The sequence below is a fragment of the Pituophis catenifer genome, unplaced genomic scaffold, assembly GCF_029215685.1.
Source record: "Pituophis catenifer annectens isolate HBS135680 unplaced genomic scaffold, rPitCat1.0.hap2 SCAF_9, whole genome shotgun sequence".
NCBI lineage: Eukaryota > Metazoa > Chordata > Lepidosauria > Squamata > Colubridae > Pituophis > Pituophis catenifer.
The window spans coordinates 26,710,120-26,781,686 of record NW_027256889.1 but is presented as its reverse complement, the minus strand read 5'-3'; the positions used below and the strand labels follow the sequence as shown (position 1 = coordinate 26,781,686).

The window sequence follows — 71,567 nt, the reverse complement described above, 5'->3', positions numbered from 1 at the left end:
TACAAAAGTATGAAGGCTATTGCTTAACGCATTGTAAGCTGCCCTGATTCTCCGGAGAAGGGCGGCATATAAATCAAATAAAAAAAAAAAAATCTCATGCACTTAATCCAAAAAAGATGTGTATCCTGGTAGTCTGAGCACATGTCAAGGTGGAATGGGGGGGAGGGGAGCAGCCGAGTTTTCCTGTACATGGGTCCCATCCATCGCAGTGAAGATACCAAAAAGTCTGACTGAAATCCATGAGTCAAAATCCTTGTGAGCAATTTCTAGCTCAGAATTTGGTGTGATACTTTTTTCCTCCAAGCTGACAATAAAGCATAATCGTTTCCCCTCTGGGCTTTCCCACAGTCTGGCCTTCTGCTACCCGATCCGAGGGTGCAGGCCGCATCATCCGAGGCAGGATTCCAGATTCAGCTGAAGAACGGGTCTGCTTGCCCTTCTCTGCCCTCCTTGCCTCAGGCTTGGCCCAGCACCAGAAATTCCCCCCTCCCAAAAAAGCCTTTTAATTATAAATGCTCATCTGGGGAAAAGCAGCCAGGAGCGAGTTGGGAAATCCACGGACAGAAACTGGCAGCTGTGCCTCTGAGCGCCTCTGAGTTTTGCTGCCATAGTGGGAACGACGTGCCAGATCAAGCACAAGGTTCTGACACGTCTGTCTGGCAAAGAGCAGCAGCCCTCCACATGCTCTCGCAGCCAATCTACGGTGGCACCAGTAAGGCCTGTCACGTCTGGAAGCCTCCCTCAGGAGGCTGGTCGGGGCAGGGCATGCAGAGGGTTGTGCCCCGCCACTGGCAAGGATTCAAACGAGAGACGGCAAAGCTGAAGCCTCGTGGTGCATCTGGAATCTGCTCCGAATACTGGCCGTGGTTTCTCTGTGGGGAGAGGAGGTGCTCCCACAAAACAGAGGCAGGATTTTTTTCACCTGCCTGTGAGCTACACTGGGGCACTGAAAGCAAAGGGGGGGGGCGGGGGAAGAGGGCAGGATCTGTTTCTCACCAGCTGGGGCAGTGAAACCCAACTTCACAAGCTTCATGGTAGAGGAAGGCGGGCAGCCTCCGTCTCCCTCCTTGCCACCTGCCACGCTAGTCCTAGATGATGTTGATCTGGCATTAACAATCAGGAATGTCTGCCAACTGCCTAGCAGGGTGGCAGCAGCCACTTGCTGATAAAACTTGCTATCTGGCAGTCCCATCTGGGACAAGAAATTGCAGTGATGGCATCCTGAAGCATGTCTGGATTTTGATGTCGGAGGCCTTCTCTCTGTTTTTGTATCCATGCCCACATCCCTTCCCCCTAGTCCTTCCAACCTTAGCCACTGCTCTGCAGAGGCCCCAGGGACCCAGGCTTCTAGGGTCCTCCCTCTGCAAGGGCTTGGCAGAATGAATGATGCCACCTCCTTCTCTGGGCTCCTTGCAGAAGCAGAAACAAGGCTCTGTTGCCCTCTAGTGCCAGCACCTAGGAGCGCTTTCCAGCAGGCAAGCATGGTCTTGCTCCATGAATGCAAACAGATTACTGGGGGGCAATTTTCCAACCCATGAAGCTTTTGCTTCCATATCATGGAGGTACGAAATTTTAAAACATTTTGAAAGGCTAAAATCTCTAGACAAATTCTTAACAGAACAGAATAAAAAGAGTTGGAAGGGACCTTGGAGGTCATCTAGTCCAACCCCCCGCCCAAGCAGGAGACCCTACACATTTCTGACAGATGGCAGTCCAGTCTCTTCTTGAAAGCCTCCAGTGATGAAGCTCCCACAACTTCTGAAGGCAACTTCTGTTCCATGGGTTGATTGTCCTCGCTGTCAGAAAATTTATCCTTATTTCTAGGTTGAATTTCTCCTTCATCAGTTTCCATCCATTTCCACTCTTAAATGAGTTTGTTCAAGCAGTTCTCATCCTGCCTTCCCTACCCTTGATTACAGGGCAACAACTACAGATAGTCCTCAATTTATGATAATCGAGACCATAAATCATGATTGTTAAATAGGTCATCGTATGACTGCCCAATTTTACATACTTTTTTGTGTTGGTTGTTAAATGAACCCATTGTTTCAATGGACATTTGAACTCCCAAAACACAATTACATGATTGCAGGGTGGAAGTGGGAATTGCTGTTCAATACCTGGGAAGATACTGGAAAAGATACTTAAAAAAACAGATCTGCCAACATCTAGAAACAAGTAAAGTAATAACTAGAAGTCAGCACGGGTTTGTTAAAAACAGATCATGCCAAACCAATCTTATTTCATTTTTCAACATAGTGACTAACTTAGTAGACCAGCGAAATACTGTGGACATAATATATTTAGACTTCAGCAAGGCATTCAACAACCTTCTTCTTGGTAAACTAGAAAGAAGTGGGATAGATAGTATCACCATCAGATGGGTTCGCAACCATATTCAATGAGCAGTCCTTAATGGTACTACATCTACATGGAGGGAAATAAGTAGTGGGGTACCATAAGGTTCCGTTTTTGGCCCAGTACTCTTCAGTATCTTCATAAATGAGGGAATAGAAGGGGAACTTTCCAAATTTGCAGATGATACTAAGCTGGCAGGAATAGCCAACACCCCAGATGGTAGGCTCAAGATCCAGATGGATCTTGACAGACTTGAACACCAGGCCCTAACCAACAAAATGAAATTCAATGTAGAGAAAAGTAAAGTCTTACACCTAGACAAGAAAAACCAAAAGTACACATATAGACTGGGTGAAACCAGGCTTAATAGCAGTAACTGTGAGAGGGATCTTGGAGTCTTAGTGGACAACCAATTGAATATGAGCCAGCAGTGTGCAGCGACAGATAAAAACGTCAAGACAATCCTAAACTGCATTAAGAGAGGGATACAATCAAGATCAAGTAAGGTACTAATACCACTCTATAAAGTAAGACCACACCTAGAATATTGCAGTTTTGGTCACTACACTATAAAAAAGATGTTGAGACTCTAGAAAGAGTGCAGAGAAGAGCAACCAGAATGATTAGGGGACTGGAGGCTGAAACAAATGTCTGGAGGCTGTGAGAGCCTGGATAGAGTGCAGCGGGCTTTAGTTCAATCCAAGCAGAACCAAGTGATTTGGGTGTTTGGACCATTTGATGCCAGGAACCTTTCATTGTTGGTCTTGTATTGGAGGGTGCCTCAGATCTAGTGTGTAAGTTGGGAGGGGGGGGTTTCTCCTGGACTCACAACTTCTGCTTAAAGAGCAGAGGGCAGATGTCACTAGATGAACCTTTGTACAACTTCAGGTTGGGCTCCAGCTGGGCCTGTTCCTAGACCAGAGGAAGCTGCTCAATGTCACTTCCTTGTGACCTCTCATTTGGACTACTGCAATGCGCTCTTCTCATGGGCTATCCTTTGAAGAGCATTCAGACATCCTTATTCAGTGAACTGCAGTGGTGCTTCTGGATTCAATTCAAGGTTTTTGTTTTTTTTTTAACTTTAGAGCAGTGTTTCTCAACCTTGGTAGCTTGAAGATGGGTGGACTTCAACTCCCAGAATCCCCCAGCCAGCAACGCTTTAGAGCTTTTCATGGCTTAGGGTCAGGTTACTTGAGGGACTAACTTTCCCCAATTGTTTCCGCCTGTCCAATCCAGTTAGGCTGGGCGGGCATGTATCAGGTCCTATCAGTTAAAGAAAGCCAGTTGGTGGGCTGAGGAGACATATATTTTCTATCATAATGTCCATCATGTGAAACTCTCCCTCCAGAGATTAGAATGGCCCCAACTCTGCTGGCCTCTTGCAAGGCCTGAAATACCTGGCTCTGCCTGGGATCACCAGGCTATGCAGCGACCCACCTCTTGGTTAGGTTAGTGATTTGGGTTGAGGTAGCTTGGTCGCTGTGTATTTTTAACTTTTGTAATGTTTATAATATAACTGTCCTTATTTAAACTCTGTTTGCCACCCAATCACTTGTCTATGAAGATTCTCAATTATCCAGATCATGGTTGTCCCATAGGTGCTTTTCCAAGACAGATCTGGACGTTCTTCATTTTTTTCTTTTTTTCCTTCAAGGAAAAAAAACCAAGGAAGTCCAGTTGCCATTTGAAAAAGCACCTTTGAAACACCCAGTCCCTTGTTGAGATGGGCAGCCATACAAACGGATTACCGTATTTTTCGGAGTATAAGATGAACCTTTTTCCCCCCTAAAAGGGGGTGAAAATTTAGGTGCGTCTTATACACCAAATGTAGCCCTGCCCACCCACTGGCCCCCACCCTTTGGCCTCTGCCTCCCAGCAATTTACCTTCTTGCAGCAAACAGCAAGAAGAAACAGCTCCTTTCAGCTTCAACACAGCCTAATTAGCACAAGTTGATTGGATCGGCCACCCGACTCTCAGCTGTTTTGCGCAGGCCTCTGCTGCTGCAAGGAGGTAAATTGCTGGGAGCAGATTTTTTTGTTTCTTGTGCTAATCAAGCTATGCTGAAAATGAAAGTGAAAGTGAAAGTAAAGCAGGCTGTTTGCTGTTTGCTGCAACAAGGCAAAATTGCTGGGAGGCAGAGGCAAGTTTCTTTTTCTTGTTTTCCTCACCAAAAAAGGTAGGTGCGTCTTATAGTCCGGAGCGTTTTACACAACAAAAAATACGGTAAATAAATTCACACTAAAAACCATTATACAGTTGGTCTCTCTTGATCAATTAATCACCAATAGCCAAAATGCTTTATAGCTTGGTGTAATTGGCAAGAACCCTTAGGGTGTCTTCTGGAGAGGGCTAGTTGCCAAGTCAAGATGGGTATCTGACTGGAGCTACTGAATCTGGGTTACAAAATTTTGAATGACCATTAGCTCGCAGCAAAGGTATCTTGCCGCCCACACATGGTAGACCTACATTTAATGAAAGCTTAAGAGATTATATGAAGGAATGGGAGGGGGGAGGGGAGTTGATTCAGGAAAAGAGGGGAACTTCAAGCCATGGTAGAAAATATTATCTGAGTCCTGCGTCTTTAGAGCGTGTAAGAAAAAGCCCATACCTTTGGGTTAGTAGGGGTAAGTCGAAGTAGAGACTGACAGCTTTGTGTTTCAACACTCATTGTATTGCCATTCCTTCCAAGACTCGTTTGATATTGTCTCCTTGAAGAGCTGACAAGCTATAAATACAGCTTCGTCTTTTGCTACACTTTTAGCAAGAGGGTCATTTCTGTCACTGCAGAAAACGAAGCAGCCGCAGGGCAGGATGAGGAAACTCAACCACTAAGGCCAGAGAGGCTCAGCAGGCTGGGATTATTTTAATTACCTTGGACATAAACTAGGCTCAGCTGCTGCAGACACCACCTTTTGCCAACATCCATCAGCAATTGGCTGCATCCCTGCTTTTGTTTAGAAGCCACTTCTGAAAGAGCCGCCATGACGGAACTTTGCCATCCATCAAGGCAAAATCTCCCCCTTGCTTGGTTTGCCAGAGGTCTTTTGCCGATGCTCACTCGGCAATAGACAACCAAGATGTGAATCAATACAGGTAGTCCTCAATTTACAACTGAGCCCAAAATTACTGTTGTTAAGCGAGACAGTTTTACAACCTTTCTTGCCAGTTTTTAAATGAAATCTCTGCAATTAAATTAGTAATGATTGTAAAGTGAATCTGGCTTCCTCATTAACTTTGCTTGTCAGAAGGTAGCAAAAGCGGAATGCATGGCCCCGGCACCCTGTCATAACTACATGCCAGTTGCCAAACGCCGGAATTTTGATCACATCACCACTGTAGGGATGCTGAAACAGTCATAAGTGTGAAAAATGGCCCTACGTTATTTTTTCAGTGCCCTTGTAACTTCAAAAGTTACTAAATAAAAAGTTGTAAATCAAGGACTACCTATAACAATGATGGCTAACCTTTTACATCACCGTGTGCTGGAAATGGCACGCGAAACCATCCTGGGAGTAATGTGCGGCCCCGCTGGCCTTCGCGTATGCGCCAATACCCAGAAGAGCAGCAGTCTGTCGCGCATGTGCGAGCCAGCACCTGAACATCTAGTTTCCGGCACGGACGCGCCCCTGACAAACAGCTGGCCATCGCACATGCGCACGACGTAAACCTGGAAGTTTGGCTGCCGGCCTGCGTATGTGCGACAGAACGCCGCTCTTCTGGGTTTTGCAACTCCCGCGCGTGCAACAGCCAGCTGATCGGCACACGTGTGTGCACAGGAACGTGGGAGGAGCCAGCGAGGCCGCGCATTCCTCATGGGATGGTTCTGTGTGCTGCTTTTGGCACACGTTCCATAGGTTCGCCAACATGGACCTATACCATTGGTTTGAAAAAAAAAAACCCCACAATGGTGTAGATCAGTATTTTTCAACCTTCACAGCTTTAAGAGGTGTGGATATTAACTCCCAGAATTCCCCAGCTACACATGAGGAATTCTGAGAATTAAAAGTCCACACTTAAAATTACCAAGGTTGAGAAACACTGCTCTACAATTTACTCAGGATGCACAAATGTACCCCACAGAATGTTTCCGAGAGCTGTTAGAAGTTCCTTTATGCTGTAAAGATAAAATTCTAGATCAGGGATCTCCAAGCTTGGCAACTTTACGATTTGTGGACTTCAACTCCCAGAATTCCTCATGTCTGGCTGGACAATTCTTGGAGTTAACATCCACACCTTTTAAAGCATTGAAGGTTGAAAAACACTGATCTACACCACTGTTCGGTTTTTTTCCCAATCCAATGATTCAGGTAGTTCTTGGTACAGGTAATCCTTAATCATGGCTGGCTGAGGAGTTCTGGGAGTTGAAGTCCACAAGTCGTAAAGTTGCCAAGGTTGGAGACCCCTGCCCTAGATCTTCCTTCCTTGTAGTTCAGCATAGCCTGAACTACAGCCCAAAGCTTTTCAGCAAAAGGACCCTGAGGCAGCAGTTAGCGAAGAAAAATCTACAGTTAGATTTGCCCAATTTATATCTCAAATTCTGGGCTGGTCCTTACGAGCATCCTTGTCCAATGCGAAGAATGTCTAAATTGTTACTTCAAAAGCAGAGAATGCATTTTGTAGCTGCCAGTTGTGCTCTGTCATCACTAGGGCAAAACAGGCAAGTCCTGTGGCTATCAGCAGATTTAGACAAAGGACTTTCTGTGCAGGTTTATGCCCAACACCATTAGGAAAGGAAAAACTACCCTAAACCAATGAAATTTTGGTACACGTGATTTGTTTTAAAAATACACACAATCATGGGTATTTTCATTCTCTTATAGAAAATAAGAACAAGTGGGTCCTTTGGAGATTTTGAGGATACATATCTGAATAAACAGGTGTCAACCCCAGCACCTCTATAACTCTGTACAGCAAGGCACAATCCTGGAGTGCAATAACATTTAGCCCTATTGTGGCAAAAAAATGTTGTAAAATCAGGTGAGACTACTACTGCCTTGCTTAGCAACAGAAATTCTGGTCCCAACTGTCATCATAAGTCGAGGATTCTCTGTACAACTGGAAAAAGACTTAATTTAATGAATCATTACAACTCATTCCTTCCTCCCTACTTACCTCCAGAACGTGAATGCTGGTTTTGAAAGACAATAAAATCTGATCCCATTAAAAGTGCTCTCTTCCATTTTGAAGTACTTTTGGTAGCACCCTTTCCTGAATGTCTTTTAGAAATCATAGGACAGTCGAACTCTTGAGTGACCGAGACCACAGCTTTTAAAAAAATATCTCTTTGTGCTTTTCTTAGCAAACGAAGCTGGCAACAGTCCATACCTTTAACACAGAAGTGTTCAACCTTGGTAACTTGCGGTCCTCAACTTCCAGAATTCCCTAGGCAGCATGTTGAAGTGCACACGTTTTAAAGTTGGCAAAATTGGACACCCCTGCCTTAACATAAAGACCAAGCAGTGAAAAAGCATTTACAATAGGTCACCAACCATGTGCAAATACAGAGGCAGATGTTCAGACAGACTTCACCTGTCCCATGACTCCACTGCTGAGAAACGCTGCTCTACAATCTACTCAGGATGCACAAACGTACCCAACAGAATGTTTTCAGGAGCTGTTAGAAGTTCCTTTGTGCTGTAAAGATAAAACCCTGTATCAGGGGTCTCCAACCTTGGCAACTTTACAATTTTACTCAGGATTCCCTTAGGAAGTGTGCAATGCACAAAAGAGATGGCCTGGAGGAAATCAGCTGACCAGCAACTGGGGCTCACCCCAGCACCGACAGTGAGACCATGACTGGAATAGAAGACAGCAATGGCTATTAGGCTCACCTTTTGTCCATCATCTGGCCGGCCACAGAAGGAAGTGAACAGGAAAGATTTGGCTGGCAAGAAACTCCCCACTACCCCTGCCTTTATATTTCTTAATTTTTAACCACTAATAGGACAGCTTCAGTGGAAGGATATAGGGCCTGGTGGCTCAGCAGACTGATAGCATTGTGATTAACACCAGCTGTCTGCAATTACTGTAAGTTCGAATCTCACCAGGCTCAAGGTTGACTCAGCCTTCCATCCTTTCTAAGGTAGATGAAATGAGGACCCAGTTTGTGGGGGCAATAAGCTGACTTTGTATAAATATACAAAAGTATGAAGGCTATTGCTTAACTCATTGTAAGCTGCCCTGAGTCTCTGGGGAAGGGCGGCATATAAATCAAATTAAAAAAAAAAACCATCTAAGGCCTTTTTCCTGCACACAAAGATTCTTGTTTCAAGCAACTGCTACACAGGAGGAGACACAGGGAACACAATGCAATTCCTGAAGAGTGTGCATGTGACCTTTGTTCATTCGCATCCCTCGTGGTTTTATAAACCTTTTCATAACATTTATTAGTCAGAAAAAATGCTGCCAAACTGCGAGTCTTACATACCTCCCTTTCCCCCCCTCTCTTTCTTCAAAAGGGTAATCCCTTCCATCCCTCCAAGTGTTAGGTGAAGTCATTTCAAGAGTTTCGATTCCTTCTTCTACAGCAGTGTTTCTCAACCTTGGCTGCCAGGCCAATTTCAACTCCCAGAATTTCCCAGTCAGACATGAGTAATTCCCGGAGTTGAAGTTCACACATCTTTAAGTTGCCGAAGTTCAGAAACCCTGCTCTACTGTCTACTCAGGATGGAAAAATGTACACAATAGAATGTTTCCTGGAGCTGTTAAAAAACTCTTTTCTGCTGTAAAGATTTACACGACTGCCTGCCATCAAGAACCTACAGTGCTAGGTTGAAATGGAAGCTGGGGGAGAGAGCAGAGGAAGGACTGCAGTTCGGATTACAGACCTTATGTTTTTTGCTAAGAGGAAAATTCTTACAAATGCAGACACCCCCAACAAGCCCTCAGGCAGCCCAGAACACCAGCAAGAAATACTCATAAGACTGGGTGGTTGTTACAGTTCTTACTGCTCCACAAAACAGGCTGACAGAAATTGAGAGTATAAAAATAAGATATTTTCCTTACCAAAGCAAAACCAAACCAAAAGAAATGGTAAAAAAGACATACAAAGCTCAGGGCCGGCCTGACTGCATGATTCTCAAGCCCCGTGCTCCAGCATGCTCCGTGACCCAGTGAGGAAACGCTTCTCCTGCAGGGCAGGGCAGGCAGCTGAAGGGCCCCTCGATGCAGTCTCGGGTAGCCCTCAACAATGCTCGGAGCTGCTGTTCTCCGTTACCTTCTGCAACTCGCCCTCAGTTCAGCTTCAGATCAGTCTCTCTGGTGGCAGAGTATGAGTAAGCTTTCCCCAGCACCAAGCGATCCCGTAGAAGTTTGAAGAAAGCATAGTAGTTGCTGAAGAGAATCAGGGCCAGCGAGATGGTCTGGTGCCATTTCTCAGAGACCACCAGTGAGTAGAGCTGATAGAAGATGACAGCCCCCTCGAGGAGGAGCAGGATGTTCAAGATCCGCAGAGGCTTGCTGAAAAAAAACTAGAGGGAAGAGAGGTTCCTTTGGGTGAACAGCCTGCAGTTCCTGGTGCCCAGTGAAGGTCTGGACTTCACAAAGGTACCTGTGGATATCCCCAATCCAAGCACCAGAGTAAAATTGCATTATTTAACATTCACGTCTTTCTTACTTTATTTATACCCCACCGTTTTGCTCTGGTGAGCATTCAAAGCAACTAGTCAAACCAAAACAGAATCTAAAAAGTTAAAAATTCAGAGTAAATATCTCAAATCTTCATCAGATCTTTTGCTATTCTCACCATCAATCTTACAAAACCGCAAAAGGGAAATGGGACTTTGGGGGAGTGGAACCCTTAAAGATACAAATTATTTTTTATTTAAGCAGTGCTGTGTTGCTCTCTTGGTTGCCAGGGTGCGGCTGAGAAACTATGGATGACAACAGAGAAAAAGGGCACAGAGGAGAAGTTTGTGGGAACCGTGGCAGTGCCCAACAGAGGAATACCAAGGTGCATTCTAAGCTATGGGCAACTGTGTTTACTGACAGGGTTTTTTTTTTTTTGTCAACAATTGGAGAGTATCCTCCAACTAGCCTGTGGTTTTCAGGCAAATAGCCCAGAAAAAAGGTTTGCTGATAAAACCAGCCTTTTGTCAACACAACGTGCAGGTGCAAGGCAGCCTTCATTTTCACAAAGAGAAGTCCTGGAACTCCCAATTCTGAAGAACTCCCTGTTGTTAACAGTGGCATCACTGGCTCTCTTCTCTGGGCTTCTCTTTCAATTAGAAATTTCCGCCAAGCCTTTCTGGTGATGGCAGAATTAAGTTCCTCATTTTGTCTTCTTTGGGCAAATGATGAACGTCTTGGCATGCTTTTAAATTAACGTTCAAACTTCAGAATTGAAAAACACCCTAAAATCTAAATATATAAAAATGGCTCTGTGTGTGTGTGTGTGTGTGTGTGTGTGTGTGTGTGTGTGTTCCAGCATAACTCTTTAACGCCTCGAGCAATTTCAACCAAACTTGGTACACAGATGACTTACTCTCTGGAAAGAAATAATGTGTGGGGGTAAAACATCCCTAACAACCCTTGGGGTGTGTGTTCTGTTAAGATACAGCCTGTTGTGCCTTAAAATGGCTGCTGCTGGACTGCCTTAAAATGGCTTCTACTGTACAGCATAGTGGAGTTGCCATGGTAACGTCTTCACAGTACTTCACAAGAGGGCTCCCTCTGGTAAGGGGGAAAATCCAACATTAGAAATTACATTTGTCTGGACATTTTCAACAAGGCTTTGATTATTCTTGAAGACAAATGTATGGCCATGATCAATAAAACATTACTGCAACTCGCCCTGCCTGCACCACTATGAGATCGACATGACGTACTTCATGCATATTACATACGAGAAAAAAACTACAATGTCGAACAGCTTAGTGCATCTATCGTGGAAAGGAAGCCACTTCTAAATCAAGATCAGACAAAAAGCATGCCAAATGATCATGGATCAGCTAGCAAAACAACAAGGTGATATCATTTTACTTGATGCTTCTGGGGGCACAGGGAAAACATTTGTAATTAATTTAATTATCCCTGAAATCAGGGCTCAGGGTGAAGTTGCTCTTCCTGTCTAATACAGGAATGGGATAAACAAATACCCAGGCAACGCCAGGTTATCAGCTAGTGAATAATAAAGAAGGAATAGAGGCTATAGAAAATTCCCAGTAATAGCTTTCCTGGCTGGAGTGCCAATGAAAAGAACATCATCCTCTGTTCATAGAAGGCTCAGAGGCCTATAGGCGAAAGCTGCCTCTGCAACACTCATCCAGAATCCTTTGGGCTAAAGCTAAGCAAAATGGGGCCTGGTTAACTCCTGGTTGGGAGACCAGCAGGAAACCCCAGGGCTTATAAGATGCTTAAAAGGAAAAAAAAATCCCTTAGCAAACCACTGGCTGCACTCATGCGGTCACTAGAGGCCAAACCACTGTGGAGGAAGGGCAGGACAAAATGGCAGCCATCCACCATCAACGTTTGTACAAGGAGAGCAGCTTACGTGAAAGCGGAAGTGGGAGACATCCGAAGGCACTGCCACGTTGGAGTGGCCCACCGCTTTGTAGACGTTTTTGCTGTGTTTCACTAGCACCCCCTGTGGCCACAGACATTCGTCCGTCCACCTGAAAAATATATTCAACAGGCATCTGATGGAAGGAGCAGAAGAAGGGACTGGGCCTTTCCCAGCTGCTAATCATCAGTTTGGTGGCACTGACTTCCAAGGGGGAGGAGAGAGGACTGCAAGCAGCACAGGGTTTGTTTTCTTACTGGGATATGCTGGGCAGAATGAAAGCTAAAAAGCTTGAAATAGATCTACACTAGTCTCCTTTTATTTCTTTATCAGCAAAATATAAATTTGGTATAAAATGGTTTGTCGTGAATGCGACTGTTTGAGGGCTCCTGGATTGGAGCTGAAAGGTGAATTACAGCATTTGTTAAATTAGTAACATGGTTGTTAAGTGAATTTGCATTCCCCATTGACTTTGCTTGTCAGAAGGTCACAAGAGGGGATCACGTGACCCTGGTACACTGCAACTGTCATACATGAGCCAGTAGCCAGGCATCTGAATTTGGATCATGTGACCGTGGAGATGCTGCAATGGTCATAAATCCCTTTTTTCATTTTAACTTTGATCAGTCACTATATGAACTATTGTAAGTCGAGGACTACCTGTATTTGAAGTTACAGTGAATCTCCACTGGGGGTACTTACAACGTTGGTCTGAAACTCTGACAACTGCTCCCTTGCAGTCACATGATCACATATCGGGGCACTTGGGAACTGTCCCACATTTAGAGTCTTTTGCTGCATCCTGTAGTCATAGGCCTATATTTTATGAAGATTTTGCAGGAAACCAGCATTTCCGGTTTCTGGCAAAACTGTCCCATAGTGAACCATTCGTTTGTTTAACCACCATGGCGGCCACTTAATAACTGCCACATAGAAAGTTAATAAAATTGGGTCGGTCAAATGGGTGACCCGTTTTACAATCACCGTGATTTATGACCATGATGGGCAGAGGTTCTATAATGGTCATAAATCAAGGATTACCTATATTGCATTGAGATATAACTTCCTGCAAGTTTAGAGCAACACACCGAAATTAAACAAGCTGGGCTTCTTCAAGACAAAAAGTACAGAGAGTGAACTAATGTTATGAACACATACCTGTGAAGTAAAGGACTGTGCTGGCCAGACATGGCACACAAGTGCAGCCACTGCACAATTTCTAATGTCACAGAAAGCTTCTTTTTATGATGGCCAGTTCCCCACCCCAAGTTGGACATTATTTATGGGCCTTTCACAGTAGACTCAGTACCAGAAGGCTCCTCAGATTTAGTTGGTGCTTTTTAAAGGATCCTAGAAGGGCCATGGAGAGCCCCATAGAAAATGGGAAAGAGAGGGAATAGAGGCTATGAGCAGAAGGACCTGGCCTTTATGACAGCTTGTCAGGCCCCAAGTAGCATTTAGCTAGTTTGACTTTTTAAAATGGTTAAAATGTTGCTTAAAAAAGAGACACCAGATTAGACCAAACTTGAGAGACATGTTACCTTTTCCTTCCACTGCTTAATGCGGCATTTGGTACCTCCAGGCTGCAACTGCCAATTCTGAGAATTGGGAACCCTAAACCTCAAAGAGGACAAGTTTAGGAAGGCTGCTTCGTACAATCTGAGTTTCTGACTGCCTAAAAGGACAGAGAAATGGATTTCTGAAAGATGGAGGCCACTCACTGATGCTGCAGCACATTGGAGCAAAGAGAAGGGTCGACCTTCTGCCAGCAGCCCAGATGTGCGGCAGCTTTATGCAGGAGGTCGCAGTAGCGGGCAGGCAGCAGGTGCTGCATGAGGATGACGGACGTGCTGATGGAGACCAACAGGAACAACTCGCAAGACCACTGCTTGTCGTAATACTGTGTGCTCTGTGGAAAAGCAAGGGGAGATCAGGAACAAACAGGAAAAAAAAATGAGGTCCACAGTTGTACTTTCCAAACTATTCTTGCATTTTCCCAAAGTATCCTGGTTAACCAAAGGACAGCTCTTTGATGAGTGGGAAATGGGAATTATTTGTGGAAGTCTACAGCACTGGGATTGATCCAGCAAGGCTGTCTAACTTCTAAAGTTCTTTATTATTACACGGTGGTTCTGGAGACCAGAGTAGGTCAAATATGTTTGATCTTAAAATCTGGTCTGGAGGATGACTTCAAAATAGATTTATAAATAAAACCACAAAAGCATTTACTGTGTGGTAAAATGTGATGATATATGTGAACTATCTCAAAATTTGCCTCTATAACAAGGTTGTCCAACTTTGGCACCTTTAAGACTATGGACTTCCAACAGGTAGAGTTTAAGTCCACAAGCCCTCAAGTTTCCAAGATTGTATACCCCTGCTCTAAAACAATAAACAAATTTGTACCACCTCGCCCAAGGCACAAAAATAACTGTTGAACTAACTTTCAATAATGGTGGGTTTGAGCAAGACATCAAACCTGACATCCTTCCCATGACTGGGTCATAACACCATGGTCTCAACCCATATCTGAGATCCCTAAATTTATGGTGCTGAAGAAAAACAGAACAGGATAAAACCTCCTGATTCTGAACTACACAGAAGAGTAACTTGGTTTTTAAAAATGGGATTTTAAATTTGGGGTTTTAAATTGAGCCTATCATTTAATAATTTTAATAATTTTAAAATTTTGTCTGTCTTTGTGCTTTTAATCAGGCTGTACACCGCCCTGAATCCTTCAGGAGAAGGGCAGTATAGACATTAAATAATAAATAAATAAATAAATAAATAAATAAATAAATAAATAAATAAATAAATAAATAAATAAATAAATAAATAAATAAATAAATAAATAAATAAATAAATCTTCCAGAAAAAGGGCCCATTCCCTTTTAGAAAGGGAGAAGCAATTCTTTTTTGGAACTGGCCCAACCTTGACCGAGAGGTCTGCCCTTCCCTCTCCACAACTGAATTGTCCTGCAGGAGCCCCAGTCCACAAGCACCTACCTTCACAAACCACACTGGTACAAAGGCCACATAATAGGCACTGAGCATGGAGCTTAGCAGCACCTCCTTCATGCGCCAGTTGAAATCCACTTTCAAATACTCCACTTCATTGCGGATCAGATCTGGGGAGAGACAGCAGGCATGGGTGGGCATAGTCTCCATGCTGTAGAGCTGCCGAGTGTGCTGCTTCCAAGTCTCCTTGAGAACAGAGAGGTAGTCCTTTCCCCGCAAGCTGACATCCCCTGTGTCACGAGGGCCAATGCTGGCCACAGGAGAGAAGAAGCCGCTCTTACGAAAATCGCAGTTTAGTTGCAGGAAGGGGATGTACATGCCAAACCTTGGAAGAGAAGAACAATTCTGAAGTAACTTTTATGAAGTTATAGTCATTGTCCATGTTACTTTCCAAACACTGAGCAGTTTACGGAAACTAACATGAATCTGCTCCTCTACTAACAAGACTGTAAAACAAGTCAAGCGAGAGACTGGGAAGTGGCCTGCTTAATGTCAGAGATTTGTTTATAGTAATTTAAAGAAATTACAAGTAAGATAACACAATGCTTATTCTGGCGTAGATAGAATAACTTGTTAAAATACAGTCATCAAATATCCAGAAGAGGACAATTATGTCTTCATTGGCCACTGACCAAAACAACTGGATATTAAAGAAATGGAAACCCAAAATCATTTGGAGGACTACAAATGCTTCATTCTTTAATACAGGTGGTCCTCAGTTAATGACAGCATCTGGGACCGGAATTTCTGTCGCTAAGCAATGCAGTCATAAACTGTGATATCACGTGACAGCTTAGCAATCGCAGGTCCAGCACTTCCTGGTGGCTGTCCTTAAAGGAATCCATTAAGAAACAAGGATGTCACTTGGTCACCATTTGAGACTTCCTGTCTGCTTCCCCACTGAATTTGCTTGTAAGAAGCCAGCAAAGGTCAGAAATAGTGATTATGTGACTTCTGGAGGCTGCAACATCATGACAGCAAGCTGAGCACTGAGAACTAGTAAGAACCACTTGTTCAGTGCCATCACAAGCTTGAATAGTTGCTGAACAAGTCATTGTTAAGTGGGGCCACCTGTAAAAGAACACATTTTGTTAAAGCTAGGTTCTGGCTCAATATATTTTGGAGATATGCAAGACTATCAACAAGATTTGAACAAGGATGAGCAAAGAGAAACATTACAATTGGATTATATTGTATAATAAGAATTTCATTTTTCAATGTGTGCCAGTGTGTTCACAAAAAGTGACAATAAAGGTTCTTATAATTTTTTCCCCCTTTTTTGCCATTTCCTCACTGAAAAAAAGCAAACTTAGTAGGCAAGGAAGAGAGGTATTGCTATCTTACTGACTAAAAATGGATTAAAGCACCTGAAATAGCTATGAATAAATGGAGCTCGCCTTCTGCTGCCACTGCCGCCACCACTCCTCTGGAGCTCACCTTCAGGACGGATCAGTTCGTCCAAACCATGCTTTGCTTCCCGGGAAGGGCTCTGTTGTGGAGGGCTGTGTGCCCAGACTAGGCGCTTTCTCTCGGGCCTCCCGCTTCACATGGGGTGGCAGGAGGAAGACGTGTGTGGCCGGGAAGGCTGCCTGCAGTTCTTGCAGCCAAAGCTGGGATGTCTGTGAACCCGCAAGTATGTATGAGGCCTTCTGCCTTGAGCAGAAGGTTGAATTATAAGAGCTCCAAGGTACCTTCTTCTAGCCTATGATTCTAAAGTCTCGAAGACAAGGGAATTTGCTTAAATTGTGTGTGTGTGTGTGTGTGTGTGTGTGTGTGTGTGTGAGAGAGAGAGAGAGAGAGAGAGGGAGGGAGGGAGGGAGGGAGGGAGGGAGGGAGAGGGAGAGAAGCAGGCTTTTGGGGGGTACATTTTGGAGAAGTATCAAGAGAAATGCCAAAAGGGCAATCAGCTTGGTATTAAATTCCAAATGAAATTGGGTCTTCAGGGTAAGGAGACATGAAGAACTTTCATCTGCAGGTTTCTAAAAATCTTATTAAAATGAATGTCTAGAGGCAGCTCATTAGTCCTCAGGGAGCAAAAGCGAAGAGGATCCCAATGAGGGCCTTAGCTACTTAGCTCAGGAATAACAGAATAACAGAATTGAAAGGGACTTTGGAGATCTTTTAGTCCAACCCCCTGCTCAGGCAGGAAAACTGAGGATGCCAAAATCTGAGTGGAGGACCTGGTAAAGGTGTCAGAATAACACAATAACACTTAGAAGTGACCTTGAGAGGGAGGGGAGGGAGGACCCTATACCATTTCAGAGAAAAGGCTGTCCAGTCTCTGAGTTGAGTTGGCCACGGCCACCCAGCCACATGCCCACACAGCCAGTCATTAGGGCAGCGAACTGATTGTTAAAACATCTGAATCCCACCACTGCGTGAGACTGAGTTCTAATCCTGCCTTAGGCATGAAAGCCGACTGGGTGAGTTTGGGCCAATCGTTCTCTCTCTTAGCCCAACTCAGCTCATAGAAGGAGGAAGAAGTATTGTTGAGTTATTCATAAAAATAATAAAGAACAATCAAGCACTCTTTTTTGGTACTTACGGATAACATAGGAACAAGAGGTTGAGGAGCGAGTATGATCTGAAGAGGTGGATAATAGATTGGCACAGGCTCCAGCCTGCACCAGTTAGGACAGCAAAGCGCATAGTGACAAGGAAGATGGAGCGTGGCAAAGAGACCTTTCCCGTATGAGAAGCCTAAAGGAACAACAAAAAACCCAGATTTGACTACCGTATTTTTTGGAGTACAAGACGCACCTTAGTTTTTGGGGAGGAAAATAAGAGAAAAGCTGATTGGCAGGTGGGTCAGCCTTCCGGAATACCCCCAATCAGCTGTTTCCAGAGGTGAATAATAGCAACAGGTTTGTTGGTTGTGAGCTGTGTGCCTTGCTTTTTTTTTCCTGCCTCTGAAACTTCTGGAACTGTTTCAGAAAAAACTTTTTTTCCTGCCTCTGAAAGCCTCCGAAACAGAGCTTCAGAAAAAAAGCCTCTGAAGCTCTGTTTGGGGGCTTCTTTTTTGAAACTTCTTTTCTGATGCTTTTTTCAGCCTCTGAAACTTCCATTTGAGAAGCTGGGCAGGGCTACATTCGGAGTATAAGACGCACCCAGATTTTCACCCTCTTTTTTGGGGGAAAAAGGTGCATTTTATACTCCGAAAAAGACAATACTTCTGGTTAGGAGGAAAATGAACAATGCTCCAGAATTCTAGGTGCTGATTTGATTTTTGAGGGACTGTAATTCCCAAGTCTATGCCCACTCAACTTATAAGGACTTAGATTTGAATTTACATTTGAATAAACATGCTTAGGATTGCAATATCTAAGGCAAATATCTGGATTGGGGGGGGGGTCTGGAATCCCATCATCCCTGGAAAGAAATTAGATGGGTTATGTGTGCCTCTGAGGTGGCATCCAGACTGGAGTGGGCAGCAGGATCTTGGTCCATTTTCCTTGATGGGGGTGGGTGGCAAAGGACAAAAACGGGCCTATTTTGCCTTTTCCTATGCTTAGTTCAATATATTTTGTGCATAAGAAAGTGGCTTCTGGCAGGGCAACTCTGATGTTCTTCAGGAGCTAAATCTAGTTTCACCGCTAGCCAGCTGTGCCCAAAAATATTCTCAAGGGAGATCATCCACTGAATATCTATCGTTAGTCCTCAACTTATGGCTGTAATTGAACCTGGAATTATGATCATAACTCATGGCAGTCATTAAGCAGATCATCATGTGACTGCATCCAATTTTATAACATTTTTGTAGTGGTTGTTAAGTGAACATCCTGATCATTAAATAAATCCGTTTTATCCAATCAGCATTTTTTTTTGGCCAGGAATCGGAAGTAAATGCCAGAAACTGGCAAAAAATGCTGAAAATTAGTCATGTGATGAGATGCTGCAAACAGCTGTACATGTGAGCCAGTTACCAAGAATCCAAAATGTGTGTGACCATAGGTTCTGTGTATGGCCATCAAAAATTCTGGAACTGGGTCCAGAACTGGGTTTTCGGAGGGTCTGTTGTAACTGACGGCAGAGTTGCTGGTGACATAAGAAGCAGCAGCCAAAGGATAATCGGAAGCAGTAATTTCCCACATCTCTGACCCAAGTGGCACAACTTTACCTCTTTCACTTCCTTCACAATAGCAATTATCAATCTTCTTGCCAGAACAATCGTTGTCACTGCCAGAACATTGAAATCAATGAGATGAAAATTCTGCAAGAAGGAAAGACAAGACTATGGTTAACCTAGGAACAGAAATCTAACAAATGCCAAAAAGCAGTAAGAATTCCCTGAGAGTCTTAGGAAAAAAATAGGAAAATAAAGCTGTGCGTATACAGATAATCCTTGATTTATAACCATAATTGGGATAAGAATCTCTACTGCTAAGCAGGTGATTATGAAGTGAATAATGCCCAATTTTACAAGCTTTCTTTTGCCATGGTTACTTAGTGTATCATTGCTGTTGTTAAATGAATCACATGGTCATTAAGTGAATCTGGTTCCCCCCCCACTGACTTCACTTGTCAGAAGCTGGCCGAGAAGGTAGTAAATAGCAATCACATGACTTAGGGGACTGTGCAACAGTCACAAATAGATGCTGCTGATCAAGCCCCCAAATTTTGATCATGTGACTGTGGGGATGCTGTGAAGCCATAGGCAAGATGACCACTTTTTTCAGTGTCGTAGTTTTGAAAATTTGCTAAATAAATGGTTGTAAGTCAAGGACTAACTGTATCTGCTTCTCTGAGCTGTATTCAAAGGAAGTCTTTGAAATGACTGTCATATACTGTTATGTCCTTGCAGACGTATAGCTCAATACGCCATTTACATTTACAATGTCTGAATCTAACCATGTTTGTTCCTGACCTTCTCTGGCACTAAGAACAACCAGAAATAAAATCAGGAGAGTTGCCTTGTATATTTTGGCTTACTTTACTTACTTATTTTATACTTTATTGGTCAAAAGTGTGATTAGACACATAAGAAATTTGTCTCTGGTGCAGAAGCTCTCAATGTACATGCAAAGCAACACAGTAGTAATAATCATAATAAGGATACCAATAGGAGGGATGGTAGAGAAGATGAGAAAGATAATACTACAGCAATACAACATGACTAAATATACTTAAGACACAAGACAATACTGTGAGGATTACTATGAGACAATACTGTGAGGTATTCAAGTGATGAATTAGTCTCTGTGTCTAGTTGTTTTGGTATGCAATGCCCTATAGTGTCATCCTGAGGGGAAGACTAGAAATAGTTTATGTCCAGGATGTGAGGGGTGTCGGTATTTTCTCAGCCCTCCTTCTGACCCACACATATACAGGTCTTCTATGGAAGGCAGGCTGGTTGCCATTTGTTTTTTCTGCAATTCTACGTAACTATCCGTTGGAGTTATATCAGCACATTACTTATTATATAATCTATATTACAGTATTATAGCACCAATTCCAGAAACAGACAGAGGGTGCCCCACTGTTTCTGGCCTTCCAGCTATTCCAGATTTTCAGGTATCTGGCTACATGGACTTCTTTTTCAGAACAGAACCTCATCCTGAAATTAAGGATATCCCCAATTCCATAGGGGACTGTCTCAGATACCTGGTTACTGACTCCAAGATAAATGTTTCTGAGCAACCAAATAAAAACCTGAGTATAATTCATAAACAGTTTGAAATTATTTGCCAAAGATTAGAACAGTGTTTCTCAACATTGGCATCTTTAAGAAGGATGGAGACTACAACTCCCAGAAATCCTCAACCAGGATGATTGGCTGGGGAATTCTGGGACTTGAAATCCACCCCTCTTAAAGCTGCCAAGGTTGGGAAACACTGGATTACACAGACGGCAAAGATTTCTTATCATACTGCCTATATAATTGAGCTCACAAATGAATATTTATATACATAAATATATAAATATATTTATATAATATTTGTAAATGGGTATCAGGAAGGCATTGCCACTGCCCTCTGTCTTCAGACCATAGGTATACAAAACTTTCCTCTCATTATAATGGTTGACATATCTTATGAAGTGCATCAGAGTTTATGTTGCAACGTAGTTGCTGGGCCCGAGCATGCATGCTCCCATGGGTGCAGCCCCAGGCTCCTCTTCAGCTGTTGCTTTTTTATAAGACCTTTCAAATTAACATTTAACAGTTTTTAGAATGATTAAACCCAAACAATATAGAACAGGGTTTAGCTGGCTGGAGAATTCTGGGATTGAAGTCCACACATCTTAAAGTGATCAAGGTTGAGAAACACTGGCAAAGAAGGTTAATATTAATTTAGAGACTAGATTTAAGAAAAATATAACTTTCACTGGCAGCCTTTATACATTCCCCAAGACTCACAGCAGACCCCGTTATACATTACATTTCTATACTCTTAAGTTTAGTATTTGAACTATTTGAAGTCTTTTAAGAAGAAATTTGGGCAATCATTTTCTCCAACTTGATGCCTTTGGATGTCATCTCTCACAATCTTAAGGCAGCAGTATTTTTTCTAGTTTTATAATTGTGACTTTAAGATCTTGCAAACAGGCAATCAGATATAAAATACCCACCAATGAAGTATGGGAGGGAGGGTGAGATGGTGGGTACCACCAGACTGTTTTGTAGATGTTTATGTAGTGGACAAAGAGAGCAATAAGATGACAGAAGAAGAGCTGAAGTTCAAACAAGATGCTCCTCTCAATGGGAAGTTCTGGGATCTTGCAATGCTGGAGGGGAACCACTGTTTGGGTGGCCAAAGGAGGGCTGGAAAGACCTGTCCCTGAACCACTCCTGCAAGAGGAAAACAAAATATGTCAACTCAAAAAAGAGATTCGTAGTTTTGCTCTGGGAAGTCGAGGGTGGGAGGGTTTGGGGGGAGGTGGGAGGGGAAAACATTTGTAAAACTTTTTAAAACTTTTTAATAAAAAAAAAAGAGATTCGTAAACATTCATGTGCCTTACTCTGAAGGGGATAACTCCCAATGACCCAATTGATAAGTGAACACCACATGATCAGTTTAAGCTAAGTTTATTTGAACAATAGGGTGGGGTAACAATATTTACCTTGAGGATACAAATAAATAATAAATGCTGGCCAATAATATCAAGTGCCATTCTTATTATTGATAACATGGATTAAATTTTCTGCTCACAGTGAGACAACACAGTTAATAGAGATTTGCACAAGTCAGACTTTGTGGTTGTTACTTCCTAGTTACCTTGGAGGAATATGCCCTGTTTTGAGCAAGCGCCTGTAACTGTTTGAACAAGCGATTAGAGAGGTTTATGTGCATTCAGAAACTTTAGTAATTTTCTGGTATCTATTTTACTTATTCAACTTCCAGAAATCTAATTTGGCTTTACAGGTGGTCTTTTGACTTATGACTACAATTAAGCCCAAAATTTCTGTTGCTAGGTGAGACATGTGTTAAGCGAGTTTTGCCCCATTTTACGACCTTTCTTGCCACAGTTTTCAAGTGAATCACCACAATTAAGTTAGTAACATGGTTGTTAAGTGAACCAGGCTTCCTCATTGACCTTGTCAGAAGTTGCCAAAAGGGGATCTCATGAAACTGCAACCGTCATACATATAAGCTAGTTGCCAAGCGGCTGCATTCTGCTCATGTGACCATGGGGATGCTGCAATGATTTTAAAAATGGCCATAAGCCACTTTTTCAGGGCCACTGTAACTTCGAATGGTCACTAAATGAACTGTTGTAAGTCGAGGATTACAAGTCTATTTTGCCCACTGCTCCTTCTCCTACTTTATTAGCATTCCCATGCCCAATTTGTTTCTTTGCTCATACTATTACAATGTCATTTAAAGACTGTTTAGAACTATCATCCTCTCTTTACCACTTGCTATTGAAAGCAACAATAAAGGTAAAGTATTTGCCTTGCACCATTTATATAGTGTCTGCTGTATATCTCAAGGCAGTTTACGCAGAACAATTAAAACCAAGAGAACTAGCGACAGCCCTCTAAGCACAGATATATTTCAAGATGGTGTAGAAGCTACCACCAGAGGAATATTTAGCATCTACATCTGGTCATCAATAATTTCCAAATCAAATTAAAGAGTGATTATTTTAAAGGTGTGAAGAATATTAAAACCAGCTACCATGAAAACAGTGAATCATTGTACTAATCTTCCTTGGCTCATCACCATTGATCAGGATGTGAATACCAGAGAAAAACACTTGTTGTTGTTGTTTTACATTTGTTTCAACAAGAACTTTGCCCCCCCCCTTGTAGCCTTAAAGTGGGAAATATTTTATTGCAAATCACCCTGGGACAACTTCTCTTAAACTACAGTATCGAGAGTATAATAATTCTTAGTCAAGTATTATGTAAATTAGGCAGGATTTACAATCATTATAAGCTCACATCTACACATTGTCAAGGTCTTGCCCCATACTCTTATTTCCCAACAAAGCGAAGTGTTTAAATGGGACTTCTTACTGGGCCTCTGGATTTCATAGAACTGTCTGTAGCACAGCTGTACCTGGTACGTGAACGCACACTAGTGACTGAAGAAGTTGTGGAGTGGCTGGCACCACCAGGAGCTCCAGTTTCACAGAGAGGATTGCGGCAGTAGGATGTCCGGTTAGGTCCCCTTCTTCCCCCTGCCATAACCCCTGGCAATCAGAGGGCAGCCCTGCTCTTCAAATGTTTTCTTTGATTCTATGAACTGGAAATGAAAATGTTAGGCCTCCATTATTATAACAATTCCTAGAATATCTGGAAAGCTCTGAATAGGTTTACCATTTCAAGAAAAGCATCTCATATGAGGGGTTGGTGCACAAATATCAAATCTACACATAACATAAACATCTTAGCAATCTGTACAAGAATGATGACTGGAACATGATAAAATTCTTCCTAAACTGCAGATACATCAGGCTCAAAGTTAAAACTATAGATTTCCTGAAGCTAATTTCACTTTTATTCATTATATTATAGTAGCATGTTTCACATATCCATTTGCCATTTCTTAACCTGATGATCTCCCGCTTCAATGGCTGGCTAGGAAAAATGGGGAACTATTGTCTAATAATGTGCTAAGAGTACCAAATTGTGGGAAGCTGCAATGAGTTCTACTTATAAACAGTCCTAGAGTTGCTTCACGCAGATACATACATACCCTAATGATGCAACTAAATCTGTGCACTGATTTTGAGTAATCCTGTTACAATTTTTGAATATTTTATCACTTCGGGAATATTTGCACATGGGTCTAAAAATAGCACTGCTACATTTAAACATTCAAAACTGGTTTCTAAATATCTCATTTTCCTGGGGCCACTTGCTCTCATGTAGCCTGTTTTATATATATATAAAATTCTGAACGGGAGAAAAAACTCCTATCTTGGGGGAAAATGGGGTGCAAAACAGACCCAAACTATTTATAATCATTCCAAAACACTTTTATCTCCATTTCACAGAGTCAGGAATAACCCCCCCTCCCCCAACAGTGTAAAAGAATCCACACAATACAGCAGCATTTACAGCAGTTTTTCAAACTTGAGGTGTGTACTTCCAAGTCCCAGAATCCCCCACACATGAATTGGCTGGAGAATTCTGGGAGTTTAAGTTCACTTCTCTTAAAAGTGGCCAAGTTTGAAGAACACAGGCTTAGAGTGTCCATAGTTAAATAGAGGAGGAAGGGAATGAACTGTCAAGCGAAGATGCCCCTCAAAGCACCACAGACGGCCTTAAACCTGGAGTAGTAACTCCCTAGAGCAATGTTTCTCAACCTTGGGACATGGCTGGCTGGGGAATTCTGGGAGTTGAAGTCCACACATCTTAAAGTTCCCAAGGTTGAGAAACACTGCCCTAGAGGGTGGCTGGAGCACATCCTGGGGTAATGGAGCCATTTGTACAGGTAGTCCTTGACTTACAACAGTTTCATTTAGTGACTGTTCAAAGTTACAATGGCACTAAGAAAAATGACTTACGACTGTTTTTCGGTTACGACCTTTATAGCATCCCCACGATCATGTGATCAAAATCCAGACGCTCGGCCACTGCTTCGTACTTATGACCGTGGCCAGCGCCCCTTTTGCAACCTTCTGACAGCAAGCAAAGTCAATGGGGAAGCCAAATTCAACTTAACAGCCAGGTTACTAACTTAACCAACTGCGGCGGGTTCGCTTAAACTGTGGAAAGGAAGGTCGTAAAACGGGGCAAAAACTCACCTAACCAATAATGTCTCACAACAACAACAAAAAAAAAAATCCCCCCCTCCGTTGTGGTCGTAAGTCGAGGACTACCTGTAACGGCTTTCCCCGGTGAGTCGAGAGGATCGGGATGCAGAGACGCTCGCGGAGAACGACCGTTTGGGGGGCGATTTGGGCGAAGGAAGGCGTCATTATGGACCCCATTAAACAATTCTGGGGCGCGCTGGGTTAAAACAGTTGAAGAATCACCGGGATGCGAGGAGGCAGAAACGTAATTAATCCTCGCCCCCGCCGCGGCCCTCCTGACGAGCCCCGAGATTTCCCGCCTTCAGGCTATCAAGAAAGGCCACGGCCAGACCCGTAGGTCTGTGCCGGCGCGACCCTCGTGCCTCGCGTGAGGAGGGAGCCGGGCGGGCGAGACGGAACGGGGGCGAAATGCCCATCCTCGTGCCGGAGGAGGTCGCGGCTGCCGAGCAGCAGCAACACCCGGAGGTCGGAGAAACGCCACAGTCCCCGCCTCCCCGGGACGGAGGAGCAGGAGCCCTAAGCGGCCCAACGCGCAGCCTCCCGCCGCCTTCGCCTCACCCATCGTCAGCAGGATCGTTCAGCTCCGGCGGCGGCCGCGGGAAACAAGATGGCGGCGGCGCTGCGCGCTCTCGGCGCTGGGAAGGGGACGGCGGCCGGCGACAGACAAAAAGTCTTGTTGCGGGACTCGCGTGAGCGAGCCCCGCCCTTTAATCTGGGAGGAGCTCCGGAGGAGGATGCGCGCGCAACGCGGCTTGCCCCGTATTCTCCCAATTGCGCCAGATTAAAGGAACCATTTTGCCTCGGGAGCCAAGGCGCCTTATGCAACTCCCCCACGCCACGTCCCAAGGATTCCAGTCTAGACAAAGCGGCGCTCCTACCTCACCAGCGGTGTTTCTCAACCTTGGCCGCTGGACGATGTGTGGACTTCCCCAGCCAGCAGAGCTAGCTGGGGAATTCTGGGAATTGAAGTCCACACATCGTCCAGCGGCCAAGGTTGAGAAACACTGCTCACCAGTCTACCTTGCGAAGCTCAGTTGGAGAGGTGCAATGAGCTTGGAACCCTGAACAGTGTCGGGTGGGAGACCCACCATTAAATCTCACAGCACCAGCCAAGCTAGGCAACTAATAGCCTGGAATATTTGGCAAACTTTTGCCTAGTCAGCTATGCAGACATGTCCCTGGAGTCGGCAGGAATGAAGCTACTTTTTAATTCAGACTCTTAATTCCTGAAACCATCTTTCTCCAGAAGTGAAGCTGTTGGCTACTAAGGCTGGCTGCTTCCCACAATTGTAGTGTCTTTGGCACTGCAATTTGGCTCCTATCCCGACAGCATTTCGGCATTGGGTCTGTGATTGTCTTATGCCAACATTTTCTTCTTGATGTACTGTACAAAAATGGCCACAGATAAAAAGTTCTTTTGATTTCCAAAATGGAAACTCAGCGCATCCTCCTGAACTTTAGATAACTTGCTTTAAATTATGGTGAAAAATTATATAGCAGGAAATGTTGCCTGCGTATAACTAGAATCACCAACTTGCATTTTCCAGAGCTGTGCATTTACACTAAATGCCATTTATGCTATTTTTTGGTCCCATGACTCTCATCTGCTCTCTACACTTTTGGAGGAGTATTTGACCATTTGGATTATTTATATTTGATTTGAAGGTGTACTTCAAACACTGTTTGATCCCTTAAAAGTGAGGAACTAGATCAGCCAGGAGTCAACATTTACTTTCTTGACAAATATGTGCATCCTTTGAATATTTAAGCAGATTCAAACAAATAGTTTAAATCTCTAGATTTGTTTTTCGAACGGTTAAACATTGCAAAGATAATAAAAATGGAAGCAATATATCTAGTATTATGACCTTTTGTTCCAACAGCTGTGAATGAAAAGGGGAAAAAAGAAGTACCAAGCTCAATTTCTGTGCTATATATGAACCTTTTTTTGGGTTGTTTCTAGTAATCCTGAGAAGTTAGGAAGGACCAAGAACTATTTGGCAGAAGGAATCTTTCAACATCCCATCCAGAATTTTTGTGTGGAAATAATTACATTCATTTCAAAGATTATACTTATATAATTATAATTTATGCAATTATAATTAAATCCATTTTTTTCTGTTACCTACCTGGTAACAATAAACTTTCTATTTTCCATATTCTTTCTTTCAATGCTGTGATAAATGTTTTGCCTGATCATATGAAGGCTGAATTATCATTTAAAAATAAAGTTCAGCTGAATGTCCATAGGTTGCTCCCATCTCATGAAATGACTAACATAAAATCATACTTTTTTTTTTAAAAAAGGAACCTTTATTCAAATGTACTGTATTATCATGGCACATGAAAATAGATCCAAATCACACTCCTTTGTTCCAGTACTAACCATAAAAAGAGGAATTTTTAGAAAGTCATTATTTTAAAAAATGAAAGTGCATGGAGCAATTAGTTACCAAATTATTCAGATTACATTATAAAATAAGCCTCCCTAAAGTCCTGTCCGGTACACATAGAGTTGGAAAAGTTTGGAAAATCTCCAAGACTTGATAAAATATGTTCTATTATAAAAGTTGTTTCCAAGTCGTCATCTTTGATTTGAAGACTCCACCTATTTGGAAAAAAATGGAAAGTGTTACTAAAATATAGCACTTAATTCTTGATTATGTTCAACAGTTACATGCCAATGGTTCTGAATCAGTGGCACAGTATAATTTAGTGATTTACAGTCAGAGCCCCCAAAACACAATATTCATGTTTTCAAATTGCCCCTGAAAATTCAGTGAAAGTAAGATATCGGATATTGGATGCCAAGATATGTTTTAATTTCCATTACATACTTGAGAGAGATGTCACTTTCAGTTTAAGCGGTAGCTTGCATCTTCAGACCCATATAGAAATCATTGTAGGAAGAGGGTCATGTTAGTCTATGGTAGAAAAAAATCAGGAGTCTGGTATAGTTTTGCAACTCAAATTTTATTCAAAGGCTTTTGTTTGTGTGAGCTGCACCTTTTGATCGCAAGTAGTCACGGAAGCTTATGCCTTTGGATAAAATGTGTTAGTCAGAAAAGGTGCTACTAGACTTCTTACAAAGAATTCACTAAGATGTTGGTTCTTCCATTCATGATTAAAGGGAAACCAGTCCATCTGTGCAAAGCTTTTACAGATTGTTCCAGGCAATGAGCAAAATGTAAAAAAAAAAAAATACTCCAAGAGCAGACACAACAAAATAGTGGCCATTTTTAGAAAAGCTTATGGACCATTGGTATGTATAAAGTGGCTGTAACAGTGGTGGGTTGCTCCGGGTCCACCCTGGTTTAGGACGAAAAGGTAGCGGCGGCGGGAGGCTCCGCCCACCCTCCCAGATGTCATCAAAACAACAACAACACAACAACAAGCGAACCGGTAGCACCGGGTTTTGAAACCCACTACTGGTCAGTAAGCTCTGGTATTAATTCATTTAAAGTCCTTCTCTGCAAGGCTTGACTCTCCCGCCAATCTGAGAAAAGTCCATTCTATAAATGTTCTGAAGTTTATTCTCCAACCTGGGGTCCTACATGTTTGTGTGGGATAATTCCTACATTTTTTTTCCCAGCCAGGCAAGGTGATTTGCTCAGTTTGTTTTAAAGGTACAGTACACTTTCTTTTTATGGCATCCAATGTTGTTTTGTTGTTCTGGATTAAGTGATACAGCATCAGGTCCTAGCACTTGAGTTCTTCTAACTGGGAACTGTTTTAGAAAGACTGCTTAGAAATGCCAAGAGCTGTCTGATTATATTTCTGCTCTTTATACAGTTCACTACGCTATTTCAATGCTATCATACTTTCTTACTTCAATGTGAAATTTAAAAGGGGAGCATGATTTAATCACACACTAGAAGGAGTTTCTCTACTATAGGTTGAGACTTGCCATCCACTAGAGATTATACAACCTTTTCTACTAGTCATTGAGAGAATCACACAGCTGTTAAGCAAAAGCAGTTTCTCCCATTGTCTTTGCTTGTTGCTCCCAACACCCTGGGAATGTTGCAAACAGCAATCAGGTGATAAATACATGCCAGTTGACAAGTATTCAAATCTTGATCCTGTGACTATGGGGATAATGCAATGGTCAAAAGTGCTAGGACAGATTATAAGTAACTTTATTCAGTGCCATCATAACTTTGAACAGTCATTAAACAAATGGACGTACGTCAAGGACTATCTATCATCCTGAGTTCAAGCTTTTTAAGAATTCAGGTCCATGCTCTTTGCTGTACAATGATGGTCCACAGATAATTTGCTTATCATTGGTCTTTTTTTTTTTTAAAAAAAAAATGATTTTCTTAACAATACAAATTACATTCTTAAACTCCACCCGTTTTTTCCAACCATTGGTAAAATAAATTCCATGTTTGATAATATTCTACCTCCTCTTTCTGTTTAATTTTCGATGTCAATCTATCAATTTCTGCACAATCTGGAATCTTCTTGACTAGTTATCTAGGACCTTCATCTTGTGGTATATCTTCATTTTTCCACTATTATGCAAAAATAATCCTTGCTGCTGTTAAGACATGTAATATTAAATACATACTTTTCTTATCAGGTTTTTCTGATATTATACCTAATAAAAACAATTCAGGTTTAAAATCTACATGTTTTCCTATCATCTTTTCTAACCACCTGTGTATCTTTGCCCAAAATGTTATTGCTTTGAAACAAGTCCACCACAAATGATAAAATGTGCCCTTTTTTGATGCTTATCGTTGATCTTCTAGGAGTACCTAGCATATTGGCAGGGGTCACCAACCTTTCAGACCTCAGGGATCACTAAATTCATAATTTTAAATCTCATGGATCACTAATATGAATTTTTTAAAAAAATAAATAGTATTTAGTGCAATAATAAAAAATGCAAATAATTTTTCTGCCGACCATCACGGACCACCACTTGGTGACCACTGACTTAGAGCATGAGATTTCAAAAAAAAGGAAAGTAGGTGGACACTATAGCAGGATTGAATGTTGAGTTAGCCTTTCTATTTAGCTGTTCCATCTCACTTCCCCAACTTTACGAAACAAAATGCAATTTTGTGCTCTCCTTATGGCACACTGTTAATTTCATTTGCTTTCCAATGAGAATTGTTAGCAACGTCTTCTGAAATCTTGGAAATGGTGAGTACTAGTCCTGCCTTAGGCACAAAAGCTGAGTGAATTTAAACCATTTGCCAGGAGACAGTAAGTTTGAGTTTTGGGCCAGTCACACACTTAGCCTAACCCACCTTACAGAGTTGTTGTCAGGAAAATAGGACAAAGCAGTAAGTTTACTGCTTTGAGTTATTTGTAAAAAATAATAAAGGTGGGATATATGTAAAACAAATTTAAAAAATTATATTAAATTAAAATAAAGCCTTAATAACATCCAAGTACCATATTTTTTGGAGTATAAGATGCACTTTTTTTCCCTCCTAAGAGGCTGAAAATTTGAGTGCGTCTTATATTCTGAATGTAGCTTTTTTTCAGTGAAGCAATTTTCCATGCTTTGCCTGCTCCCTCTGATTCTCAGCTGTGAAGCTTTTTTTCAGCCCAAAGGAGGCACTAGCGAGTGAAGCGATCTCCGTGGTTTGCCTGCTTTTCTCATTGCTTCTCTCTCCAAAGATCGGTTGTGCTTTAGTAGCTGTTTTTTATCCCCAAGTAGGGGATAAAATCCAGCAAACTAATGTGCTGAAGCTGACCAGACTAAGGACACTAGCCAGATGAATACCTGGTAGGCAGATTCCCCCCCCCCCTAATTTTCCTCCCCAAAAACTAAGCTGCATCTTATACTCCGAAAAATATGGTAAGTACTTTGAAAAGAATACTTCCATCTTCAGCTTTTTCCAGAAGACAGACAATATTTGAGAAAAAAGAAATCTCCACTGAGAGGCCATTCTAGATGGTAAACCCCACTACTGCAAAACAGCCCTTTTGGGGCTTCTGCCATATCCTCCCCAAAATGGGGGATAACCAGCTCCATTTCCAGACCTAGCAGGAATTGAGTAGTCAGGCCAACTCAAATGGGGAGATGTAATTTAAGACCTCTTAAAACTTTAATGACAGCCAATGCAAAAATAACCTATGCAAACTGCAAGAATATGGTTGCAAAAGCAGACAAGCAAAAATAGTTAAATAACGTACCCAACATGTTCTCATCAAATGTCACTTTCACCCAAACCGTCAAGCGCTACCTGCAAATGGAAAGACAGGGTAAGTTTCCTCAGCACCACCCACATGCAATTTGAAAGAAATTTTGACATAACTTTTGCATGCAATTTAACGCTGCAGGGAAAGGAAACATGCAACTTAAACCTAAAAATGGGCATTTTAAGATAGTGAACAGCAATAATGGGTCAATAAGGGCTGAGTTTTTACTTGGATTTTGTTGATAAACACAGGACTAGCTACATCCATATTTATATTTAAGATTTAAATCTTTTTGCTTTTGCCCAAGGTTTACAGTTCATTACATTGACAAAAGAGCACAAGTATTAAAACATTATTACTAATTTATGCAGATGCAAGTGGATATATTTTAAGTATCTACTTTTAAAACATCTTTTTTTTCTTTTTACCAACTTTTACATTAAAGTTAACACTTGAAGAATTTCAGCGCTAAATAGTTTATCCAAGTTGCCGTCACAGTTTATGTAAAAGAAATGTGCTATTAAAATCAGACATTTAGGTTACCTTTTGAGTTTTTCGGTGCATGTTAGCTTTAAGACATCCTGAATTCTCCTGCGATAATTTTCCTTTAAAAGGGGGGTTGGGGCGATCTTTTCATCAAGCAAGACATTAAACCCTGAAAGCTGACTCCAAACCGTTGCGGAAAATTCAGTTATTTACATTTTTTTAAAATAACAATCTACAAATAACAACTTTTTGTGTTTTTGGTTTTTAAAAGTAGTTTCCCTCAATCATGCACTTCTGTGAGCAATTTGACAGTAACAGTGGATATTTTTTTTCACCCCCAAGCAGTTCCTCCCCAATGAAAATTGAATTTTAAAAAATGGCCAAGGAGGGATCAGAGAGACAAGCCACAATTTTTACATAGCCACCTATTCTGGTTTAGTCCAGGAACAAATAGCCACTTAGCCTTATAGCCAATGGCAGCTTGGATTTTTCCCAAAAGGAGATAAGTTCTTTCTCCTTGAAGACAGGAATTCAGTGACTAAGGAGGCTGTGTGAATTGGCCAGCTTTGCAATGTTCTGTTTTATGCCCCTTCCTCTTGGGCCATAGCGAATCATCTGCCTGCCCCCAGCATAAGCAATTACTTTTGACTGTTAAGAGCTCTGGGTCCCGAGGCAGGTCATCCAAGATCCTTTTTCTTTCACATAAAGGACTTTTAGTTTCTAGGCCATTGAACAAATTGGCAATGGTTTGGCCCAACCGTGCCTGGCATTCTGTGGAGGGTACAATCCATGGGGACATGCTTTGGGCAAGCGGCCCCAAAAGGAAGGGGGCTGGGGGAAAGGAGGAGGCTGTGCCCTTTTGAAATCAACTCTGATTGCAAGGCGACAGCACAGCATCACTGCCTACAGGTGGAAGGTCAATAGCTGGCAGAGAAAGGAAAGGCTTTCCTTAGCCAGTGCCCTCCAGAAGGATTGGACTATGATTCTTACCACCCACAACTTGGGGATGAAGGAAGCTGAAATCTATACTTCCCCAGGAACAGCAGGTTGAAGGAAGGTGAAACAAAACATTTATGCAGCAGCTTGAAACCTTGTTCAACTTCCAGGGGGTGAAAAACAGTTTTGTTTTAAAATTAAGCTCATTTGACTTCATAAAGTTTTAAAGTTTCAGAGTATACCATTTTATCTCTTCTGATTTTAAGTTTTTTTTTAAGAAAACAGACCATGTTCTTTAACATTAATTTAAATTTTATTGAAAGAGGAAAATCTATTTTACTGCTTGACCAGAATTAAAAAAAAATGACAATTCATCACATTTACTTTGATTTAAAAAAAGGACTAAACTTTATTGACAAACTGCTGCAGACATCTTGACAAATTTTAGCTACCTATTTCGGCAAGCTTACACATGTAGTAGCATTTAATCTTCCAAGAACAAAATGGGAGGACAGTGTACAAATCTATGTACAAAATAAGCTCTCCTTGGTTTTTCAGCTGCAATGTCCCTTTTTAACATAATACGAGTGTCGAGACACATAAACATGTCACTGGAATGACTAAAAACTTGATAATGTTGCCAATTGTAAGCCTGAACTATATTATGTACTGCAAACACTCGTGTTAGCTTTTCATTAAAGAAAAAAAAAAGACACAATGCACAGCTACTTATATTTAATACTTCCTAATATCAAAACACTGGGCAGTTAGAGCAATATAAAATTACAGAGCAGCTAGATGTCCATTTTCTTAAAATCTCTTCATGCACAATTGAGCTAAGAACACCTTTTGCTTGAAAACCTCTGCCGTTAGCATCCCAGAATTTGGGGACAAATTTCAATATCCACATTGGAAGTCTTTCTACAAACCTAATTTTTCTTTAAAAAAAAAAAAAGTTAAATCTACTGAAGGAAAAAAAAAACCCCACCATTTAATTTGTTCTAGAGGATCCTTCCTATTGATGTTTAAAGTTAAGATTAATCAAGCAATTTGCTGTTAAGGGCAAAATTTTGACATTTGACCTTGCTTTTTAACTGTGGCAATCACTACAGTTACATTTTAATTCATTAAAAAAAAAACAACCCTGAATTTTGAAATGTAGCCTACTTTGGGATTCTGCAACTAGAACTTTTATGGGTTGCCTAAAAAACAAAACAAAAAAATTTAAAGATTAACAAACTTTAATTCCATAACTGTTAAGCAAGCATGTCACTTTGGAAACTAACATTTTATCTCAAAAGTTTTCTTTTTAAAGGTACAGTTGTTTTTCTTTTTTTATATAATCTATAAACAGAGAAAGAAAAGCAGTCTACACACTTAAAAGTTGAATTCAGTTTTCTAACTCTAACTTATTTAAAATACTACATACAGAAGCAGAATGTAGGGTCAAGTGGTCGGGGAGGATGGAGGTGGGAGAAAAAGGGAGCCAGAGAAAAATCAGGGAGACAATTACTTGTCTGTTGTGGTAAAGCAAGAGGAATCCTGGGAGACACTAGAATCAGAAACAACTGTTTGTTCAAAAGGGTGATTTGCCCTGGTGAATGTTCTAATAGCGTCCGTACGGGTGCTCTCGATAGGCTCCCTTCACTGGCCTAGCAGGAGGGGCCTTGAGCGAAGGCCTAGTTCCGTTCCAGTCGTCTTGACCTGCGGGAGGGGGGAAAAAAACAACCCATCACATTTGCCCATTTAGCCAAGAGGAAAAGGATAGCAATTCTGGGGCAAGGATGATCACACTGACCAAGAGATTATGAGATGCCACTACATTGGGTCTTTTCAGGCCGATTCATTCATTTAGTGATGTTTGGCATTGGAAAGCTTCTGTGCCACTCTTGCTCCATCTTGGCAGTCCAGGTGTGGACTTCACCTCCCAATATTCCCCAGCTACCACGTCCCCGACCCTAAACAGAATTAACTAGAGTCTATCTATTTTTCTACCCAGAAGCAGTTTCTTCAAGAAAAAAAGTATGTCTCTCTCCACATTTGTTATGTGCAAAACTGTTCCTGGGGTGGCTGAATAGTTTGTGGAAATAAGCACTTTGGAAATGTTATAGATCAACAGTTCAGTGAACTCTGCATATTCATTCGATGCTCATACCAGAACACATAACAGGGAGGTTTCAATGCTGCTTTCAAGCTTTCCTCCAACCATTTTGTTTTTCCTTTAAGCTACTTACTTAGCATGTTATATTCTCTCTTTAGGAATTAAGGTGGCTTATGCAGCGCTTAAGAGCTGCAATTATACACACACCTGCTTAGTGTCAGCAAAGTGACAGTATTGTGTGTTCTCATAGATCCACGAAAAGATGACACACAGGAGGGAGCTCACCCAAAATACTTAATCGAAGAAGGAGGGGTGAATCAAAGGCTTAGGATGGTAAAACAGAAGGAAGTCATTTATGTTTCCATTTTCTTTCGTTAGGCTAAAACTCCAAAAACTGCATTTTAATTTCAGCAAGGATTCTTGCAAATACCTCCAAAATTAATTCCCCCTTGGACAAACGGCTTGTACTCCAATCAACACTGTTGCTTCCCTGAAGTGCTCCACAGATCTTATTTTGCTCATTATGGCTGCAGGAAACCAGGTGAAATATCTGCTCCTACCACACTAATTAGCAAGGGCATCTGGGCCCAATGTCCAGAAAGACACAGACCCTTCAGGTGGACCACAGAGCCACACAAGTGATTTCCAAAAGCAGAGACTTTTTTGGGGGTGGGGTGGGGGAGGAGGGTCTGTGTAGAGTTGAAACAAAACAGAGAAACTACGCTGAAAAATACCCTAAAGTTTGGTATTGTCCGCTCTGGGATAAATTCCAGACTTAAGTTCCTGTACGAAGTCCTGAAGCTGCTTTTCGTTACATTCTCCAAATGCCAGTTTGGTTTAGTGGTTAAGGCATAAGGTAGAAACTGGGAGACTATGAGTTGTAGCCCTGCCTTAGGCGTGAAAGCAGCTGGGTGACTTTGGTCATTCTCTCTCAGCCCAATCTACCCGACAGGATTGTTCTGAGCAGAATAGGAGGAGGAAAGTGTATTAGATATGTTCACCACCTTCAGTTGTTTTATAAAAATAATAATGGTGGGATATAAATAAAAATAATAAATAAATATATTAAGCTGATCCCTAAAAACATTAATTATCAGCTTATCATAGGATCTCTGTTTGAGCAAAACATATGATGCCCAAATTCAGTTAATGGAATAAAGCTTGAATCCATACAATCACTGTGTTCCTATCCCATGCAGACGTACCATACGCCTCATAAGATTCTTGAGCTTCACCATGTCCATAATCGTAATATTCTGTTTCCCTGCAAGGACAAGAAGAGGCTGTGTTGATGTTTTCTAGATATTATACTGCTATTACTTAGAATGGCCTAATTTGAGTTTTTTGCAAAACAGTTTTCAGTAAGAAAATGAGTAGACCTTTTGTCTTTCTCATGTATGTCACATATGAAGCCAAAGCACAACATTACTTAAATATAAGATAACATCTCTGAAAGTCTTCCTTAAAAGTCAATATTCTGTTCCCTGCATCTCACTAACGAAGAGATGTGGGTCAAGGTTGACTCGCAAGGCACTTCTTTCCTCGCAACCTGACAAAGAAGCTAAGGGAGAGGGGATGGGTATGAGTGGAATGTGTGGGGAGCTGTGAAGGAGAAAAGGAATTTACATGAACCATTTGCAGCCTGAGAAAATCTTGCAACTTCAAAGTCAAATGCAGAGGACTTTCCAAAGGCGCAGACTGTTTTCCCAAAATAAAATGTGTAACCTGAATTGGTGGACAGTGACAATGGGAGGCCCAGGGAAGGAAAAAGGGGTTTTACTATACTGCATTTCATGCCAAAATCTTAGAACTGGCTTTGCTTCTTCTGTGCCTATATGGATCTGTCAGTAAAGTTATACTCTTGGTAAAAAAAAATGTCCTAGGAGTTTCTTTTGCTGTACATGCTAACAGGACGCTTGACATGCAGTTTACTGACATAGTCAGTGAGAAGCAGTAAGCCAAGCTGTCTCAGGAATTCTGGGAGTTGAAGTCCACAGGTTGTAAAAGGGCCACAGTTGCCCGCCCCTGCAGTAAGCTATATACATGTATGCTGAAAAATTAAGAGCAAGACTAATTTGTGTAGCTTGGTAGAATACTCACTAGACTTAGACCTAACACAAACAGAAGCAGCAGTCCTTACTCTATTACAGATATCTCCAAACTTGGCAATTTTAAGATTGATGGACTTCAATTCCCAGAATTCCCCAGCCAAGTCTGAAGACCCCTGGTATATTACAAGATATAAATAGAAGAAAGTGAAAAGGCCATGTGTGCTTCTGCTCACTTTGTTATATGGAAATTAGAACTGGCTTTGTTGGGAAAATATTCGAGATGAATGCAAGGAGTTATTTAGCAAAGGTATATGATAACAGAAAAAGAAGTGGGGCCAAGGAAGCCCAGATGCTGAATGTAGGTAGATTGAATACAAGAATGAGAGGCTTCCGGCTTGCTTCTCGTCGCTGTCAGACGGTCCCTCGGGACCGCCAGCCCCATCGCCTGTAAAGAGCCGCCTTTACAACGGAAAGGCGGCTCGAAAAACTCCATTTCCAGGAGGAAATGTGAGATAGAGCAGGTGAGTGTAGGTAGAGCTTTCCGCGAAGCCCCCAGTTTTTTTTTTTACTCTTGGGGGCGAGCGGATGAGGCTCCCTATATCACTCGCCGTTCGCTCCGGGCGTTGGGAGACCTCTGCCTTTTTGCAGAGCAAGGCGACGAAAACAAGCTTTTCAAGATAATTAACAGACTAAGTAAAGAGGATGAGATCTGGACTTGGACCTGTGACCCTAAATCGCAAGTATTTATATTTATTTTGCAAAGGATACTGAACAAAGTAAAAAAGAACTTTTAAAATGGCAACTGCCGAAGTTTGAGCAGGGAAGCTGAAAAGGGAAAGTCCTTCCGTTTCTTATTAAGCCACAAAGTAGCAGAATAAATACTCCTGGCTACAACTGAAGAAAAAGCTCCACTTTTGTGTTTTCTCTTTCCTGGAGATTTGGTACTGATCTTGTTTGGAAAGAAGCTTTTTTCTCTTTCTTTGTTTTTCTTTTCTAAAAGAGTTTGTCTGTGTGGAAATATGGCGTTCAGACTTACAAAGCCAGACAAACGAGCAGTGGGGGGGGGATTCCCCCATCTATAAACTACATGAACAAGTTCTAAACCTACAGACTCAGAAAACTGATTTTAATATAATTGAATTTCTCTTGGAGGAGATTGTAAGAAGGGATGAGATTGTGAATCAGAACTTTGAAAAATTTAAGCAGGAAATTAAAGAAATGGTGCAATTAAAGTTTGATATTTTGCAACGAAAGATTGCAAAAGTGACTAATGGTTTTTCAGAAATTGTTATGAAGTTGGGTACAAATATTGACTTATTAGAGTCTAAAATGGAGGAAATTGAGGATAATTTGGACAATAAAATACAAAGAACTGAAAATGATTTGATAAACACTCAAGATAACAGCTTAGAAGAAAAACTTAAAATGGAAGCTGATTATACAGATTATTTTCTGTAATGCAGAAAATATAAAACAACGGATTGAAAAAGAAGTTTTAATGATGCAATATAATTTCACAGAATATGCGATTAGACTGAGAGGATTACAGGAAAATAACAGAGATGACTTAAGAAAAATATCTTCTGAAATTCTGGCTGGGATCTTAAAGGTTCATCCTGAGGAAGTATTTTGTAGGATTGACAGAGTTTATAGAATAAACTCCTGGATTGCAAAGCAAAGGCAATTGCCAAGAGATGTGGTGATTTATTTTACAGACAAAGAAATAAGAAATAATATCGTGCAAAAATCTTTTAATTCTACTCTGCATTTGTTTGGAAGAAAGATTTGGATATACAAAGAGCTACCACCTAAGATGTTATTGGAAAGAAAGAAATTTGGTTTTCTGGTGACTGAGCTTAAAAAGAGAAATATTATATTTAGGTGGGATACTCCAGTTGGTATAATATTGAGATATCAAGGAGTAAGATATCAATTAAATACTGTTGAAAAAGCGGAAGAATTTTACCAAATTTTTTTGAAAATGAGTTCAACATTTTTATGCACAACACAAGATAAGCAGAAGGAGTTGGAAATAAAGGAAAAATATCGAGCTACAGAGGCCTCTGTAGATGAATCGCCTTTGGATTCTTTAGATACCTCAGCTGGATTATCCACAAATAAAAGAGATGTGGCATTGGATTCTAATGTGATGATTCATCAAGTCACAGACAAGCATGGAAATCAATTAGCTGATACACAACTTATAGAAAAGAAATACGAGTCACAAAAGCAAAACCAACAAGATCAAGTTATAAATCAGAATGAAAACCGATCAGTCGATATACAACTCGTAGAAAGGAAATTAGGATGGAGATCAAACCCACAAGAAGTCAAGAAAAAAAGAAATAGATCTCGCAAAAACAACAACTTCTAAATTAGGCAACAGTGAAGCCAGTTATTTAAAAGATGACTGAATACATGAAAAGATAGTTGAGGCGAAATATTGGTCAATATTATCCTGAGGAGAGTGACAGACCTCTGCAGTGCTGTAATTTTGGGATGTGAAAAGGGCCTTAAATTGTTGGATTGGAATTATCCATTTTGGATTTTTTTTTTTTGATAAATATATCATGCTTATCCTGAGCTATATGGCAAGAGAGCTATGTTGGGGCATGCAGAAGATCTGGTTGTTACCCCATTATGATGGTGGGAATTAATAATCCTAAGAAATCCACTACTACAGATATTATATGGAATACAATTATAATGTCACTCGGGTGGTTGTTTTCCTTCTTTATATACATGAAGATATTTATTGTTGATGGGGGCAGATGATAACTGAGGACTTTTTGAACATTCTGTTGCAATCAGGATACTATGTTACCCTAATATGGGCGATGGAGTTAACAATCCACTGGAGAGACATCAAAGAAGATATTATATTATATGGATTATAAGTTTAAAGTCATTGATTTTATCTATATAAGGGAATATTTTTTTTTAGTAGGGTGGGCAGAAGAATAAAGATATTAAGAATTGTTATGTATGGTAATTTTGTAGGAAAGTGGGTGGAGACAGGTTAGTTTATTGATTGTTTAGTTTAAGAAAAGGGATGTTTAAGAGATACATTTATGGGAGTGGAGGAAATGGATAGAGCTGAATAAATGTTAAATTAGGATTTATTATATAGCTTTTTAGGGGAAGGCTGCTTTGAAATGTTATATTAATATACATTAAAGATCAAATGTTAAAATAGGATTTATTATATAGTCTTAAAGTGGAAGGTTGTTTTGAAATGTTATATTAATATATAGATATATGTATGGGGGAGGAGAAAAAGGGCAGATTATTGCTAAATTGGGAGTTAAAATAATGTTATGATAAACTAGAAGTTATTATACAATGTTACAGTAGAATGTTATTTCGAAATGTATGGTAAAAGGGGGATGTAATAATATTATAATAATAATAATAGTAATTTCTATATATATAATATAATATAATAATAATTTCTTTATTAGAAAGAAAGGGTCAGTATTTGAGGGATGGAGCAAGGGGATGGTAAAATATTATATAATCTGTTACGAAGTTGGATTTTATTTTGAAGAAGTCACAGGGGGGCGGGTGGTGAGGGGGGGTTAGGGAGGAGGGGGGAGAAAAAAGGGGGAAAAATTGTATTTGAAAAACTTTTTCAATAAAAAAAAAAAAGAATGAGCAACCAGTATGAAATCATAATGGCATTTCAAAACTTGTGAACTCTTTTGAATATTCCGTATTTCTCCATAAATATGTCATCTGTTCTCAACACAAGTCCTAAAACTAAACAGAGAACTCAAGTCAAAAACATTGTACTTCTTCATTGATTTAGTGAGGAAAACGAGCCCAGGCGACTAACAGTAGAAAGGGCAAAAAGCAAATCAAGAGACTTTCTAGGAAACCCCAGACAGCTGGAATTAAAGAAGCTAAAACGAGGACTTACTGTTGACCCTGGCTATAGTAGCCTTCATATCCTTCATAACTTTGCTCAGCGTAAGCATCATCATAGCCCTGAAATGGACAAAAAAAGAGAAAGAGAAGGGGATCAGCAGCTAGAGTTGCACAAGAGGGTTCATTAGGAATGATGCCTCTAATTAAATTTTGTCAGGCAGGAAATTTCTTGTAAGCCCACTCATCTGGGAAGATGATTTAGCTCACAGGAATTTTCTGTGGAACAGAATTCTTTTTTTTTTTTTAAGCAAATCATCCAGAACTGATCATGAAGATAGTTCAAGGTTGGGGTTAAAATTATAGTTGTACGGTATAGTTGTAACTATTTCCTAACAGCTATTTCTTTCTAGCAACTATTTCTGATTTACAACATGCTCTCCAAAATGCAATCCAAAACGATTAGGGGTCCCATTTTTCCGAGATGCTCTCAAACCATCAAGTGTGCAATGTTCAATATTTCTTACATAATCTTCGTAGGTCTCTGGTGCAGGCGGAGGGGGGAGTGGTATTCTTTGAATGCCGGCTGCACGAGCTCTTGAGGCAGGGGCCCCTCTCACTGCTGGGAGAGGGGGGACTCCACGGGTCACAGCTGCTCCTCTTGCAATTGCGCCCCTCACTGGGGCACCCCGTACAAGGGCTCCACGGGGAGGAGGAGGCGGAGGACCCACACCGCGTCCTCTGTTCAGAAAAGGCAGAAAAAAAGAGATACAGGTGGTCTGTATAAGAAGTCTGATCTGTTGCTACTCAGGAAAACTACCTAAGATAAAAATGATTTATCTTCACAAAGCAGAGAAAGAAATGCCCATATTGTAAACCCAGTCTAAACACACTTGTAAGTGGATCATAAGCTTCCTAACAAACAGGAAGCAGAAGGTGAAGCTAAGGAAATCATATCAGATACCTGTACAATTAGCACAGGGCCCCCCCAAGGCTGTGTGCTCTCCCCACTTCTCTTTTCTCTATATACCAATGACTGCATCTCAAACGATCCATCTGTTAATCTACTGAAATTTAAAGATGGTATAACAGTGATTGGTCTCATTCGAGACAATGATGAATCTGCATACAGACAGGAGGTTGAACAACTAGCCTCGTGGTGCGACCAGAACAATCTGGAACTGAACATACTCAAAACCGTAGAAATGGTGGTAGATTTTAGGAGAAACCCTCCCATACTACCACCTCTTACAATACTAGGCAACACAGTATCAACAGTAGAGACCTTCAAATTTCTAGGTTCTATCATATCTCAAGACCTAAAATGGACACCTAACATCAAAAAGTCATCAAAAATGTTCTTTCTGCGCCAACTCAGGAAGCTCAAACAGCCCAAGGAGCTGCTGATCCAGAGGAATTATTGAGTCTGTCTTCTGGACTCTATAACTGTCTGGTTTGGTTCTGCAACCCAACAAGACAGACTTCAGAGGACAATTAGAACTGCAGAAAAAACAATGACTACCAACCTGCCTTCCATTGAGGACCTGCATACTGCACAAGTCAAAAAGAGGGCTGTGAAAATATTTACAGACCCCTCACATCCTGGACATAAATTGTTTCAACTCCTACCCTCAAAACGACGCTATACAGCACTGCACACCAGAACAACTAAACACAAGGACAGTTTTTTCCCGAATGCCGTCACTCTGCTAAACAAATAATTCCCTCAACACTGTCAAACTATTCACTAAGTCTGCACTACTATTAATCTTCTCATCGTTCCCACCACCCATCTCCTCCCACTTATGATTGCATGACTGTAACGTTGTTGCTTGTATCCTTACATGAGGCAGATTAAAAAGTGTATAGGACGGTGAAAGTTAGAAAGCAGTGTTTCTTAATCATGGCAATTTCCATATATGTGGACTTCAACTCCCAGAAGTGTGAATGGACACATTGGTTGTAGCATTCTGGGCTCTTGAGCCCAGAATTCTACAGCTAGTGTGTCACTTCACCTGGAAATGGCTAGAGTTGGGAAACTGAACTAAAGGAATATTGCTATTTAAAAATGTTTAAAAGCAGGGTGTATTTGATTTAAATTGAGTTGATTTAAATCACAATTTAAATCATGATTTAAATCACTAGTAAAAAGGCTTGATTTAAATCAACTCGATTTAAATCATAATTTTTAAAGAGCAACTGCTACTCCTTTGACCCACTGTTGACTCACCGATAGTCCCAGTGTTGCAGAATATACAGCCTGTTACATAACAAAGCTCCATTTCATGCTGAATAAACTAAATTATTTATCTTAAATAGAAAACTATCTTACAATAGATTTTTACGCCAAAAGTTTTTTATTAAAATAAATCCGATTTAAATAAAAAAAATCTGGATTTTTTTGATTTTTTTTAAAAAAATCATTGATTTTTATCCACCCTGTTTAAAAGCCAGCTGTACAAAACACTTAAATCTATCCCCGAAATAGTGAAAGATATGCCCATCTCAATTCAATTTGGAAACTACAGTGTTTCCCTGAAAATACGACCTATTCAAAAAGTAAGGCCCAGCCCAATTTTTTTGGGGTGGGACTAATGTACGCATACGCCCTACCCCAAAAATAAGCCCTAGTGAAAGGGGTGGCCATGGCCAGCACAGGAGGCAGCTCTTCCCTCCCCGGTCACCTCATGGCTGCTCCACCCCTTAACTGCAGCCGATCAGCTGATCCAGCGAGGGCTGGGAGTTGTCTCTCTGGGCGTCTGGAGATGTTTCTGGCACACTCTTGCCAGCCCTAGCCCTGCCCACGGCACCAGGCAACCTTGCAACCAAGGGCTCCTCTCTTCCACAGCTCACCTTGTGGCTATGGAGCAGGCAGCGAGCACAGATTGCACTCTGCCAGGCCTGGAGCTCAGATGTTGCTCAGGCTGCTGCTACGATGAGGCAGAAAGCCATGCGGCCTATCGGAATCGGCTCCCCCCTTGCCCAGCTGCTGCTGCTTGGGAAAAGGACGAAAAGGCAGGCAAGATGGTGGGAAGCACGTGTTTAAATCGCCATCAGGTGACTGCACCCGCTGCCTCCTGCACTTCAAAAAAAAAAAAAAAAAAAAGAGACCTCCCCGAAAAGAAGCCCTAGCTGTTTTTCAGGGGTCCAAAGAAAATAAGACCCGGTCTTATTTTCAGGGAAACACAGTAGGTAGGTGACACTGAAGACATTTTAGACAAAAATCATCCTTGCTCACTGCAAAATATATTAGTACAACTATGTGGGTGGATATAATGAAAACTGATCCACAATAAAGAGACAAGAATGGCAAGAAGTCAGTTGGAAAAATAACGGCACTCTCCTGTATTTATAGATGAAGTTCCAGAGCAAGTTAAATATACTTTATTAAACCAACATTCCAAATTTGCTGTCTAAAGGGAACTGAACTTTTATATTGTTTCTCACTTTTTTAACAGGACTGCATCATACCACAGATGTAACTCTCCCAAATATACTAAAAAACCCACTCTTTTATTTAATGGCATTTGTTCATTTTCTCAAACTTAAGTCTAATATTAATGCTTAATCATTTCAAGTTAATTATCCATTAATATGTTCATTACCTAGGAACAGGTGGGGGTGGGGGAACTGCTCCCCTTCCACGGACAGAGATCCCCCGACCACGAGTTGGCTCTGGCACCCCATTGAGATAGGACAATTCCAAAAATTGTTCCTGGCAGATATCATCCATCATATCCTATATAGAAACAATGAGAATTAATTTCTGTTCTATACAGAGTATTTTAATTTGAAAGACCATTTTTGTGCAATCAGCAGCAGATTCTGTTTGCAAAACAGGAGCATGTCATGTTTTTGCAAACATTCTTTGTCTCTTCAGAATTTCTATGTTTGCTATCCATTCGATGCTTTCACAACTTGTATTACTTCAAACACATTATTTCTACTTACTGGAGACAAGGCAAAGTTTTTAGACAAGAACAAATGTCTACCAGTAAAGTTAAGTTGTTTCTTTCATTTCTGTCTCTGCTGTTTACTTTTAACTCTTCCATGTAGGGGTGCATAAATTGCTTCAAGCAATCTGCTGTAAGCTGAGTCACTATGGTGAGATGGGAAGCCATATAACTCACATGTATTGTGTTTAATACACAAACACAAAAAGACAACCAGTCTCAAGCGATTCTTTATTCCAGTGTCCAATTGTCTCAACTCTATGAAGTTTTCCATAGTTGAAAACAGAGTTGATAATTTTAGTTTTTACAGTTTCCCTAATTTCCTAATTTTTATTAAAAGTACTAAAGTAATAATAAAAACTAAATTAGAATAGAGAAAACAAGAGAAAAACAACACACAAGGCTCTAAGTGAAGTAAGAAAAATATATAAAAAGATATAAAAAGATATAAAAAATGGCTTTCAATATTCTTTACAGCAGTTGTAAGTACAATTGTTTGCTTATATTAATTTTAAGGAGAGTAAACAATTGCTGGATTTTACAAAATAAGATACTGGTAATACAAGCCAGACTGAGTGACAGTAACTACATAGGGTAATTGGGACTAAAGTGTTAAAGGGAGAGAAAAGCAAACCAGAAAACGAGAAGCTTGCTTTTTATTTTCATTCTAGCAAAGGAGTGTCAGGCCCCAAGAACAATATGTGGAGTTACTTCTGAGTAGTTTATTGTTTACTTATAGATAGAATCTTGCCAGATTAAACTATTAGCTAAATAACTATAGCTAACTGTTAACAGAACTGACAGGGAAGGGCCATCTTAACCCTGTTCCTCCCTATTAGAATTTCCAAGCTCTGTTGCCTCTATGTCCTCTGTAAAAGAGCCCCTCCCTCCTAGGATTCCAGACTACATTCCACCACAATGATGTACTTTAACTTTCTCATAATGGCATCAACAAGAAAAACTGCAAGATTGGTGTATGGTAAAACAGGTTCACTAGAACAATTACAGATTAGAGCATTTCACAAAATTTATTGCAGAAGAACTTGGTAAGAAAGTGACTGCAATGGTTGCTAATAGTTTAAATACTTAAAAAAAAGAAATGGAAGACGGATTTGCAAGAATAAAGGATATGGAAATTTAAGAAAGATGAAAAGATTCTGCACTATGCACTGTGGAGTAATGGTCGGAGAAATTGACAGAACTTGCTGAGAAGGACAAGCTGGCCTTGATAAGAAACAGACAATATACATTTATTTTGATGACTGGAAACTCCTTATGGACTAGTTATATAAAAATGAAAGCAATGAACATACAAGATTTGATTATTAGATAGGATAAGTTATAGGAAGAAGAGATTCATGATGTTACTTTAGAGAGAAAGATTAAAATATAGTCATTTTGTTCATTGATACTATTTAATTTATTGTTAATGTTTCTAATTTTAATGCTTAATATTTTAATGTTTCTAACTTACAATAGCCTATATTGTTTTCATGATACTGTTAGCACCCAGAGCCACTCAATTGTGAGTTAGATGGCATATAAATATAAACAATCAGCATCCTCAAAAAGATCTGGTCTCTTGGTGCAGCCTTTATGGGCATACAATGCGAAATCCTCATTTTCTTAAGTACTGGTGATCAAGGAAGTTCTTAGGAAAGGGGTGTTAGTCTATCAAACAATGGCTAGGCCCAGTCAACAAGCAGGCAGTCTTAAGTCCTAGTGATTTTTCTTGGCAAAATTTTTGGAAATGGTTTGCCATTGTCTTCTTCCAAGAACTGAGACAGGGATTGGCTCAAAGTAACCCAGCTGCCGAAGGCAGGACTAAACTCACGGCATCCCAGTTTTTGGTCTGGTGCTTTCAATCACAAGCAAAATTAATGGAGAACACAAAAGTAAAATTGCCAGTCATAGTCAGGTGATGTTTTGCTTAAATGATTGTGTTGACTCAATAATAGAATAGGAAGTGGTGTCATAAGCCCATTGTGGTCATATATACCTGTATGCCTTTTATGCACATTTGGAGGGGGGGGGTAACTGTTACATACCGGAACAAGGAACTTCTTGACTTCTTCCATAGCATGGGCCATAAGAGCATAAGCCTCACAAGGAGGGCCAAAGACCTCAATGAAAACATGCAGATCCATATTTAAGTGAGCATACTTTGGATCGCCTCCTTTGCGCAATTCTTCCTCCTGAAAACAAAAATAAATTATAATTAGGATTTTAAAATAGACAGCAAACCATTCTTAACCACACACTATTTCTTAACATCTGATTACAGCTAAGTTTTGTTCTCCTTTCCTAGAAGCTTTTCTTAATGTTTATCTATCAAGCACAAGTTAAAAACTTATGCTACTTTGAAGGAATTAAGAATTAGGACTGTTCTACCTCTTAAAATGAAAGACAGAATTTGGTCATCATTATTTTCTCTATGTAAGGCTACTTGAAGACAGTAGAGATCCTTGAAGATTAAGTACAGTGCAGCTAGAAGGATCATGATAATCCTTGAATCTTTTACTTCTTCTCATTTCTGTAACACTGATATGCCTGCTGGCCACACTCTTGATAACTGCAAGCTGGCAGTCAGAGCAGAGAATTCATTGAGATAGGAATCCTAATTAATTTGGATGCCTTCTGCAAGGATAAGATCCTACTTCAGACTGATACTAATTACATATTTTGGGGGTGGGGGAGGTAGGTGAGGGGGTGAAGTTAGTCCTTCCATATTCCTACTGGCAACTTCATGTGTTTCATGTCCATTGGTAGTAAAAACCTGAATAGGATTATTGCCCAGATCATTTGTAGTACTGCAAAATATTGGGGCTGCCTGAGGATTTTTAAATTTGGAGGCAACCATCTTGAAATTATAACCCATTTTCTCAATTTCTGTGGAGACAAAAATTCAGAAATTATTTATCCAAACAAGCATTTTATAATCCGCTAATCCATTTGTAGACCCTGCATCATGAAATGTGCAGAGAGAAAAATCTTTTAATGAGGTTTGAATCCAGGAAAGCCACTGAGGAATGAACATCAGTTCAGAGCTTAGTCAGATTGCAAAGTCTGGGTGCTGAGAGTAGAACCCTCTCAAGAAAGTTCATTTAAAATCAGAAAATATCTTTAGTCTTCAGATACAGTGTCAATCTGCTGGTAACAAAAAGTGACATATAGTAAATGCTGCAGTAGATGCTCAAAGTACAAATTTTGTCCAGAGAGTCCTACCTTTGCCTTGTCTCTCATTGATCCCTTCCCTAGGACAGAAATCTTCGCTCCAGTTTCCTCTTGTAATCGCTTGATGGTGTTGCCTTGGGGGCCCAGTATCTTTCCAACAAAATTGAACTAAAAGAAAAAATAACTTTCCTCAATTGACTTGACAGTGGGCAGCACAACTTTATTATTTAAATAGCAACTGTGCTGACTTCAATATTCCAACCAAAAAGGAAAACAAACATTCTGAATTTTGGTATAGACTGGAAAGCAACAAGACAATTCAGACAGACCAATGGTTATCCAACAACTTCTTAAAAATTTCCAGTGTTGGGGCATTCACAACTTCTACAGGCAAGTTGTTTCACTTATTAATTGTTCTGTCAGGAAATTTCTCCTTAGTTCTAAGTTGCTTCTCTCCTTGATTAGTTTCCACCCGTTGCTTCTTGTCCTGCCCTCAGGTGCTTTGGAGAATAGCTTGACTCCCTCTTCTTTGTGGCAGCCCCTGAGATATTAGAACACTGCTATGTTTCCCCTAGTCCTTCTCTTCATCAAACTAGACATACCCAGTTCCTGCAACCGTTCCTCATATGTTTTAGCCTTCAGTCCCCTAATCATCTTTGTTGCTCTTCTCTGCACTCTTTCTAGAGTCTCCACATCTTTTTTACATCATGGCGACCAAAACTGAATGCAATAAATTCTGCAGAGTAATTTCATTATTAAAGAGCCTCGGTGGCACAGTGGTTTGAGTGCAGTACAACAGGTGATTGCTGATTGACTGCAATTTGGCTGTTCAAATCTCACCAAGCTCAAGTTTGACTCAGCCTTCCGTCCTTCCGAGGTGGGTAAAATGAGGACCCAGATTGTTGGGGGCAATAGGCTGACTCTGTAAACCGCTTAGAGAGAGCTGTAAAGCACTGTGAAGCGGTATATAAGTCTAAGTGCTATTGCTATTACATCATACGAGAATTCTGCTTCAATTCTGAGCACATCATTCAGCAATAGCAATAGTACCACTTCACAGTGCTTTATAGCCCTCTCTAAGCGGTTTACAGACTCAGCATAGTGCCCCCAACAGTCTGGATCCTCATTTTACTGACCTTGGAAGGTAAACCTTGAGACAGTGAGAATCGAACTGCCGAATTGTTGGCAGCCGGCAGTCAGCAGAAGTAGCCTGCAGTACTGCATTCTAACCACTGTGCCACCGCTGCTCTTTACTTATTAAATTACCTTCCAAATTACTATCTGCTGCATTATTTATTTTCCCTACCAAACCTATATTAAGACATAAAAGAATAGAACCAAATTCAGGTTCAGATCACAATTAGACCACCAGTAACGGCAGCATTTGTTTGTGAATTACATATTGAAAAGCTACATGCCTCGTATTGTCCATACTATCCTTATCATTTTTGCTGGTTACCCATATTTTCTTCCATCTCCATTATTTTGGTACCCATTTGCTTTTTTTCTAACCTATACGTATTTTGGATTGCCATTCTCCCTTCTTTTCATCCTTTCAGACACTTGTTCTTACTGGATTCTACCAGTCATGTATTCAGGCCACTGCAGGAATGGATGCTGAATTTCTGAGGCTTTTTTTTTTTTTTTTAATTTGATTTATATGCCGCCCTTCTCCGGAGACTCAGGGCGGCTTACAATGCGTTAAGCAATAGCCTTCATTCTTTTGTATATTTTATACAAAGTCAGCTTATTGCCCCCACAAACTGGGTCCTCATTTCATCTACCTTAGAAAGGATGGAAGGCTGAGTCAACCTTGAGCCTTGGCAAGATTCGAACCAGCAGAAATTGCAGGCAGCTGTGTTAATAACAGGGTGCATTAAACCACTGTACTATCAAGGCTCCACTTTCCCTTTACAATTGTGGCAAATATAGATTGGTGGTCCAACATATCTGAGAAATATCTGGTTCCCGAGAGTTTTATGCTAATAAAATTGTTAACAGTTTTGTAATCCGAAAGTGAGCCTAAAGTGAAGGTAATCTCACCTTAGGATACTGCTTGACCGGTATAAGAACTCGTTCCTTCAATTTCATGTTTTTATGAGAAAACAAGTCCAGATAGGTCTCTTCTTCATCCTTCTTTGATTCACCCTTTTGAATTTTGTCAATTTCTAAAAAAAAGACAAACCAGTGGTCAGTTGACTTCTATTATCTAAATGAAATGCATGACTTATGAAAAAGCTGGCGCAAAGAGGAGTTTGCAAGACCTCCCTCTTATTGTTGTATTTTCATATAAGCCCGTATATCATGGGTCGAGCACATGATTACTTCTATTTGTATGGCTGCCCATCTCATGTAAGTGATTCTGGATGTCCCACAAGAGATAAAAACGAGTTAAAACCAATGTACAAACATATACCCTGTTTCCCCAAAAATAAGACATGCTCTGATAAAGCCCAATCAGGCTTTTGAGCGCATACACTAAAATAGACCCCCCCCCCAAATAAGCCCTCCCTGAAAATATTTAAACGCATGCGCAGCCGGTCCCCGCCATTTCCTCTGGTTAGGGTTAGGGAGACAGAGCTGGAAATCAGATAAGGCAGCTCCATGTGCCCCAAAATAATAAGACCTCCCCGAAAATAAGGCCAAGCGCTTATTTCGGGGTTCAAAAAAAATATAAGACAGGGTCTTATTTTCGGGAAAACACAGTAGAAATTATCCATCAAGAAATCATGATCAGCTTCAGAATTTACTCTTCAGGAGCTCAATACAATCATCATAAGAACTTCCCACCACTGCCAGACCCCACGTATAATGGCAGAACCATGACTTCAGTTCTTCCTTTTATAAAATGTATACAGAATTAAGAACTATGGAAACAAAGAAAAAAAATAGAAATTCTGAGATCAATGGATCCTTTTTTACTATGACTTGAAGATGTTGTAAGATTTTATTCTCTAGTTAAGTTTAATTTTTTGGCAATTTTTCATCTTTTTTTGATTACAGTGGTTGATGTTTTAAGATTTTCTTTTAATGATACAGAACTATATGGAACGTAAGTTATTGCTTATGTTTTATATTTATCTGACTGAGTTTCAAATAGCTATGTTATTATAAAAAGTTTTATTGATTGCATTTGGTTGATGAGGCTTGGGGATTTGTTTTATAAAAAAGAAGATATAAATATGAAGGAAGGAAATTAACTGGGTTTATTAGATTTTGTCTGTAATAAATATATTATTTCTAGTAACCCTTAATGAACTTGCTGATGATTTATAGATATGTTTGTAGCAGGGTGGATTTGATTGAAATCAAGTCGATTGAAATCACGATTGAAATCACTAGTAAAAAGGCTTGATTTAAATCAATTCGATTTAAATCATAATTTTTAAACAGCAACTGTCATCTCTGTCCCAGAGCAGCAGCTCCTCTAACCCACTGTTGAGTCCCATTTACTTTAATGGGAGAGCTGCTGATGCGGCAGTGACACAACAAGGTGAGGGATGTGGCGGGCAGAAGGTGAGTGGATGCCTACTAATAGGCGCTGCCATGATGGATCTGAAATGATAGGTGTTCTTTAAATGTAAGGACTCATTCTTACTGGTAGTTGGAATCTTTAATATTATTATTTGCAAACAAAACAGATCTTGCTCAAGATCTTCCAAAATCTTCACATTAAAATCCTACATGGAAAGATAAATCACCAATATTAAAGCTGGTTTTACCATAGAAACAGACAAGGAACAAGAGACCAGAGAGCTAATTTGATTTAGTGGTTAAGGAATCAGGCTAAAAGCCAGGAGACCATGAGTTCTAGTTCTGCCTTAAGCATGAAAGCTAGCTGGGTGACGACCCTGATGGGGTTTTTATTGTTGTGGGCAAAACAGGAGGAAGACTTTTATATAGGTTCACCATGTTGAACCTATATTTGAAAATTTGAAGTAGAGACCTTCAGATTTCTAGGTTCTATCATATCTCAGCAAGGGACGTGGTGGCCCAGTAGCTAGGACACTGACCTTGCCAATCGAAAGGTCAGCAATTCAGCGGTTCGAACCCTTAGTGCCGCATAACGGGGTGAGCTCCGTTACTTGTCCCAGCTTCTGCCAACCTAGCAGTTAGAAAGCATGTAAAAAATGCAAAGTAGAAAAATAGGGACCACCTTTGGTGGGAAGATAACAGTGTTCCGTGCGCCTTTGGCCTTTAGTCATGCCGGCCACATGACCATGGAGACGTCTTCAGCTTTGAAACAGAGATGAGCACCGCCCCCTAGTCAGGAATGACTAGCACATATGTGCGAGGGGAACCTTTACCTTTACTTATCATATCTCAAGATCTAAAATGGACACCTAACATCAAAAACGTCATCAAAAAAGCACAACAAAGAATGTTCTTTCTCTGCCAACTCAGGAAGCTCAAACTGCCCAAGGAGCTGCTGATCCAGTTCTACTAACAACTAAACACAAGAACAGTTTTTCCCCCGAATGCCATCACTCTGCTAAACAAATAATTCCCTCAACACTGTCAAGTTATTCAATAAGTTTGCATTACTATTAATCTTCTCATTGTTCCTATCACCCATCTCCTCCCACTTATGTCTGCATGACTGTAACTTTCTTGCTTGTATTCTTACAATTTATATTGTTTCCTAGTATGATTGGATTGCTTATTGTACCCTATGACTATCATTAAGTGTTGTGCCTTATGATCCTTGACGAATGTATCTTTTCTTTTATGTACACTGAGAGCGTGTGCACCAAAGACAAATTCCTTGTGTGTCCAATCACACTTGGCCAATAAAGAATTCTATTCTATCTATTCTATTCTATTCTATGTTGAATTGAGTTACTTATTATAAAATACAGGCAGGAAATGAATGAATGAATGAGGTTTATTGTTGATGCCTGATGGATGAAGTATTGATTGACAAAAACACCCAAATAAGGAAAATATTGCACTGACATGTTTTGCCAAGTACAAAAAATCCTAATCCAATCTTCAATTTATTACTAAAAACTCATGTTTAAAATCAAGATTTTTTTTTAAAAAAGGTCCAATATTCTGTTCGTTGTTTGAAAGAATAAAACATTCATTGTTACATTTCAAGTCCTATTCACTAGAATATATATGGCTGTCATGTAAAGCATTCATGCAGCCAGTAGAAAAGAACTTCTAGACACCAGTGCTAATGAAAGAAATAAAAACTATTTGCTAGATTGAGCAAATCCTAATAGCCAACTGTGAATCATTTCAAAGAAATATAATGGGATTACATGCATACAAAAAAAGTGTATTCACTTAGCATTTGTGTGAAACAAATGGCTTTGTGTGCGCATAAACATGGAGACCGTTAGGAGCAGCTTCCAAAGTAGCTCTGAGTATTGCAAACAATGAAAAAGCTTTAAATGATTAGCACTCCAAGCACCTGTTTTGAATGCTTTGCACAGATTTTTAGTAAATACAATATTTTTGAGATAGCATGGGAGTGTTGGCAAGATTTTTAATTTGGATTTTGTTTTGCAATAATACTTTTTTATTTATGTTACTGTGCTTTGAAAGCCTGCTAAAGTTTGGCTCATAAAACCCCTTGATTCAAAAGAATAAAAAATAAATTATATAGTAAACCTGATCCTTTGACATGAGACAGCTTATGAAAGTATTTGTATTGATTTTTGCTGTTATTTGGTAAGTTCTCCTTAGAGAACTTAAAGTCCAACGTTTCTGAAGAAAGCTGTCAATTTATCTATCATTGTAATTATATTCAGGGAAACTAAAATTGGAGATAAACCTCAATCTATATTTATTGATTTATATGCTGAAGTATGTATATTTCTTCCAACACCTACCCATCATTCAAAGCGGCTTAAACCATATCACAATAAAGCAACAATGCTTAGGAAAAAAAGCATATGAGATGAAAAATGTTGAGCAGATAAAAATTATACACAAGCAAAATTTATCCAGCTAGACAGAAGTCTGCCAAAATAGTTTTCACCAGTTAGGCCACAGAGAACCTCAGAATCTGCCTGTCGTAATAAAAACATCCTTTCTCATAGCCCATTTACCCATGCTCCAGGAAGATTATGCAGGTTATACAAGATTATACAAGACACAAACCCACCCAGAATTATCTAGCGAGAAGGAATCTGAAAAAAACGACCTATGAACTGAGAGACAGGAAGGCAGAAAAATAGAGGGGAAGGGCAAAGGAAGGTTACATTATATAAATAAGACAACAAGAATTTTGATTGGATCAAAACCTCATAGCTCATATATTAAATTCTAATGCATATTTGAATGAGTTATATCCCCACAAATGTATTAAGAATTTATAAGAATTCAATTTTAATTTGCATAACTATATATAATATATGTAATATTCAATATGCACTACAGCATGTTGAGTTTCAAAGCCATATTTTTCAACTAAATGCTTCCTTTTGACTCCTTTGCAGAGCTTTATTTTTTTCTGGATACTGGGATTCAAAAAGTGTGAAGAGGAGGAATTCCTTTCAGTGCTAAATGCTTTAAATGAATTTTGTTAGCTTGAGCAAAGAAAACAATGATTTTTTTTTGCTTCTAATCACTATAAGAATAAAAATGTTGTTCACATTTTTGCATTCTGATGCCTAAAGAAAAAGCAACTTTTAAAAAAGTCACCAAAATGGCTCAAGTTCAAAGACAGGGGTTCCTTTGAGGAATAAATGAAATAAATAAATAGCACCAAGTATATAAAAAATAAGCACTTATTTCTTCAGAAATAAGCAAGGCTACCATTTTTTCCTCCAAATTTCACATCTCAATTCAGCTGGAAAAGAAAAAACCTTCTGTATTCAACCATCAGCAATTCTTTAATATAGCCTTTGTTGATGTAATAGGGCTATTTTTAACCCTAACTGCAAGTGGAAGCCTGGTAAACGTGCCTGCAACAGAAAAGCTGTCTCTCCTCTCTCCCAGTTTCCCCATGAAAAAAAATTACCTAGCAATTAATCTTTTAAAAACCCTCCAATAGTATTAGCAGAAACTGCTTTAAAATTAGTGTGCTATACAGCAGCGGCCCCCAACCTTTTGCACACCAGGAACTGGTTGCGTGGAGAAAGGTTTTTCCGCAAACTGGAGGACATGGTAATAGAATAAAATAGGAATAGAATAGAATCTGGAAGTGACCTTCAAGGTCTTCTAGTCCAGCCACCTGCTCAAGCAGGAGAACCTATCCCGTGATGGTGAACCTGTGGCATGCAGAGCCATATTGGTGGGCACGCGAGCTCAGCTCAGTCCAGCTTGGCCCAGCTGATTTTTGGGCCTTCTGGGCCACCCAGAAGTTGGCAAACAGGCCATTTCCGGCCTCCGGGGGGGTCTCTGGGGGGTAGGGGCGGCCGTTTTCGTCCTCCCCAGGCTCCTAGAGAGGCTCTGGAGCCCACCATGCCATCACATGCCAAAAGCAGAGGGAGCAGAGGGGGTCAAGCGTGCATGCGTGGGGGGCAGGGCACATAGAATTATGGGTGTGGGCATGCATGCGCATGACCCCCCCATGCTCCCTCCGCTTTTGGCACGCAATGGCAAAAAGGCTAGCCATCACTGACCTATACCATTTCAGACAAATGACTGTCTAGTCCAGTGATGGTGAAACTTTTTGGCACAAAGTGCCCAAACCAGAGTGCCAGAAACCAGATGACCAGCTGGCTGGCGCACATGCGCGCCTCAGAAACCCAATGACCAGCTGTCCGGCATACATGCGCGCCTTGGAAACCAGATGACCAGCTGGCCAGCATGCATGCGCACCTCGGAAAACCCATGACCAGTTGGCTGAGCTGGGGCGACAACATGCGTGCCCACAGAGAGGGCTCTGCATGCCACCTCTGGCATGCATGCCATAGGTTCGCTATCACAGGTCTAGTCTCTTCCTAAAAACCTCCAGTGGAGTGTCTACGATTTTGTGTGCTGCCTGCATCCCATGGATGGGGCTTTGCTTGTCCCTGGTATACAGGAACTAGTTTTGGGAACTATTTATCAAAAAGAAGTACTGTGTAGTTAATGTATGATAAAAGAAAGAGAAGCATCCATTTCCTGACATACATGTTTACCAATTCAGCCCAATGGCTGGATAAGCTGCCCTCTCTTGATGTGGATCTTACATACATAGATACATTTGGGCAGAAAGCATTCGAAGAGAGGGCAAAGTCCAAAAGTAGGGTCACAAAGAAATAAAGAGTTGAAAAGCCTGTTTGATGTGACCAAATAAACAGGATAAAACTATACATGGGTCCTTAGCCAGCAAGACACTCTACCCTGTTTCCCCCAAAATAAGGCATCCCCTGATAATAAACCCAATCGGGCTTTTGAGCGCATGGCAATAAGGCCAAGCTTTTATTTCAGGGTTCAAAAAAATATAAGACAGGGTCTTATTTCCGGGAAACATGGTATTATTGGTGGAAATGGAATTTAACTGGCAGAATTTAACTCCCCACTTTAAGGCTTGTTGCCTTTGACACATTTATTCCTCAAAACTTTGTCCTTGTAAGTATTGCTTTCCCTAAGCATCAAAAGTTCCCTAAGCATCTTTTATACAAAGAGGTTCTTTTTACAGATGCGGGCAGATGGCAGTTGAAGACATTACAGACACTGTTGGACGAAGGGATTAACTTAACTTGGTTTCAATATAATCAACTACAATTGAGATGGAAAGAGGACCAAAAAATTGGTATTATGTTGCATGAGGAAGAACTGGTTAGACATATAAAAGAGAAAGGTCCAATGCATATTAAAAGACTTTATAATGTTTTGTTAGAAAGGGACTCAGAAACTGAATTAGTTAAAGACTGTATGATTAAGTGGGCACAAAATTTTGAAGAACCAGTGATGTTGGAAACATGGGAAAAAATTTGGGTTCAGAATGTTAAATTTACACAGTCGCAGAACCTGAGGGAAAATTTTTACAAAATGTTTTATAGATGGCATCTAGACCCTAAGAAATTGTCGTGTATGTACCCTAATGTTCAGCCAAAATGTTGGAGGTGTGATTGTACAGATGCTACATATTATCATATTTGGTGGACCTGTAAGAAAGTTAAGGCTTTTTGGATAAAAATTTGGTGGGTCATGCAGAATGTTTTGAAGAAAAAAATTCAATTTTCTCCACAATTGTTTCTATTGGGTATAGCTAAGGGTTTTACAGTGGACGAAACAAAGTTGATTTTGTATATGATTACAGCAGCGAGATTGTTGATAGGTAAATATTGGAAAAATGAAGCTTTGCCTACCGTTCAAGAATGGATTTTGAAGATGGCCAGTTTCGCTGAGATGGCGAAGATTTCAGCATATTTAAAAGACCGCTCACAAGAGACTTATGAATGTGAATGGAAAAAGTGGATAGATTATGTGCAGAACAAATATCAAACTAGGAAGTATCAAATAGCTTTTTATTGATAGTATTATATTATATTAAGATAGAAATATTTGAACTATGTGAAGATGAAAAATGATATGGGGGTTGGGGGGGTTTAAAGCTCAAGGTTTTTTATATAAAGGGGATAATGATGGGGTATATTCTATGGAAGTCCGGGGGGAGGGGAGGGTTAGGGGGGGTTAGGGAGGGGGGGTTGGGGGAGTTCGGGGTGGGTTAGGGGGGCGAAAATGGGGTGAAAATGTAATTGTAAAACTTTTACAATAAAAAAAAAAAGTTCCCTAAGCATCCAACTGGCGCAGAGTGCGGCCGCGCAGGTGGTGATGGGAGCGCCTCTCCTGCGCGAGCTGCACTGGCTCCCGGTGGTCTTCCGAGTGCGCTTCAAGGTTTTGGTTATCATCTTCAGAGCGCTCCATGGCTTAGGACCTGGCTATTTGCGGGACCGCCTGCTACCACCAATAGCCTCCCACCGACCAGTATGCTCCCATAGAGAGGGGCTCCTCTGGGTGCCGTCGGCCAAACAATGTCGACTGGCGGCCCCCAGGAGGAGAGCCTTCTCTGTGGGGGCACCTACTATCTGGAACGAGCTCCCCCCGGAGATACGGAGGATTCCGGATCTGCGTACCTTCCGTCGCGCGCTTAAGACATTCCTATTTCATCAAGCTGGCCTGACCTAAACTTTTCCTCTTTTTAAATGGGAATTTTAAATTTGGTTTTAAATTATTGGGGTTTTAAAATGGTTCAACCAAATTTATTTAATTTGTTTTATCTCTATTTTAAATTTTGTATCTATATGTTTTATTTTATGGTTGTTCATCGCCCTGAGTCCTTTGGGAGTAGGGCGGTATACAAATTTAATAAAATGAAATGAAATTAAAATGAAAAGTTGATGTTTTTACATAAAGAAGGCTTTCTGGTTTCAGAAAAGTAAGCACTTATTTCCAATTCTTCAGAAAGGAATAAATGTGTCAAAGGCAACAAGCCTTAAAGTGGACATGAAACTCAGAGAAGGGAATTATTCTGACATTGTTATATTCTATAGTCTAGCAATCCAGAGATAATAGGGAACAACAAGCAAATGATAGAAAAGGGATAATAATTGTCAAAAAGTCAATTGTAGAAACCAATCATTTAGGATAAATTCTTCTAAACATTGTTTTCCATCTATCCTTCAGCAAATGGAATTTAGTGCTGTGAGGTAACGGATTTCCTCCATAAACCCTGTATTAAAAGGATATGTAAATGCTTCTCACGGGTAAGAATATACTGTAATACAAAACTGAAAATGAATAAATAGCAGTGCCTTCCAGCAAAATTAAACTACAGATCTTTCAACTGGTTTGGAAAAGAAAATAAATTTTATTTCAAGATAGTTTGCTTGGCCCTCAGAGCAAGAACACTTTCACCTTATTGAGAGAAGAAAAACAAAGCAACTAACAAATCCTGGCTCTTTGTTCTATGTTCTGACTACAGTACTTATTTCCAGCCAGTTAGATTCACTTGATGTAAGAAGATCCTGAAAACACAACAGCTGCACTGTTGCGATTAGATCCTATTAAAATGGGGAAGGGGGTGCTAGTGAGACAAAGACTGCCATTTCCACTCTGGCTGGTTCCAGAAGCATGAAACAAGGATTAATGCAGATATGCATACCAATGGCATAGAAACAGATTACAAAGCTGTCTGTCTCTGCAGGAGAAGATCTCCTTTGAAATCTTCTCTAAAACAAAGGGATTCTCAGTTTTGTCTTTTTAAATCAATGTTTTACAAACAATTAGCATCAGCTTTTCTACACCAATCAATCGTTTGGGTTACTATTCTAATTCCTCAGAACAGATAATACCACTGTTATTACAGACTGTGCTGGAAAAAACAGGTAAAAACATCTTTCCTAAAAAGAAATGGTGCCATGGCACTGCTCCAAAAGAAATTACATGCTGGAAAAGCACAAAGGAAATGCAGGAAGAGAATGCCTGGATCCCGTTTCCAACTGAAAGAGAGGCAATCAGCATGGAAATATTGTAACAGATCAACTAAGATCTTAATATTCTCCAAAAGGAGTCATCCCCCTCTTCTATTTTATAGTCGAAGGAACAAAAGACATTCTTCATCTACATCAACTCATTTGCCTGTATTTACAAAACCACCTAAGTAAATCTGCAGTACAATCCTATTTTGGTGGGAGGGTTTTAGCAAAGCAGTTTGGAAGAGATTAAAGCCAGTGTCTGGTACTGGAAGCAGATGTAAAGATTTCTTGGAAAAATAGCCGGATTAACCTATTTCCACAAAAGGAGTCTTGGATGCACTATAAGGTTACAGTGCTCAATTCATTATGGTATTATATTTTACCCCAATGAATGTATTTGTTTTTTGAGTGCAAAAAAATACTCATTAAAATCTTCTGTGATCACTATAGGTATAGAAGTGCTGAATTTGTCATTATACACAATTTGATACTTTTTGATACCAAACCTTTGTTAAATCTGTTGGTGAACTAGTCCACAAAAACTTACATTGTAACACACAAACAGAGGTTTGGTTCAAGTATACTTTCTTACATTTGAAGGCTGGAAGCCTGAACATTTGATGAGCAAAACATGCAGCTTAAATTTGGGTATGCAACCGTGAGTCACAACAAGTTTATATGTTCCTCAATTAATGCAAATGGATTTAATCAAGAACTTTATCATTTAAAATACTCATTTTCATAAGAATCTCAGGCATCAAGCAGAGGGGAGGAAAAAAAAGCAACCCAGAATTAACTTAACCTAAATTGTTGATTGCTGTTCCCGACTACAAAAGAATCTTTGATGTTAAAACCACATTTACAGGTTTCTAATATTTCCTCGTGGTAGGTATGTGTGAAAAAGAACTACTTTTCCTACCTATAGGAAAAATAATCCATGTATATAAACAACAGATAAAATATCTGCTTGGCATATCACAACTATAGCTTCACCCAATACATCTGTATTGGCCCTGGTGCTTCAAGTAAGCAATATTGTCAGAAGAGGTGCAAAACTCCTTGCATGATCTGTCATGCTTTCAAGCCAGCCCCAGGGCTAAATCTTTCTGAAAAGGGAAAGGGACAGGCGGAGGATTCCGCTTTATCTGCCCTCTTACACCACTTTCAGATAACCTGACCAGAAGGTGGGGGTTTGGGGGGTGGATACCACGCCTGTCCCCAACCCTTGGCGATGACGCTGGAATCCCCTCCTTCCCGAAGAAATCACATGCTGGAAAAAGCACAAAGGAAATGCAGGAAGGGAAAGACTCCTCGAGATAGCCCGGATCCCCGTTTCCAACTGAAGAGAGAGGCAATCAGCAGGGAAATATTGTTAACAGATCGAACTTAAGATTTTAAATGTTCTCCGAAAGGAGTCAGCCGCTTCCTTCTAAGGCAGGGGTCTTCAAACTTGGCCGCTTTAAGACTGGTGGACTTCAACTCCCAGAATTCTCCAGCCTGCTGGCTGGAGAATTCTGGGAGTTGAAGTCCACCAGTCTTAAAGCGGCCAAGTTTGAAGACCCCTGTTCTAAGGGGAAGAAAGGCACTTAAAAACAGCCTATGATCCAGGGGTGGGCAATGATGGCCCCTTTACGACTGGTGGACTTCATTTCCCAGAATTCCTGAGCCAACCATGCTGGCACAGGAATTCTGGGAGTTGAAGTCCACAAATCGTAAAGGGGCCCATCATTGCCCACCCATCCACAATATAGTCGAAGGAACTTTTTTTTCCTCCCACGACCTGGAGGATGGAGAATCTCCACAGACGCCGAGCTAAAAAAAAAAGGGGGGGGGGAAGAAAGAAAGAAGCCGGGGCCGCTTCCTCGCGAGGACCCAGGGCTGATCTGGGGAGACTCCTGCCGCTCTTCGGCCTCCCACCCCAACCCCAATCGGGGCCCGGCCGGGAGCCGCGCCTCCTCCCCCGAGGGAGAGAAGCCTGGCGCCGCCGTTCGGCCACGCGAGGCTCCGCTTTACCTGCTTGCAGGAGCTGCATGGCGTGGGTGAAGGAGGGGTCCAGGCTGTCCTTCTCGGCCATCAGCTCGGGCAGGTACTTGTTCTCGGGCTCCGCCTTAGCCGCGGAGACGGCGCCGGGCATCAGCGGGGTGGGCGCCACGCTGGGCGCCGGCGGGGCCGAGCTGGTGGCCGAAGGCGGCAGGAGAGGCGGAGGCTGAGGCCCGCGCGCTCCCCCGCCGCCGCCACCGCCGCCTCGGGCCGGCCGTCGCGGGGAAGCCGCCGCCTGAGGCGACTGGAGTCGGGCTACCCCTGCGGGGCCCGCCGCCCGGCCCAAGCGGGCGGCGGCGGCGGCGAGGTCCTCGCGGCGCTGCATCCGCGGCCGAAGGAGCGGCAAAGGCGCGCGAGGGAACAGGGTTGCCACGCCGACGGAGCGCCGGGGCCACCGGGGCGGGAAGCGGAAAGAAGGGGGACGCGGCGCCCGTGCTTGCGTTTCCGGCCTTTCTTTCCACCGCGCGCCAACTACGGCCGCCGCCAACCGCTCCTCGAGTCAATGCGCGACTGCGACTGCGCACGACTCGCCGAGGCTTCCTCTGCGCAAGCGCACCGGAGGGCCGCTTCGCCGAAAAGCGAGACACCCCCACCACTCCAGAACCAGGTGCGCAGGCGCCGTCTTAGCTGGAGAGCGACGCCCCTTTTTTTTCTCCGCGCGTATGCGCATCAGGGCTGGGCGAGATCTCTTTGTCGGGGTGGAGCACGTGGTGCCTTTCGGTAGCCTCTTCAGTCGTCTGAGCGGGTTCTCGCGGGAGGCTGGATCGTGCGAGATCGAGACTGCGAGTCCTTGTTCTCATTGCAAGAAAGAAACACAAATAACGCTTTGTAGCAGTGTTGCTTGTTTTTCTTTTCTTTATTTTCAGGCCCAAATAAAGATGTAGACAGAGGTTGTAAATCAAACACTGTTTTATTTACTTGTTTTCTTCCACAGGAGATCTATGTACAAGCCAAACAGTCTGACAGGAACTTCTGATTAAATACTCAAGGGGCGGAGCAAAAGATGAGGAGGAGTTAAGTGGAGGGACACATAAATCACATCATGGGGATTAGCTCATCCATAGATATAGAGATATATACGTATATACAGACAGTTAGGTATTTTCTTGGTGACAAGCAGGGTAAATTATTGAGTAATTATTATAGCAGAGGAATGATTGAGTCTTTCATCTGCACCTCCATAACTGTCTGGTTTGGTTCTGCAATCCAACAAGTCAGACACGGACTTAAGAGGATAATTAGAACTGCAGAAAAAACAATGGCTACCAACCTGCCTTCCATTGAGGACCTGCATACTGCACGAGTCAAAAAGAGGGCTGTGAAAATATTTACAGACCCCTCAAATCCTGGACATAAACTGTTTCAACTCCTACTCTCAAAACAACACTATAGGGCACTGCACACCAGAACAACTAGACACAAGGACAGTTTTTCCCTGAACGCTATCACTCTGCTAAACAAATAATTCCTTCAACACTGTCAAACTATTCACTAAGTCTGAACTACTATTAATCTCATTGTTCCTATCGCCCATCTCCTCCCACTTATGACGGTATGACTGTAACCTTGTTGCTTGTATCCTTAAGATTTATATTGACTGTTTCCTAATAGGATTTGATTGCTTATTTGTTCCCTATGACTATCATTAAGTATTGTACCTTATGATTCTTGATGAACATATCTTTTCTTGTATGTACACTGAGAGTGTATGCACAAAAGACAAATTCCTTGTGTGTCCAATCACACTTGGCCAATAAAAAATTATATTCTATTCTAAATGTTATTCGGCATAAATGAGATGTTTCAGACCAGAGCAGTCTGGAGATGTAGCGCAGAGGCTGGTCTTTAAGCCACGTTTGATAAAGCTAAATTTATTTCACTCTGCTTCGTTGGCTAGCAGTATACCGTAATGTCATTTATTCGACCTCTGCTCCGTGCGACTTCATAAGATAGTTTCTTGCATGGTTTTTTAGTAGCAGACCATAATGGTTTATCGTTACTTTTTTGCTTGTTTCCCCATGTAGTCCAATATTTCTCAACCTTGCCAACTTTAAGGCGTGCAGACTTCAGATCCCAGAATTCCCAACCAACTGATGTAACCCACTGCCTTGTGGTCTTCCTAACTGGGTTCAACTTGTTTGTGATCTACCAAGGTTGGCAAGATGTTCCATATAGTTAGATATAAATAAAGTCTCTTCTAAAATAGGACTTGTGCGATAACAATTCATTTGTTTATTAAATGTATAGGCTATCCCAATCAGATATGTCTAGGTGGCTTACAAAACATAATAAATACAGACAATAGAAACACCATACAAGAGGGCATAAAAATAATCTGGAGAAAATCAGCGAATTTCAAAAACCAGGGGTCTATCAGCCACAGGATGAGGTCTCAATGTTTCCTGATTGCTTATTTGTACCCTATGACTATCATTATCATTAAGTGTTTGTTGTGTCTTGGGATTGGCTTGCCTGGCTTCCAGGCTGCAACGGCCCCGCCCTGTGGTTACTTGTTCTACCAACAGCTGGCCGGGGTTTTAGGCCCAATCAGCTTTGCTGGTCAATTACTCCACCCAGTGGCCAGCCTGTAGCAGCAGCCTTAACAGTATATATTCTTGGTCTGTTTCTGGTTAAGTAAGCTTGTTCTAGCCTTTTACTACTTGCTTTTACCATGTAATAAAGAGATGCTGAAGTCACTCGGAGTTTCCTGGCTCATTGGAACCCACTACATTTCACTGGCAACGAAGGTGGGATGTTGAAGGAAGCGGCTTCTTCAGCGTTGCACGGCATCGCAGCTCGGCACGAGACCACGCTGCACCAGCCCACGCATCCAGCAATTCAGAGCCGGCAGTTGCTCCAGGCTGAAGGCCATGAGCTCCTCGAGGGAGACCACGAGCACTTCCGGTAACACCGGTACGTCTGTCACCTTGCATGCAGGTGCCCTTGCCATCCCGCCCCCCCAGTTGGGGTTGGCTGGTGCGGCGGCATTGTTGGAGTTTGACATACGCCGCCCGGATACGTGGGAAATATGCCAATATGCTGGAGTCCTTTTTCCGGTGCTATGGCATTATCGATGAGGGTGCACGGCGAGACTGGTTCCTGAATTGCTGCGGAAATGACTTGTGTGGGCTAGCGGTGAGCCTTGTGCACCCAAGGAAAGTGGATCAGCTCCCCTACTCTGACCTGGTGGGCGTTATTACGGCCCATTTAGCACCTAAACCAACGCTGGTGTCTCGGCGGGTAGAGTTTTTTAATCGTAGGCGTTTGGTTGCCGAGCCAGCCACAACGTTTTTGGCAGAGTTGCGCAAATTGGCTCGCTGGTGTGAATTTAATGACTTGAGCGAGGCTTTATTTAACCAGTTTATATGTGGACAGACGGACAAGAAGTTGTTGAGGAAATTTTGTTCAAAAAGAGATCTTAAGTTGGAAGATGCCCTGGCCATCGCTATCGCGGCTGAGGAGACGGCCCCAGAGGCCCGGAAGGGGTGAACCACGCCGACACCCAGTTGGGTGGGGTTTCATCATGAGAGCCCCGCAGAGGATTCCGACTCGGGAAGGGAGGACGTGCGATTGATGAGGCGTGGGAGTGCCCCTTGGGCCGGCGGAGGAACGGTTCGGAACAACGCGTCGGAGGCCATTGGACATCAGTGTGGCAGCTGTGGTGGGGATCATCTACGGAGGACTTGCCGGTTCCGGGACGCTAAGTGTCGGCGATGCGGGAAGTTGGGACACATCGCCCACACATGTCAAGATAAGGGGGGCCGAGAGCAGAGCCAGAGTCCGCGACGGAGACAGACGGCGAAAGTCGAAGTGGACGCGGCCCGGCCTCAGTATGATCTCTTGCAAGTATACAGCCTTAGCTCAGAAGCCCCGAGTTCCATCAGGGTAGTAGTTAAAATTGAGGGCACAGCGTGTCCCATGTTCTTGGACATGGGATCCCCCGTGTCCATTATTTCGGCTAAAACACTCCGGAGTATCTGCCCCGGAAAGTTGTCCTCACTTGAAGCCCCCCCATTCAAGTTAAGAGACTTCCAGAAAAATCCCATAGCGTTGAAGGGTATTGGAACATTCGAGGTTGGATTCAAGGGGGTCCGACAGAACCTCGAATTGTTTATAACTGAAGGGCCGTATATTATTAGGTAGGAATTGGATGGGCCCTCTAGGCATTGAAGTGACCGGCGTGAACATGATTAGAACCGCAGACCCGGACTTGGTAAAGGTCTGCGTGGAGTTCTCGACTGTATTTGATGGCTCGTTGGGGTTATATAATGGCCCTCCAATCTCCCTTCAGTTGGACCCGGCCGTGAGGCCCATCAAACTTAAGGCACGCCGGGTCCCCTTTGCCTTGAAGCCTAAGATCGACGCTGAGTTGGATCGGTTAGTTGCCCAAGGAGTCTTGGAAGCGGTTCCTCATGGGTCTTGGGAAACCCCAATTGTGACCCCAGTTAGGCCAGATGGAGCGGTCTGCCTCTGTGGGGATTATAAATGCACCCTCAACAAGGCATTGCCCGGCCACGCCTATCCAGTTCCGGTTGTACAACACTTCCTGGCCACATTAGCAGGGGCTGAAGTCTTTGGCAAGCTGGACTTGGCCCAGGCATATCAACAGCTGCAGGTCAATGAGGCGACGGCTGATGCACAGATGATCGTTACACACAGGGGTGCCTTTAGGGTGAAAAGACTACAATTTGGGGTCAGTGTCGCACCTGGGATTTTTCAGAACTTAATGGACTCACTTTTGAAAGGGTTGCCGGGAGTAACACTCTTTTTCGACGATGTGCTAATCTCCGCCCCTGCGTCGTCAGAATTCGCCGCCCGACTACGAGCAGTGTTGCAAAGGTTTCAGGCGGCAGGGCTGAAAGTTAAACGAGAAAAATGCCTTTTGGGGGTGGAGCAAGTAGACTTTCTGGGGTTTACGGTTGACGCCAATGGTATCCACCCGGCACCGGAGAAGGTACGGGCAATCTGCGACGCACCTGCCCCCACGAGTAAGGCAGAATTGCAAGCATTCCTCGGCCTTTTAAACTTTTATCATGCTTTTCTACCTCACAAGGCGGTGGTCGCGGAACCCCTTCATAGACTCCTGGACAAACAGGCTAAGTGGACTTGGGGCCCGCGGCAGAAAGCAGCATCCGGGCGGCCAAGAACTTATTGATTTCTAACAACGTGTTGGCCCATTTTGACGAGTCGCTCCCGGTGGTTTTAGCGTGTGATGCATCCCCTTATGGGGTAGGGGCCGTTTTGGGCCATGTGTTGCCGAATGGGAAGGAGGTTCTGGTAGCGTATTTTTCACAGACCCTCTCGGCAGCTGAACGGAACTATGCCCAAATAGATAAGGAGGGCCTAGCGATAGTAAAGGGGGTAAAAAAGTTCCATTATTTCCTTTACGGCAGGCCCTTCACCATCTTAACAGATCATAAGCCGTTGTTGGGACTTTTCGCACCCGACCGCCAGACGCCACAGGTACTCTCACCCCGGGTTCTTAGGTGGTCCATATTTTTGGGCTGCCTGATACGCTTGTGTCAGACAACGGTACAGCTTTCACGTTAAGGGAGTTCTTAGAGTTTACTCGGAAGTACGGTATCCGACACATACGGTCGGCACCGTTCCATCCTGCCACGAATGGTCAGGTCGAACGTATGGTGCGTACGGCCAAGGAGGGGCTCAGGCGATTGGGGGAGAGGGATTTACAACATCGTTTAGCCCAATTTCTAATCGCACAGCATACCACCCCCTGTGCAGCGACGGGTTATAGTCCTGCCGAGCTGCTTATGGGGCGAAGGCTCACCACCTTATTAGATAGGCTCCATTCCGATAGGGCACCCATTCTAAGGCCCAATACGGAGAATAGGGGAGCACCCAGGGGGTTCTTCCCCGGGGACCCAGTATATATTCGAACTATGGAATTGGCCCGGTTTGGTTGCCTGGCTATGTGGTACGGGTCAAGAGGCCCACCTCATATGAGGTTTCCACAGAGCGGGGGGCCATCTGGGGACGTCATATCGATCAATTGAGGCGGAGGGTAATCCCTCCAGAGGAGGAGACGGAAGTGTTGGAGCATCCACACCTCCCAGAGCCACAGCAGGAACTTGCCCTACCCAGCCCTGTAGGGCTGGAGCAAGAACCGGCAAGGTTGGAGATCCCCGCTAATTTGGAGGCCAGTCGATCTCAGCCGGAGATGGGGCCGGTGGATGTGATCGTGGAACCCCTAGTGGCTAAAACTCCAACTATTACTGGGGAAGGGGCCACCTCCCCAGAAAAGATCTTGCCACGCAGGTCGTGCCGAGAACGGCGGTTGCCCACATACCTTAAAGACTATGTCTGCGGGGCAATTCGCACTTAGAGGGGAGGAGTGTTGTGTCTTGGGATCGGCTTGCCTGGCTTCCGGGCTGCAATAGCCCCGCCCTGTGGTTACTTGTTCTACCGACAGCTGGCCGGGGCTTTAGGCCCAATCAGCTTTGCTGGTCAATTACTCCACCCAGTGGCCAGCCTGTAGCAGCAGCCTTAACAGTATATATTCTTGGTCTGTTTCTGGTTAAGTAAGCTTGTTCTAGCCTTTTACTACTTGCTTTTACCATGTAATAAAGAGATGCTGAAGTCACTCGGAGTTGCTTGGCTCATTGGAACCCACTACATTTCAGTGTTGTACCTTATGATTCTTGACGAATGTATCTTTTCTTTATGTATACCGAGAGCATATGCACCAAGACAAATTCCTTGTGTGTCCAATCACACTTGGCCAATAAAAAAAATCTGTTCTATTCCTATTCTATTCTATTCTATTCTCAAGGAGTCTTTGGGAGGACTTGAGTGAGAGCAGTACAAATTGGAGGGGGGAGGGGGAACTGATGTTTCAGGGAGGGTATTTTGGCAGTTTTACAACAGTTTTTGTAGCCTGTTTGAATCAGAAGTATATGCATTGATTACAAAGAATGAAATATAAAAGAATATGATGAAATGGACTAAGGACATTGGACACAATACAGATAATGCTTGAGTTATAATACAGGTAGTCCTCAATTTACCACAATTGAGCTCATAATTTCTGTTGTTAAGTGAGACATTTGTTAAGTGAAGTCTGCCCCCTCTCATGACCTTTCTTGCCCCAGTTGTTAAGTGAACCACTGCAGTTGTTAAGTTAGCAACACGGTTGTTAAGTGACTTCCCCATTGTGAGATATAAGACCCAAATATTTTAATCCTCACAATTCATAAACAAGTCTGGTTCACAAAATCAAAGGTTTATTGGAGATAAAATGAAGAAAAATAAAAAGCAGTTGCAAGTGCAGCCTCTTAGACCCTTCCCAAATGGATTGAATTCAAAGAGCGCAGGAAGCAGTTTTCAAGCTACACATTTTATATTCCTACACAATGCACGCCATGCCTAAGAAGCCCTCCCAACTCCCCTTTATTCTCCTAAATCCTTCTCCAAGTTGTTTTACACTTTAAAGGGTCATCTTGACATTTCCTGCCTAACAACAACTATCTTATCATGTTTACTTTTAATGTTCACCTTGAGCGGATGTTCCTTTCTTACTGATAGTGGTCTTGTCCAAGGCATAGGTTCCTGTCTCCAAGGGAGCTTTTAGCAAGTCATAACACATTGTCTCTACTGATTACAATTGGTGGTCACTTTGCAACAATAAGAACATCATAGCTTTTTAATACATTTATAAAAGAGTAACTTATTATTCATTTCCTTCACCATTGACTTTGCTTGTCAGGAGGTCGCAAAAGGTGATTCCAGGGCACGGCAACTGTCATAAATATGAGTCAGTGGCCAAGCAGATGAATTTTGATCATGCGTCTATGGGGATGTTACAATGATTATGGTCCTGTCACTTTCTTCAGTGCCATTGTAACTTCGAACTATCATTAAACAAACTTGTAAGTCGACTATCTCTAGCAATAGCACTTAGACTTATATACTGCTTCACAGTGCTTTACAGTCCTCTGTAAGCGGTTTACAGAGTCAGCATATTGTCCCCCAACAATCTGAGTCTTAATTTTACCGACCTTGGAAGGATGGAAGGCTGAGTCAACCTTGAGCCTGGTGAGATTCAAATTCCTCAATAAAAGACCAGAATTTCCATTGCTAATCAATGTGGCCATAAAGCATGCCATCATTTGACTACATTGCTTAGCGATGGCAATCCCAGCATTACTGTTAGCCCTAAACATCTGCAAGATCTGCTAGTCTAGTGTGCCTCCCAAATAGAATCCAAACTGGAAAGGTAGATTAATAGCTGTTTATATATAAACGAAGAGAGGCACCTCATAGATAAAAAGTGAGGAGCCCCTTAGAACGGTAGGGAATCATTTTATATACAGTTCAAACACATTGGGTTTGGAGTGAATTCCTTCATTGGTTAGCATCATTTGATTCATGTATGATCTTGCATGCATGCTCAGTAACTTTATATGTACCACATTACATTTCATAGCATTCCATCATAGTATGGTCTTGTTAATGCTCATCCTCATTCATAAGGTGTAGTTTTTACATTATAGTGAAGCATAACGGGTTTGCAAGTTTCTAGAGTTCAAATCTTTGTACAGTCCTTGTCTTTAGCAGGTTTGAACCGGTTCTTAATCAGATTTTCACATTCTTCATGGAAAATTTGCTTTGTTACTTCTAAGAACTGAAAACTTTCATCAAAGACACTCCTAGTTACTGAAAACGTTAAGCTCCCCCCTCATGCTCCCATCAGTACCTGTTGCCAGTTTTAACTGAATTCCATTGGTTGTTCAATGAATACCCACTCTGATCCAAGAGAAATGCATTTATTAAAAGGGAGGGATAAGTCTTTATGTAGGGTATAGAACAGAGGTGGGTTTCAGCAGGTTCTGACCAGTTCTGGAGAACCGGTAGCAGAAATTTTGAATAGTTCGAAGAACCAGTAGTAAAAATTCCGACTGGCCCCAACCCCATCTATTCTCTGCCTCCCGAGTCCCAGCTGATCGGTAGGAAATGGAGATTTTGCAGTAACCTTCCCCTGGAGTGGGGTGGGAATGGAGATTTTACAATATCCTTCCCCTGCCATGCCTACCAAGCCACGCTCACCAAGCCATAACACGCCCACCAAGCCACACCCACAGAACCGGTAGTTTTTTACCGGTAGTAAAAAAATTTGAAACCCACCACTGGTATAGAAAGAAACAATATATACTTTTGGTACATGTGAGGCATCAGAAAACAACAAATCAAACCATAATAGATATTGATTGGACATGAGGAAAGACAGATACCCTTAAAAGGTGTTGCAGCTTCTCCTTTTCCCTCTCGGCTTATTTAATGCTTGCAGCACTCAAATATTCCAGAATAAAACCCGACTGTTTAGTTTCTACATATGCTAGTTTTTGCACAACAAAGTAAATGGTTTTGGCTAAAAGAAAAACATGGTTTCCTGAACTTCAAAAGGAGGCATGGGTGCTATGCTAAAATGCTAATATCTTTATTAAACAGCAAATAATACGACCGCATTGCATAGTGACAGTAAACCTGGTTCCAATTGCTGTTGTAATTTGTGGACTACCTGTTAAAAGCTTAGCACAAGAGGTCCATCTTGGCTGATTTTTAAAATGTCCTGGGGGGGCGGCACATGAATTTCCCAAAATGTGGGGCTGCCAGCTGGGCTGTTTCCCCTTGACTTCTATCAGCTACAGCAGAGTTCACCCAACTCGGGTGGCCCGGAGCAGGGGAAGGGGGGAAAGGGGGGATTATTTTGTGTGAGGGGCAAGCACATGCATGCGTGCACATGAGTGCCCATGACATTTACGACATGAGCATGAGTGGATGAGAACGCCTGCAATGACGCAAGTGAAGCCGTGTGCGCAAGTGATGCAGAGGTGCACGTACTGGCTGGCCCCTCACGCAGCCCAGTGGCGATTGGCCTGTGGCCCGGTAGTACAGGTTGGGGACCTCTGGGCTACAGGGAGGAGTGGGGGGACGTTTAATGATCCTCATAAGAAGTTCTTCCTGGACAAGCACATTCGGCTTTTGCAGGCGAGGCTGTATTTGTTGTATGGATGTGATATGCATTAGCTTTCTTTTAGATAATTGTTTCTCAATCATGGTCACTTTAAGATGAGTGGACTTTAACTCCCAGAATTCCCCAGCCAGCCTGGCTGGGGAATTCTGGGAATTGAAGTCCATCCATCTCAGAGTGGCCAAGTTTGAGAAACACTGTTTTAGAGTGTTCTTAATCTTTTCTGTCTAGTTTTCATGTTAATGCTGGATGGATCTAATCCAATAACTCACAGGAGACAATGGAATCTCTTCATCAATTCTTTATTCTAGGCCTGGAGTCCTCCTAGGCCCAATTCAGGGTAAAGGTCACTGACCTCTGTCTTGTCTTT

General features: G+C 41.7%; 2 protein-coding genes across 10 annotated transcripts; both read right to left on the bottom strand.

The window, feature by feature from the left end:
• Nucleotides 1–9,287: 9,287 nt before the first annotated feature.
• Nucleotides 9,288–25,708, bottom strand: TMEM39B (transmembrane protein 39B). 5 transcript variants are annotated; one of them, XM_070949399.1, is made up of 10 exons: nt 25,638–25,708; nt 23,378–23,563; nt 21,444–21,663; nt 18,994–19,086; nt 17,422–17,576; nt 14,865–15,201; nt 13,580–13,767; nt 13,400–13,472; nt 11,850–11,970; nt 9,635–9,828 (listed from the first exon to the last, which is right to left on the bottom strand). In XM_070949399.1, exons 2-10 carry the CDS (start codon nt 23,503–23,505, stop codon nt 9,734–9,736), a joined length of 1,410 nt encoding a protein of 469 aa, XP_070805500.1. In that variant the 5' UTR covers nt 23,506–23,563; nt 25,638–25,708; the 3' UTR covers nt 9,635–9,733. The 5 variants fall into 5 exon arrangements, 3 of the variants coding, with proteins under 3 accessions (XP_070805497.1, XP_070805498.1, XP_070805500.1); XR_011600742.1 differs by lacking the exon at nt 9,635–9,828 and adding an exon at nt 13,017–13,208 and having other exon boundaries at nt 11,888–11,970; XM_070949396.1 differs by lacking the exon at nt 13,400–13,472 and having other exon boundaries at nt 9,288–9,828.
• A 1,673-nt stretch (nt 25,709–27,381) lies between these two features.
• On the bottom strand, nt 27,382–61,720 carry KHDRBS1 (KH RNA binding domain containing, signal transduction associated 1). 5 transcript variants are annotated; one of them, XR_011600780.1, is made up of 13 exons: nt 61,183–61,720; nt 49,850–49,974; nt 47,858–47,974; nt 46,681–46,827; nt 44,285–44,418; nt 41,207–41,420; nt 40,735–40,802; nt 35,970–36,028; nt 34,177–34,367; nt 31,785–31,903; nt 31,236–31,285; nt 27,917–28,003; nt 27,382–27,687 (listed from the first exon to the last, which is right to left on the bottom strand). XR_011600780.1 is itself a non-coding variant. In XM_070950177.1 (9 exons), the coding sequence occupies exons 1-9, from the start codon at nt 61,532–61,534 to the stop codon at nt 34,270–34,272; spliced, it is 1,314 nt and encodes a 437-aa protein (XP_070806278.1). In that variant the 5' UTR covers nt 61,535–61,720; the 3' UTR covers nt 32,955–34,269. The 5 variants fall into 5 exon arrangements, 1 of the variants encoding a protein (XP_070806278.1); XR_011600782.1 differs by lacking the exon at nt 27,917–28,003 and having other exon boundaries at nt 27,383–27,687; XR_011600781.1 differs by lacking the exon at nt 31,785–31,903 and having other exon boundaries at nt 27,383–27,687.
• Between the last annotated feature and the right edge of the window lie 9,847 nt (nt 61,721–71,567).

What these genes read in the sequence shown, in the direction of transcription:
- KHDRBS1 (XM_070950177.1), bottom strand. Translation starts at nt 61,534, where the DNA reads ATGCAGCGCCGCGAGGACCTCGCCGCCGCCGCCGCCCGCTTGGGCCGG. An exon ending in TCAAGAAGTTCCTTGTTCCG is followed by an intron (nt 44,419 to 46,680) that starts GTATGTAACAGT and finishes GTTTCTATATAG; the next exon opens with GATATGATGGATGATATCTG. An exon ending in CAGAGACCTACGAAGATTAT is followed by an intron (nt 40,803 to 41,206) that starts GTAAGAAATATT and finishes TGTCCATTTCAG; the next exon opens with GGCTATGATGATGCTTACGC.
- TMEM39B (XM_070949396.1), bottom strand. Translation starts at nt 23,505, where the DNA reads ATGGCAGGGGGAAGAAGGGGACCTAACCGGACATCCTACTGCCGCAAT. An exon ending in CTCTTGTTCCTATGTTATCC is followed by an intron (nt 15,202 to 17,421) that starts GTAAGTACCAAA and finishes TTCTCTTCCAAG; the next exon opens with GTTTGGCATGTACATCCCCT. An exon ending in TCCAATGTGCTGCAGCATCA is followed by an intron (nt 11,971 to 13,579) that starts GTGAGTGGCCTC and finishes TATATTTTTCAG; the next exon opens with GTGGACGGACGAATGTCTGT.